Source organism: Malania oleifera, chromosome 7 (genome assembly GCF_029873635.1).
Source record: "Malania oleifera isolate guangnan ecotype guangnan chromosome 7, ASM2987363v1, whole genome shotgun sequence".
Taxonomy (NCBI): Eukaryota; Viridiplantae; Streptophyta; class Magnoliopsida; order Santalales; family Ximeniaceae; genus Malania; species Malania oleifera.
The window spans coordinates 73,270,891-73,342,979 of record NC_080423.1 but is presented as its reverse complement, the minus strand read 5'-3'; the positions used below and the strand labels follow the sequence as shown (position 1 = coordinate 73,342,979).

Here is a 72,089-nt window from a genome sequence, read left to right as displayed (position 1 = left end):
AAATAATTTTTGACCTTATAAAAATATTTTTCAGGTATTTTAAAAGGTATCTACATCTAAGAAATTAACCTACAAGTTTCAAAATATTTCAAACGATATTTTAAACATTAAAACACTTACATAAAGACTTCTAAGATATTAACATTCTAAGTTCTTGAGTCTTCATGCTTTGCCCTTGGATTGAGTTCATCTTTTCTTCAAACTTCCATATTATTTGAGCTTTCTCACTTTGCCTTTCTTTGGCTCTTTGGACTTTAATATGCCTTGGCTTTCAACAACTCATTCATGTCTTCATATTCTTCAAGGTTTCATATATCATCTTTAAATCTATTTTTTGACTCATTTAAGCTTCATTTTATCCTTGTGAGCACTTTCACCTTACTCTCATATGTGAGCCCTGAAATAACATTACTCACACAAATACATTAAATTTCACTTGTTTGTTAGCATCAAAATAAGATAACAAGATTTTAAGCCTTGTAAGGCCAACCTGTTTCAAGTCTTGTGCAGGAACTAAGATTGTTAAGATCAAGTATGCACAAAGCAAGCAAATCCTGAAGACCAATTTCTATTCAGCATTGTAATATATTTCATTTAATTGGTCTGTAATAGTAACTAGGTCTCTGGTTTGTAATAAGCTCACACACATCACATGTATGATAATACGTAAGCTCAAACAAACTATGAGTGAGAAATGACCTTAGAAAGACCTTAGGGTTTTCCCTTTGGTCGACCGACACCGGACCTTTTCGGTGTCTTCAAATTAGACCCTAGGACACACACATTTACATATATATTTGTTAGGCACTTGAATAGGATTTGTATGTTTCAAAACTGGACTGAAATGCACACATGGTGCACTTTCGGTCGACCAGTCAAGTCAGTTCATTTTGGCCTGGTCGACCAAACCAGACCTAGGTCAACTGTTGACCAAGGTTCTGGTCAATCGAACCAGAATAGTTCAAAAGCCTCGGTAGACCGAAACCCTCTCTGGTCAACATTTTGACCAACTGGTCGACCGAACCAGGTAGTTCAAAAAGCTCTGGTCGACCGAAACTCCCTGGGGTCAAAAGTTTGACCATTTGGTCAACCAAGACAGAAATGAACTCCAACTACCTAGTCGATCAAGGGTCCTTGGGAAAATTCCCAACGGTTTGGTCAACCGAACCAGCAAGTTCAAAATGACCTGGTCGATCGAACCTTGGAAAATTAAGAAATCACCCTCTCCTAGTCGACTGAGCCCTCAGTTCAAAAGTCCCCTGGTCGACCGAACCATATGAGACTTGGTCGACCGGACCTCTTGGGTTGCCCTGATTTTTACAGCAGTTAAATATTTTTTAAACAGGGTTAAAATGCTTTAAACATCATTAAACTTCCTTAATAATACCCAATTAATCCCCAACGGTCATATTTTCTCCCATGCCTATATATATGAGATCATTTGTTTAAAAGAAGCATGATTAACTACTTTGATTAGGGGAGAGTTCTCTGAAAACCTAAAATCCTATACTACTCATTTTTGAGCCTCATTCACTCAAGCTTACCCTCTATTAGTGTTTGAATCATTTGTAAGTGGATTGAGTGTCTGTTTGCAAATGTTTGCTCTCCTTATTCTATTTGATAGATACGATTTTATTTGAGAGCAAAACCTAAGGATTCTTAGGGGACTTTATTGATAAGCCTATCCTAAGAAGACTTTGATAGATCTTCTAAACTTGCACCTTCATTGCAAGATCTTGAGAAGATTGTATTTGTTTTTGGGTGCAAAACATTTTCAAAATACCTTCAAATATCTAGTGTGCTTTATCTTGATAAACACTTTAAAGAGATATTTGTTTGTGTGAGAAAAATCTTTGTTGTAATATTCATTGATTCATATCTCTAGTTGAATACAAAGATTATACATCCTTTGCAAACCAAGCATATACTTCATTTGATACTTGCATGCTTGAAACATCCTGCTGATTGAAATACTTGAGACTTGATATCTTTGTGTGAACTTATTAGTTGAACATCTTGTGATTCAAAGATTGCTTGTTTGACACTCTCACGTATGCATTACACTAATAGAAAATATTTTTGAGAGTTGAACCATTTAGACCACATTGAGCTTACATATTGAATCATACTGTGGTGTATGTTATTGTGCGTATTTGGGTACATATCTGCTTTACACGAAAGCACAATCACTGTACCATTTGATTGTAATACACACCTGTTGTATTTCCAGGCACGGGTCTGAAAAGGGAGACTAGCCCTAGAATAGTCCCGGATTGGCTTAGACCCGGTTAGGAAAGCTAGGTGCGTCGTCCTGTTAAGGCGTGTAGGTTGAGGTCAGCCCCACTAATTGACCTAGTTAATGTTGAGGTCAGCCCTGTGTTAATCTGACCTGGTTGTAAATGGTACCGCTCCACCCTTAAGTGAGCTATTAGTGGAATCCTTGGGCTTGCGAGCTAGAGGCAGGGACGTAGGCACAGTTGGCCGAATCTCGATAACATATCGTGTGTTTGTGTATATTGTCGCACTTTATATTTATTGCACGTGTATGTTATTATATGAATGATGCGTTTGATTTAAATTTCCACATATTATATTTATCGGCGTATTTGGAACTAGATAGAAAAACCCTAAGTTGTTATACTCAACTGACATCTAGTTCAACCTAAGAGAAAAGTTTAAAATTCCAATTCACCCCCCCTCTTGCGAATACACCAATTCTTACAAAAAAATTGAAAATCATTTCTCCTTCTGAATGGGGTCAACACCCATGTGTCTCCAAGAAGTTTGAGGGAGTTTTTGTCCCTCAAACATAAGATTACCAAGATTACGTCAAAGCCTGGTTCTTTACTATGTATGTTGGAAACTTTACTCATTTTTGGTTCATTCACTTTGACCAAAAAATTATCAAGCATTTTCTCGGGTGGTTCCTTACTTGGTTTAATTTCTTTGGCCCAGAAAAAGAAATTTTTCCACAAATTATTCAAAATGATTTTGAATTATTTCAAAAGAATTTCTATTTCCCTCCTGATTATTCAAAAGAATCTGCAAGTTTCCTGTTTTTCTATTCAATCTTCATGATTACTTGGATTACTTGCTGGGACTACATTATTGTTCCTCCAGAGGAGAATTCATCAACTCACTTAAAAGTCTTACGAAGAATTTTTAAAGTTCGTTGGTGGGATAAATTCACCATGCCCGAAGGAAAGGTCCGAGCATGGCTGGCTCAGTCCCTTAATCAAAAGATTCCTTCTCCTACCTCAAAAGATAAAAAGAAGGTTTTTGAAGACGATGATACTATGTCAACAGTGTCATCCAGAAAGTCAAAATCTTATATAAAGTCAAAATTACTCAAGATGTTCGCACAGCTTGAATCAGACGATTCAGATTCATCAAAAGATCAAGACTCTCTCAGGGCCATTGATTTCAATCTTCTAGGATCTGATATTGACACCTGGTACAAATTTATTCAAGATGATCAAGAGTAAACCTCCTCGAAGAAGCCTGTTTCAAGAAAGTGACATCCTGACAACTTTATCAATCAGAGACATACAACTGAACCCATTTGTCAAAAGTTGCCACTCTCCTTTATCAAAAGCAAGATTCTAGATGTATGTTATATTATTCAAAATTTGAAGACTTTTTACACCTTTCCACCTTTCGGCCAGGGTTGTAATTTCTTTTATTTGTAAAATTAATATTTTGGTTAAAGGTGGTCGGTCTCCACACAAATGTAACCGTGCATGTGCTGTCACCTTTAATTAAAGTTTTTTGTTTTTTTGTGTCACCTCACCTACTTTGTAAGGATTCCTTGATGACTTTAGTGGACGATGGGGCCCAATGAGCACCCATACTAATTCTTTCCAGATTCTAAATGGTTTGAAGTCCGAGCCACCAAGTCTATAAATAAGAGTCCTCTCATTTGTATCAACTCGCATCAAGTTGAGGGTTTAATTTCCTTAGGAAAGCCTGATCCTCGAGCTCCACTCAACTCTCTCTTCTCCCTCTCCTCTCTCCAAACTTCTATTTTAGGATTTCTATCATGTAAATAAATTATTTAAAACCTAATCAAAAGTAAGCTTTCAATTATTTTCAAGTTTGTTCATTAAAGTAACTTGTTTATTAAGTATACTCTGCAGTTGCATCCTTTGGATGATCCTCTGCATCAGAAATTTGTTTTGAATGTTTTGCTTTGAATGTTCTTTATTTATCCAAATCAAAACCACTTTACAACGGATACTTGTAACCTAGCCTTTGAGGCTTAACATCAGGTTTAACGAAGTTGTAATGGGGTCTTTACTTTTATTCAATCGTTCTAATTTTGCATGATTTAAATTTATTTGTTCCACGTTACTTTCTTGGTAAGGCATACTCCATGAAACTCTATGCTGCCTCCTACCTTACCTTATACGTAAGATATGTGTTTTTTTCCTTTTAAAGAACAAAAATTTTATATCTAAAAGAAATTTTGTATTTAAATTTATATGAATTTTAAATATATATATAATACAAAATTATGATTTTTAAAAAAATTAGTAATTGGATTTGTGATCCTTCCTTTATTCTAATGATACACGCTACTTTAAGGGGTTGTTACAGTTTATAGAAAAATATTTTTCTAGAAAAAACAAATCTCATCTAAAATTAGTTTGTGATTAATAATATGAGTATTTTTTCAAATAAGTCTTTTTTTTTTTCATTAAATAAGAGTTCTTGACTCTCAGCCATAAGTTTATAGATATAGGGTTTCATTTTCAAAAATACCTTGACGGGTTTTCTTCATCAAAATTAATTTTTTTTGTTTTTATTTTTGAAAATAAATCTAGAGGAACTTAAAGTTAGGAGGAATCTAGCGTAATAGCATAAGAAATGCATGAAATAAAATTTTAAAGCCTTGATATGGATGATGGAGAATGAATTCAAGCACAACATGGAACTCATCCGCCAAAAGATTCGTTTAAAATTCCATACAAAGGAACATAAGTTATTGCATATTTTTATAAAGAAGTTATGAATACGAATAATGAATTTGATCAATTAGTTAGTCAAAATAATTAAAAAATCTTGGAACTAGTCATCTAGTTGGAAAAGACAACAATTTGAATTTAAAAATCTTGCCCACAAATAGGTCATGTCCACATTAAAGCATGGGTCCACTTGTTGGTCTTTTAGGAAATTTTTTAATTTTTAAATTTTTAAGGCATTTGGAGACAAAATTGAGCTCAAGACCCAATCATAATATTATCATACTATGAATTTTTTAAACTTTGAGTGGGTGTTCATTATGTAGAACTAGTTTGTTTGGACTCTATATGTAATAACCCGGAAAAAAAAAATTTAAAATTAATTATTAATTAATTAATTAATTAAACATGATTAAATTAATTAATTAAGTAAACAAATAAAAAGAAATAGTGTGAAAGAAAAAAATGAATAATAAATAAATAAATATTAATTATTAATCAAATAATTAATTAAGCATTATTAAATTAAAATAATTAAATAAATGGTATGATAGATTTATATAAGTATATAAATATATAAGATAAGTAATATTTATATATATATATATATATAATATATGGTTATTAAAGGAAGCAGAATCAAATTTGAATTTGGATTCTGCTTTCAGCAATTCATTCTCGCCTCTCCTTCTTTCAGTCTTCTGCTCTCGTCCATCCACTCCTCCGTCTCTGTCTTTCTTTTTTTCTCAATTTCTCGACGAATTTGCAGCGGATCGGGAAACAGAAGGTACCGTTGGATTCCTAGTTCCGCTGCCGATATTTCTACTGTAGCAGATTTGTCGTGGGAACGGCTTAGGCACTACTTTTGGGAAAAAGTAATTTTTTTTCCATTTTCTCAATTTTGCTTTAAATTTGCTGTTAAATCAACGATTAGGCACCACCACCGAGTCCTAGTCGTCGATATTGTCATTTTGACGTAGACAATTTTTCAATTGAGGTTTTCTAAACCCTACTCCAAAGCGAGAGTGGGATTTAGAAAATTTAGCAATTTGGCTAAATTTAAGGGTATAATTATTTTTTGGGTATCTAAGGGCCTAGGAAGTATTAAAATAATATTTTATTTAAGGTTAATTTAATGGAATTAGGATTCTTGATTCAGGGTCCGGGTGAGCACCGCAGGTATTTTTCGGGATCTCTGTTGGCGTAGTTTAAGAAACCAAGTAAGGAAAAAAATATATATTAAATCAAAATTTTTATGAATTTAATGGAAAAATAAATTGTGTTATATGTACGTGTATATGTTTCGATACGGGTAAAATGCCAATTGTTTAAATTGTAATTTTTTTCGAGTTTATTGCTGTTTATTAAATATGTATATGTGAAAATGAACGAATGAAAGTGAAAAGAATTTTCTGATGAATTAAATAAGAAATGAAATGTATTTTGAGCATATAAATGTTAAATGTGGCTTGACTTATTTTATGAGAAATATGTATGAATTTTACTGCTAAATTGTGTGGCATAAGAATTTGTGCAAATTATATGTTAAATGTATGAGATGCAGGCTAAGTAAGTAAAGTAACGAGAATAAAATATGATATGGACAATGTTGTCTGTGTATGTTAAATGCAACCATGTAAAGGTATGACAGCTGAAAGTCATGTTAGCAGATTCTAGCGCATTTTTATGTGAACTAATTGATGACAGCTAAAAAGAGTTGTGTCAGCAGATTCTAACTCATTTCTGTGTGGACTAACAAATGACGGCTAAAGAGCGATTGTAGTACAAAGGAATGAAATGAAAATGTTATGAAATGAAATGACAAGGAATGACAATGCAATAAAATGAAATGTGAAATGTGAATGATACAAATGGGAAAGAGTCACTTAAAGTGAAACACAAGGAAATGTTAAGTTATGAACATGAAAGAATGTGAATGATTGAATAACGATGGAAATAATGATGTATTATGATATTAGAAGTATCTATGTATGTAAAACATGTTACGATTGGGCGAGACATACTCTTTGCCTGAGGGCTTGCTGAGTAAGGCGAGTGCACTAGTAGTTTCAGATTTGGCAGTAACTGCATAACGTGCTAGGGCAGAGGGAACTTATTTGTATGGGCGGGTAGAATTCCATATCCTTAAGGCCTTTGCCGGTAAACTATTGTTGAACTATGTGAGTACGAGATTAATCTTACACTTGAGGGCTTACTGAGTAAGGTGAGTGTTCTGGTATGTTTTAATTGTGACCTTAGGGTTACCTAAGTATCAGAACAGAGGGGTGCTACTTGTATAGGCGGGTAATCACCTCTATCCTTGGGTAATATCGTGGGTTAAATATTTGCATGTGTTTGATTAGAATCAGAAAATGGTTTCAGGAAATTATGTTAATGATTTGCAAATATTATAAAATGATATGTATAATCTCATGATGGCCACACGCTGAGTTTAATATATTGTTTCTTCCCTTACTGAGATGTGTCTCACCCGAATATGAATTCATTTTTTTTTAGGATTTCTCAGGATCGAACTTTGAGAGCTCAAGATTTTATAACATTTTTTGGAAGATATAAGAAAAGGGTATATTTTTATGTTAATTTTGATATGTATATTTTATGTTTTATGATTTATGTTTTAAGTTTTATAAGATATGGATGGTTGTGAAACATACTGGTATTAGTGGATAATGTTTTGGAAACATGTATATATTTAAATACTGGTGGATGATTAATTTATTATGGTTGGTAGTTAGAATTAGTAAACTCTGGTATTATGTTATATGGAGATTATAATGTATGTTTTTCGCTGCGTATGTTATAGATTATGATCTATCAAGATTTTATCAAGTATAACGCGCCGGACGTCGGGTTTAAGGGTTCGGGGCTTTACACTATATAAACACAAAGGCCTACCCTAGTACTATCATGGTTTCCCACCAAATAACAACTGAATGGAAAGAGGATAGTTCACTCTTTGTGCACACACATTGTCGCAACATCCCAGAGAAAGGTTCGGAATGACGAGAAATAATAATATTGTAATTTGAATGGAGTCGCCACTAACTTGTATTCACCTAGGTCCAATTAGATCACCTAATTACTGTTCCTTGATTGGTCTCTAAACGATTCATAAGTCAAGGAACCAGTAGTCTCAATTTGCTTTACTAGAATTGGGATCAGGAGATCAGTTATGTGAGGAGAAGGTATGAGTACCCCCTCCATACTCGTTTACGGATGGTACCTAATTAATTATGAATTATCTCTAAATTGAATTTGACGGTCTTTAATTAACCCTTTTGAAATAAAAAATTAAATAAATAAACAAATAAATAACAATAAATATATTTTCAAAATTTTTTAGAAATTTTCTAAAAATTTGTCAACATTTTTTCTAAAATTTTATAGGATTTTTAAAGGCTTTTCCTCATTTTTGGTTTTTTTTATTTCTTTATTTTTTTAAATTTTGAGCCAAAATAACTCAAAATATTTTTCCAAATTTTTTGATTTTTTAAAATGATTTTTCCTTATTTTTTCCCAATTTTTTGAAAATAAAAAATAAAATGAAAAATAATTATAAAAAAAAAAATTCAGAAAAAATGGACCGATTCAACTCAATTGGGGCCATGTGTTAAACCACAATGGTGACACGTGATACTTTTTATTTTATTATGATTTCTAATTGCAGTATCACGGTGACGTCACCCTGCCACGTGGCATCATCCGATTTCTTCCTTCTTCTTTTTTTTTTTGAATTTCTGCAATAGGGTGGTGTTAGCATGATGTCACTCTGCCACCTAACTTTATCCGAGTGGTCCAGATCATTTAAACAAGAATCATTGACGTGGCTAAGATCCAACCGTCCAAAGAAAATACAGATTGGATGGTTGGGATCAAGCCACGTTGCCCATTTAACACTTTGTCCAGAACGTGGCATGTGTCACCATGTGGTGGTGACACATGGCCCACTTACTCCCGTATAAAATTAATTTTTTTTCTCTCCTTTGTCATTTTCCCCGAAATCTTTCTCTCTTTTCTTTCTCCTTCCATCTCTCTCTCTCTCTCTCTCTCTCTCTCTCTCTTCTGTATTTTCTCCTCTCTTTAATTTTCTGCAACTCTCACCTCCTCTCTTTCTATCTTCTTCCTTCTTTTTTCATTCTTTGCTCTCCACATGCTCTCTCTCTATTCTGTTCTCTCTCTCTCTCTTTCTTCCTTTTCTCCTTCTCCTTATTTTTCTAGCATTCTTTATTTTATTTCATGTTTATATTTCTCTGATTTTTTTTTTCTTTTTGTAGGTTCGAGACACATTGGGGGAGTTGGGGAAGAAAAAGACTCAAAAAGATAAGTTTCCCTCCTTTTGATTTCTTCTATTTTTGTTTATTTTTGTGAGGTTCCATCAGACTTTGACTTAAAGACCAAACCGTCGATGATTTTCTGAGAGCCCAAGAAAACTGTCAACGGTTTTGCTCTGGGACAGAATACTATATAAGGACAACAAGTCATTTTTCTTTGAAATTTCAAAACTCTCTCTCTCTCTCTCCTCATTTTCTCACTCTTAACACCCCAGATTGACGATCGAACATTGTTGTTAAGGCCTAGCAGCGATCCTCGTCAAGTTAACCAAGACAGATTCGTGTTTTGAGGATCCTAGGCACCACTCTAAAACTAAATTAAGGGAGTTGTTTTTAAAGATGAGTTAGTTATTTGGTTTGTGCAAACTTAGAAATGTTAGGATGATATGTATTCTGGGGCTGAGTTATTAAAACTAGGATTTATGAAATACAGGGTTTTGCGTGACCACCGCAGGCGTTGATTTAGGACCCCTGCGAGCGTTTCCTTAGGGAATCAGGTAAGGGGATAAGTTATACTAGTTCATTTTAGAAATTTTACCGGTTAAAGTATAGTATAAGATAATGGGATATTAGTGTATGATTTTTTGGATATTACAGGTTATGAACTTTTGGGTATAAGAATTTATGATTTCTCATATTATATGCATAATTGGGAAAATTCAGAAATTTGAATCATAGGAAAAATCCTATAAAGGATATACTATTTTCACACCACAAAAAATATAATTTTCCTTTACAGTAGTAAAATACAGCTTTTCCCATATAGAATCTAGTATTATGAGCATTACTCAATTGTGTGGCATGAGAAATACTAGTTTCAGTACAAAATTTAATATGGAATTTTTATACTACTTTTACAGAGCCATGATATTACAACTTTTACAGAATCATGATATTACAGCTTTTACAAAACCATGATATTACAACTTTTATAGAACCATGATATTATAGTTATTACAGAACCATGATATTTTAGTTATCACAGAATCATGGTATTATATTTAATACATAATCATGGTATTTCAGTTTATACAGAATCATGGTGAAACAGTAATATACATAAATAGTATTATATAGTATCAGAACCCTAATGGACCATAACAGAACACAGAGCACAGTATCGTAACTAATACAATATAGATAGTGCAACCACACATCTCAAATAGAGTGTGGGGTTGACAGTTGATTGTGCCTCAAAGGAGAGTAGAGGAGCTCCCTTGTAGTCCGAACCAGGTTGAGCAGGCCAATTGTACTACAGACGATTTACAACTTGATTTAACCTGGTAGGTCAGCCATGGTTAAGTCCAGCTTGCAGGCCACACAACACGATCACGTGGGTTAATTCATGATTACAATTATCCATCTAGGGAAGCTTTCACGCGCGTGCGCACACACACACACATAATGTATGTATAATCCGATTTACAGTAAACATAAACTATGTATTTCAGCTAAAAGTAAGTTCAAATAGAAAACTTGTGTTTTAAATGACATAGGTGTAAGTTATGATATGTTTTACATTGAAATGCTATCTGAGTTACAACTTAATTAATAAATATGTTATTCATGTAAAACTCATTTGCCACACACTGGTAATAACTTATCCCGCCTTACTGAGACATGTCTCACCCAGAATTCCAAACATTTCAGGTGATCCAGATAGGCAGGCGGGGTGAGCTAGCTCCGAGGTTGAGGGGAGGTATTGGTACCTCCCTAGACTCAGGGTAAGTATTGAGTAAGAGAGTGGATTTTGAGAAATCCCTAGGATATTTTGTGGATTTTGGGGAATGTATATGTATATTTGTGGAAACAGTAAAACTCTGGTATTGTAAATAAGGTTTAGGTATTTTATGTTTTCTGCTGCTTAGATAGTATGTTTTATGAATAGGAATCCTTGGTACCACTTTGTGCCTGAGACGTTATTATGAATTATTATTATTTGGATTAAAAAAAAAGTAGTAATTTGGGGTTGTTAACACCTGAATCTTGAGGAGTCTGGATCAACGGGTCAGATCAACCCATAGGTCAGGTCAACGAGTTAAGTCACTGAGTCAGGTCACCCAATTGGATATTACTCTTTGGCTCATTTTTAGTGCATTTTCCATACCAAAATAAATATTGAAAACAAAGCTAAAATCGACACCTACCTCTGACTTCAACTCCTCCAATCTTTAAGTTACTTTCCTTTGATTTTTTGCTATAGTTATGAATCCCAAATTCTGACTTTTCCAAACTTATGAATTTAGCAATTTCCCCAATAGTTCCTTTGAGCTCTCAATCATAATTTGTTTTGATTGAAAAACTACTTGAATGACCTCCTCAAACTAGCTCACTATGTGAATGTGTAACTATGCAAATTTTCTCTCTATATATGAATCTTTCTATATAACTCACTGTGTATGAATTTCTCTATGTGACTCACTATCCGAATGCCTTGTCGACACCCTAATTTTAACTAGGCTACCCTGAGAAGACGTGACCCATAAAGTTGACTTCATGCCCTAGAAATTGGAGGACCCTTCCGAGAGACCCAATTGAGTCTCGATTTGTTTTCAATGAGTCCTTGTATTTTTTCCAAATCCTATTTTGTTTTCAATGAGTCTCATAGTTTTTACCAAGTCCCGGTTTGTCTTCCATGAGTCTCGAAGTTTCAATTGAGTCCTAGTGTGTCTACCGAGTCCCGTGTTGTCTTCCAGGAGTCTTAGATTTTCAATTGAGTCCCGGTGTGTCTACTGAGTCCCGTGTTGTCTTCTAGGAGTCTCAGATTTTCAATTGATTCCCGGTGTGTCTACCGAATCCAATGTTGTCTTCTAGGAGTCTCGGAGTTTCAATTGAGTCTTAGCATTTTTACCGAGTCACGGTATTTTTATCGAGTCCCAGCTTGTTTTTACCGAGTCTTGATGTCTGTACCGAAGTCCGGTTCGTTTTCAGGGAGTCCAATGTTTTTATTGAGTTCTAGTGTTTTCAGTGAGTCTCGATGTATTTGACGGTTCCCGATGCGTTTTCACTGAATTCCGGGCATCTTAAGAAAATGAGGTCCAGCTCCTCCTTTTTTTTTTTTTTTTTCAGGAAATTAAGTTTAATTTTTGACCGAGTCTTTGTTTTCGGAAGGATAGGGGTCGATAATAAAAATACAAAAAAAATACACAAAAAGGAAGAAAAATACAAAAAAGCCTATAATTATTAGTTTATTATTATTATTATTAGTGTATTATTATTAATATTTTAACTTTTAGTATTATCATTATTAGTTTACTAGTATAACTATTCTTATTAATATTAACTATTCTTATTAATATTATTGTCATTATTATTATTATTACAAAACAAACAAACAAAAATACAAAACAAAAACAAAAAATGCCTATTTAGGCAGTTCATGCACGCTGGGGAAAGAGGGGGCCCACGGGGTGGGGGGCAGCACTGTTCATTTTCTTTTTCCTGCTCTGCCCTCATTCTCTCAGGTCTCATTCTCTTCATCCCCCTCACAGACTACCTCTCTCTCCCTTATCTCTCTCAACCTTTCCTCCCTCATCTCTCTCCTATCATCATCGTCACCACCCCGCACCAGCCCTCACTCTCCCTTCCACAGTCTCGGTTTCTCATTCCCCTTCTTCCAGCTTGTCTCCCTTGCTAGTCACCCCACCGTCGTCGTTCGCGAGCTCCAAATAACCGGTCACTCTCCTGCAAACTCGGCCATGGGTTCACCTCTCATCTCTCCCACGGCTCCGACAATAACCACCACCCACGCCAGCTCCTCCATTCTCCATAACTCTCCGCATCTGCCACTCTCCACAGCCACCATCGCGGCCACCACTCTTCCCTTCTTGGCCAACCTCCAGATCTCACCATCTCTCGCTGCCATAGCTCCGAACCCAGCCACCAGCCCTCTCCGCCTCCACTGTTCATTCATCATCTCTCCCAACTCCCTCATTCTTTCCCTCATCTCTCTTCTCTCATCCATTTCCTCAGACCACCCTTTGCAACCCACCTCCGCCGTCCTCACTCTCACCCAACTCCCCCTTCTCTCATCTTCCCTGTCACCTGCAACTCCACAGCAACCTCCACGTGACCACCTGCAACCACCACGACTCTCAGAAACCGCTGGAGCACCCTCAGGCTCACTCACGGCCATCATTCTCCGCTCCAGATCTACCCGCAGGTACCCCCCCCTCAGCAACAGTTTCATCTCTGCCTCTCCACACTCTCTCGGCTCAGTTCGTTTGCTGGGGAGCTGGAGGCCGAATACAACACAACAGCTCCCTCCTCTGTTCAAGCACAACACCAATCCTCCTGTTCACAGTAGCCGAACACAGCAGCAGCAGCAACCACCCAAACACAACTCCGACCACCCTGCTCTCTCATCTCTCGGCATCGCAGACAAAGGGCATCAACGATTCCAGGTAATTTTGTTTCTTGTCTGTTATCCATTTTGTTTGCTTGCTCAAATGTCCTGGAAATATATGAGGTGTTGATGTTTGGTTGTTGTACATTCCCAGAGTTTTATTTTTGTTGAGGATGCAGGGTCTCCTTGGATCTGTTTCTGCAGTGTATGAACTCATAATGTGGGAATTGATCTAATGGGCGCAAGCTATTTGATGAAATGCTTGTTGAGAGGCTAAGTTGTGGAGTTTGAGTTTGCCTGACATTCGTGCTTAGAATACTAAACCTGTTCATACACTTAGCACACAAATGAGATACTGTAGTTTGTCATAATCAAAATAGGGATCGGACTCAAAAAGTCAACAATCTCCCTCATTTTGATGATGACAAACACAATAACAAAATTTGGGTTCGCCTGACAAGATTTCCCCTAACAATATGCATTAAAAAAATGATATTCAATAAAGTTCACATACAAGCATGAAAACTTCAAAATTTTTCAAGTTGTGTATTTAAGTACAGCTCTTATTTTCCATTTTGAGTAACAAAAGTTTAGGGAGAAAAAACTAATTTTGCTCTCATAAAACATCTCCCCCTTTTGTCATCAACAAAAGAGCAAAAACAAATATCTCCTCTTCTTCAAGAGGACCATAAATAGCAGAGTCCCAAAAGTTTATAAATTTCATGACAAAAAATATAATTTTTTGAACATAAGTCATGAATGCTTTGAAGCTTATATACTAGTAGCAAAAGATAAAGTTGATCATTTTAAAATTTCATTTCTCGCCTAACAATATAAATATATGAAAATGAATATATATGTATATATAAATATATATCCCCCTTATGATATTATCAAGAAGTACTGGGGGTGATGCATTGCTGAAGAAGAAACTTTAAAATAAGTCACAAGCAAGCATCAATAATCTGGTTTATCATTTAAGCACACATCAAAATATAACAAAAAAGGACAACCATATAGATCCTAAAAATTTATCAATCACATACAAGATCATATGACGAATCAAATGATTATGGCAAACCAACATGTTTCAAATTATGATTTTCAATAAGAACATTTCATTGAAGCACATGCCACACTTGATTCAAAACAGATTTAAGATAAAAGATGAAGAGCCTCAATATTTTAAAAGAAATGAAAATGATGCATATGAGTCCTTTATGTTCTTTCTATAGGGAAAGTACTTAGCTCTTCTAAATATCCGATCATTATACCAAGATGAAGTTTGATTTTCATTTAGTTTTCACTCATTATTTCAAAAAGATTTTAACATTTATTCTATCATAATCATCTTTATACAAGGTTTTATTTTGGAAAAATCCTGTCGAAATTTCGGCAACATGCTATCTATAAATCAGATATTTTTCCATAAAACTTGTACCTAAAAATGAGATTGTTTTCAATAGATAAAACAATTCAAGCATGCAACAACCTATAATCCACTATCAGCATGCAATTCTCATCCACTACATCCGTCATGCAGAAGACATTCTAAATGAAGCATGCAATCAAGTAGCAATTATCTGTAACGACTCAAAGAATAATGATATTTAAATAATAAAGAGGGAGGAAAATAGAAACAGTAACAGAAGAAGGTAGTCGACTTCATCGATGATGTTGCACTTTGGGATGTAATAACATAAGAATTTTCCTAGGGCCTCATCGATGAACACAGGGGATTCGTCGACGAGGGTACATGAGGACCTCATCAACGAGGAAGCATTTCGTCAATGAGAAAATATCGAGTGGCTATTTTTCAAATTCTGAATTTCGTTGACGAGGAGATGATATTCATCGACGAACCTCCTTCTGGACCTCGCCGACGAGATGACGTGGCTCGTCAACGAAGGCCGCAATATAAATAGCCCTAAATTGAGTTTAATCGCAGAACCTTCAGCGAAAATCTTCCTCTCTCTCTCTCTCTCTCTCTCTCTCTCTTATGGTTTTTCTTCCTTCTCTCTTAAATTTCGGCCTTGTCAGTCGCCGGATCGACCATCTGAGGCCACCACGACGCTCTTGGCGAAGTTCTCTCCAAGTTTACTAGGGTGGATTGTCGGTGGGATCGAGTTGAATTTCTCCCCAGGTTCAGGGTAAGGTCTTTTATTCGAAATTTGGCTTTCTAGAAGTTGTAGGAAATAAAGTAGACAGAGAAATAATGATGTTTTGTTCTGGTGAATGTTGTTTCAGGGAGTTGAGTTGGAAACCCTGCGGGTGTAGGACCGATATTCAGTAGGGGCTTTCCAGTAGTCAGGTAAGGGAAACATGCTGTGCTGGGAAACTTCATTATAATTTCAATATAAAATATAGGTTGTTATCAAATTATTATTCAAATTATATATACAGTTTTCAGAGCCTGATTATAATAATATTTATTAGTGTGGCTTGAGTTGATTAGAGTACAATACCATATTTATACAAACCATGAATACCATGTTTACAGTTTATGAACAGAAATACCATGGTATTTACATGCTTATGGAATAAAGGACTTTCAGTATACAGTATACTCAAAAAAATATATTTTCAATAATTTCAGAATAATTAGTTTTTCAATACCATAATGCCCCAATATTTAGTTATACAGATAACAGTTCAGTTATACAGAAATCAAATTTTCAGTCAGTTAATTTAGAATTTCAGATAAATTTTATGAGGTTATGGTTATTTTAGATCATGGTAAAACGGTATGTTAAAGATATTAGCTACCTATATAGTATCAGACTCTGATGAATCAGATTCAGCAGAGGACGGTACCATAGCTATAGACATTTAGTTCAGAGTGCAACCACTTTACTCAGACAGTAAGTGGTATGAGGTCGATCGTGCCCACATCGGGGTAGGCTCTCCATCAGATATGGATTGAGGGGGTCGATCAGACCGTCATAGTTCTGTTGACTTACCTTGGTCGGCTAGCTAGGATAGGTCCCGCCTTTGGGCTACACAACCATGTCATAAGGGGTTAAATCATGACATATAGTCATCTAGGAAAATTTTCTCAAGTATTACAAATATATGTAAATTTCCAGAAATAGTAGTAGTATTATGATAAGTAAATTTATATAGTTTTAATATATGTTATTTATACCAACATTTACAATTTTAGTTATCCATGATATTATCTTTAAATCAGATTATTTATATAGAAATATAACTTAGTAGCCACACACTAGTAATAGCATGTTTCGTCTTACTGAGCGTCGTCTCACCCTAGTGTTGAATTATTTTTCAGGTGAACTAGCTAGGCGAGCAGATCAGGCTCGTAGGTAGAGGGGCTGTTAGTCTGCCCTGTTAAGGGTGAGTAGTATTTTTGGGTAGTATTTTGTATGCTCTGATTTCAGTAGGGAATAGTTTTGAGGAGAATAGTGATATATGTATAATTTATGGGATATTTAGATGCTCTGGTATTGTAATTTATGTGGTTATGTTTATGTATGTGGCTTTTCGTTGTTTAGGTTAATGTTTGATATTAAAATAGGGGGAAAAGATTTTATTTTATTAGCAGGTCGTTACATTATCAATTAAAAAAAATAATCTATCCATCAAGGAAATTTAATCATTTAGTACATTATAGATAGTAAACTACAATGCTGATTTCATAAAGGCATATGAGCATAAAAGGTATGATATCAAGAGAACGTTTCAATTTATATAACCATGAAGAATAAAAGCTCCCCCTGAGTTATGCACTCAACTTATTTAATGCCTTTTTCATTTTCTAGTTCTTTAGCCAGGAGTTATAACATTTTCAATGATTTAAGGTTGGCTTTGAATGCATAGGCTTTAACGAACCAAAAAGTCACAATCAATATTTTCTCAATGTACAAAGCCTATATAGCCTATTTTCTTATGAATCTCAATTCATGAAAGGCGCAAAGTTGGATGGCATTAACTTTAATTGCATGTGCATAGGTCTCTTTGAATTTTCATTCCATCATCTAGATTTGAAACCTAGTGCAACTACTTTAACCATTCAACATTATTTGAAGCTCTAAGAGATTTGACTTAACATTTTGAGAGCTTATGAAGCGAGATAGGATAAATATTCCTAACAATTAAATTATCATTAGGTTCAGAAGAGCATTCAGAATGAGTGGACATTTTCCAAAATATTTTTGTGCTTAGTAATAATGTCCAGGTTTGAGCAAAGAGCATCTAGGAGTGTATGAATTTTTGAATACAGCTCTTTGGAAAGTGGTATGTATCCTTTAGATATAATTACTATTTGGAGCAAGGATACGAACCAAGGAATAGACAAAATCTCTACTTGATGTGATCGTGGCATGGTAAAGATTTCCTACGGATGAGATAAACCAAAATTAGAGAATTTTCATTTTGAACTCAAAGGAAACAATCCCCTAGTGGATGCCTCTAATTTTGATTACAAGGAGGATGACTTTTTATTAGCACTAGATAGATATGGAATTTATTGTCATTGGTGTTTGTACCTAGAATGATGACTAGATTTTGATTAATGAGATTAGGGTTAAAGATATATAGAATATGATGAATCCCTAAAGTTCATCTCTGTACAATGGACTACAATTGCTTAACTTAAGATGCTTTATCTTTAAGCATGAGTAAGCATTTAGAATCATTTACCAGGCAAACATGCCATGTCCAATTGGAAGTGGATGCAAATACTAGGTTTATATATTTTTAACCCCAAACCACTCCGTAAGCCTACAGTCATCACAACCTCTAAACCTAGGAACCAAGGGAAGATTAAAATATTCATATAATTTCTATTGGAATCCAATCTTCCTTAGATCCTATGGAGTTTGCCTTCATAATTACCCACATCATTTCTTTTCCTAAGCCCCTGGCACTTCTGGATGAGCAAGTAAATTGAATGTGCCTTTTTCTCTTACAATGTAAGCAAGTTTTGTAAATACGTGAAAGATTATGCTTGCAATTCTTATGATTGCTCGTTGAGGCATGACTGTGGGACATAAAATATGAACCCTTTTTCAAAGATTTATATCTTTTAATTTCTAAGGGTTTATCATCTTCTATTTCTTCTTCTAAATAGATAATTTTCAATATTTTCTTAATCTTCTTATTCTCTAGAGTGGCATGATATTCTTTTAATTCATTTAATTGTTTTGCTACTTTTTTATTTTCATTTCTCGGGAAGATTTTATGATTAGACATCCTAACTAGAAATTTATGAATTTTAAATAGGGCACAATTAAGTTCTTTGTTAGTAGACATACTTTCATCAATAAAATTATTGCATGATTCATTATAAGAGATATCACAACAATCATCGTATGAATCAATACATGCATTATCATCAAAGCAATCATTAGAGGCAACTTATGATTCAACATATGATATATCATAGGCTTTAGTATAAGACTTATCACATGAATTATTACACGAATCAGTAAATGAGGTAGAGAAAGAATCATATACCTCAGTGTCTATTGATATTACTAGCCCATGATTTACCTCCTCCTGATCATTTGAGCTTGGAGCATTCGGAGGAGTTATCTCCTTCTCTTTGGGCTCTCCATATTTATTTTCTAGCTTGTCCCATATTTCCCTCGCATTTGTAGTTGTCATAATCTCAAGAAAAATATTAGAATCTAAAGTGCAATATAGTAAGTCCATGGCATGTGAATTTGCATGCATTAAATTAATATTATTTTCAACCATAGGCATAAAAATTCCTTTATCAATCACCTGTCAAACCCTCCAATTCATAGATTTTATGAAAACGCTCATTCTTATTTTCCAATGGGTGTAGTTTACACCACAAAATAATGGAGGGCTAATAGGTGATTGTCCCTCATCGAATGGGGATACACCGATTTGAGTCATTGCGATCTTTTGCAAAAAAAGTTTAAGTCTAGTGCAACGAGCCTCTGATACTAATTGTTGGAATTGGTGTCTTCCCAAGGTGGGGGGGGGGGTGAATTAGAAATTTAAACTTCTTCTTAGGTTTAACTAGATATTAGCAGTATTTCACAATCTAAGGTCTGACTATGCAATCCCAAATGCACAGATAAATATAATGTGTGGAAATTAAATCACGCACAGCATTCACAGTTTATTGAAAAATAATATACATGTGCAGTAAATAAATTACATAAATATAAAGTGCACACACAGTATGTTATTGAGGTTCGGCCAATACTACCTACGTCCCCACCTCAGCTCGTAAGTTTGAGAATTCCACTAATGCTCACTTAATGGGTGGAGCGGCACTGGATACAATACCAGGTCAAATTACCAGGGTTGACCTCAACCTTTACAACCTCTCCTTAAAGGAGCAGAGAAGACCCACCTCAGGCCACGCCTAAATTACAACCGATCCTTACGAGTTAGATCAACACTTCCTTAGGCCACACCTGGAATACAACAATGAATATAGAACTTGCATACAATTCAAATGCTTCTCCAATAAGCAAGTATGTACCGATACACACAAACAATAACTAATGTACTCATAGATAATAGTATTTAATGCTCAAGTAAGATCTTGAAAATTTAATTCAAGATAATATATGCAACAAGTGAATATTCAAGGTTACCTCAAAACCCTAATCAAGTATTACACAAATATTTTATCAAATATAATCACAACAGATACGTAGGGTTTAAGCTTGAAATATATTTATCAAAAGAAGTATGCTAGCTTTCGAATATGGCAATAAGGATGCCAAGACTCGGAAGCCAAAACCCCAATTTTCCCAAAAAAATATTTATATGTGAAATATTATGGGAAAATCACACAAACAATTACTCTCAAAAAGATTTTCTAGGACATATGGTATCGTGAAAGTATTTTGCCAAGGAAAATGATTTTGAATGATGCACAATAACACAATCAAATCTTCCTACACCTTGCAATTGATTTGCAAGTAGAACTAGAAAAACAAACTCTCTATTTCAAAATGATATTTGCTAATAAATATGTAAGAGAGTATGTAAAAAATATGCTTAGAATATTGAGTATATAGAAAAAGAAGTACAAAAGATTTGAGAGAATTTTGCTAATTACTTTTGCTAATCTACTTGCTAATCAAGGCAAATGAGAGGATATAAATAGATATCCCTCAAATTTTGACCTTTGGGGACCTATTGGGAATTTTGAAAAAGTTTAATTAATTAACCCAAATTACCCTTAATTAACTACGGTGAAAATAAGGCAACCTGAGTGTTTTGGTCTCCCAGTCCTTAGGGTCAGTCACCCGAACAGACACAGATAGAAAAGTTACTTTTTCAAATTCGGGTGCCCAATGGATAGTTTGGGTGGCTGTGCCAAGGCGATTTTCCAAACACTTGAGGTTCAATCGCTTGGTAAACGGTTTGGTCTGTTGAATTTCATCATTCGGACACACGGGGTTATTTTGAACTTAGAGTTCGATCGCTCGGGGACAGTGGGAAAAGTTACTTTGAGCGTTTGGTCGACCGTGGACAATCAGTTCAAATTAGGTTCAATTACCCGGGTCTTGGTCAACAGTTGACCTCCAGCCAGTTTGGTCGACCAAGGCATTTCATATTGCCTAGGTCTCGGTTGACCAAGACCAATTAATAATGTGTGTTTAAGTCTGTTTTGGCCTCTGTGCTACATCGACCCTGTGTGAATAAACATGTGTCATTTAAGTTTGAGAGGTGATGGTTCCTATAGTCATTCTAAGGTATCTTGAGCATAAATACCTATTATGCATGATATGAAAATTATTACAGACCATATGATTATTACAGACCTAAGGAAAATATAACGCAATACAATACAACTTGAAAGAAAAACAAAAGAACTTCATGCTCTGGTCCTTTGCAATAGCATGGATTGCATCAAATGATGTGCTCATTTAAGTGCTTCTCGGCTTCCATTACTCATTTGTCATCTGTGCTTAGAAATGTAAACCTATTCATACACTTAGCATACAGATGAGATACTATAGTTTGTCATAATCAAAACAAAGATCAGACTCAAAAAGTCAACACTTTGTTTCTAAATTCTCTTCCCCTATCACTCCAAATGTGAACAATGGGTGTACCTTTTTCATTTTGAACTTTTTCACAAAAAATGGATGAAAGCATTGCAAGTGTCACTTTTGTTTGCAAGAAAGATAACCCAAGAAAATCTAGAGAAATCATCAACAATTACAAAAGCATATAATTTTCCACCAATGCTTGCAATATCATTTAGCCAAAATAAATTAAGATGTATTAACTCTAAAGGTCAAGTTGTGGAAATCATCTTCTTGGTTTTGAAAGGTGATTTGATTTGTTTTTCATATTGACATGCATCACAAACTTTATCCTTGACATAGTTATCCTTTGGTAAGTCATTAACTAGTTCCTTAGAAGATAATCTATGCAATAAATCCATACTAGCATAACCAAGCCTCCTATGCCATAACCAACTAGTTTCATTTGTTGTAGCCAAACATCTAATATCACAAGATTTAATATCATCAAATTCAATAGTGTAGATGTTTGATTCACGTTGCCTTACTAGTATAATATTTTCATTCAAATCATTTATCAGGCATTGGGTGGACTAAAATATAACATTGAGTCCCTTACCACACAATTGACTGATACTTAAAAAATTGTGCTTAAACATTATCAATTGAAAGAGATGCATTACCCATTTTACCTTTACCAATTATTTTGCCCTTGGCGTTGTCTCCAAACGTCATGAACCCTTCTTTCTTGCAGTTAAGAGAGACGAATTTACTGGCATCTCCCGTCATGTGCCTTGAACACCCACTGTCAAGGAACCACTTGTTCTTCATCAAAGAGATCTATAAGCAAGCTTGCAAAAAGAGTTAGGTGACTTGTTTTGGTACCCAATTTTCCTTGGGTCCTAGGGGGTTAGTGTTCTTGATCAACCATACGTACTTCTTTTCTTTTCCTCTATTTCCTCTGAAAGGACAAGTGAAGTGTGCATGACCCTTTCTTTCACAGTATAAGCAAGTTTTATTAACATGCAAAGGGTTTGGTTTGGGTGATGGGTTTTTGCTTGGTAAAGAGTTTCTGTTGACACAGATTTGTAAAACCAATAGATTTAGATGATGAAAAACCATAACCTAAACCTTCTTTGAAGATCCCAAATCTTTGAATTCCAAGTAATTTCTCAAAATTCTTTTTCCCATTGGTAAACTTATCAATAGTTTTACTTTGATCCTCAATTTCCTTATTTAAAGACACGTTTTCCTCAAAACTCTCATCAATTTGATTTTTCAAATTTTCAAATTTCTTTTGGAAAAACTCACGATCTATTCAAGAACTTTTAGCAATTTCTTCAATTTTTGTACCCAAAGATGCATTTTCTTCATTTAAAGTAGAACAAAGACATATCTATTTTTTGCTTGTATTTTGAGTGTGTTTCTTCACGATGTTTATTTCTCCTTTTAGTTACAATTAACTCATCATAAAGTTTCCTACAATTTTGTTGACCTTATAGGTCACGCCCGGTTTTGATTATGACAAATACTCATTGTATCTAATGAGTAATTGAGACTTTATGCAGGAACTTAAATTGACAAATCATAATGCACATGGAGAGAGTGAAACTTGAAGACCAATTCACGTTTCTAATTGTAATACATATCTAGTTATGTAATTGGTCTGTAATAGTAATTAGGACTTTACCTGTAATAATCATCACACACATCACATGCATGGTCTAATAGGTAAGCTCAGGCCAAAAATGAATCATAACTAAAACTAGACCTAGAAAAGACCTAAGACACTCACTCTTGCACTCACATATGTTAGGCATATTGAATAGGATGCTTGTGAATCAAAACAGGATCGAAATGCACACTTTGTGTACTTTCTATCGACCAGCCTATGCAGTTCATTCTGCCCTGGTCGACTGAAACCGGTCTGGGTCAACAAATTGACCTTGTCCTGGTCGACCAAAACCTCCTGAAATCAACATTTTGACTTCCTAGTTGACCGAGCCCAAATTGTATTCAAACTGTCTGGTCGACCAAGGGTCTTCGGGAGAAATCCCAATGGTCTGGTCGACCGAATCGCTTAGTTCAAAATCAACCTGGTCGATCGAACCTCGGTAAAATGGAAAAATCTCCTCGGACATGTACGTCCGGTCGACCGAGTCTCCAGCTCAAAATATGCCTGGTCGACCGAACCATATGAACTTCGATCGACCGAAAGGATTCTGGTCGACTGGGTCTCTCGGGTTGCCTTGCATTTTTATCAGGGTTAAAATATTTAAAACATCATTAATCTTTTCTAATAATCTTAGCTATGTCCCCAATGGTTATATTTCATGGGGTGTCTATAAATACCCCTTCATTTGGGAAAATTAGCAATTTGATTAGCAGAAAAAAATCAAAAATTCTCTTTCAAGCAAAATAATATCTACTACTCATACTCTTTCTCAAAATCACTCAAACTTACCTTCTCAAGCTCCTAAATCTTCTATAAGTGTCTTGAGTTTTTTTGTAATTAGGTTTGCTCTCTCATTACTTGTGATTGAATTGATTTTCATTGAGAGCTAAACCTAAGTGTTCTTAGGGGGCTTTGCTCATAAGCCTATCCTGGGAAGACTTATCTAAGCTTCTGAGTGTTGCACTCGTATTGCAATATCTTAGGAAGCTTGTATTCGTTTTTGGATTGCCAAATCATTTCAAACTTACTCAAATATCTTGTGGGATTTACATTGATATATTTGTGAAAAGATATCTGTGTTTGTGATATTAATCTTTGTTGCAATATTTATTCAAGTACGTGTCATTTGCTGAATACAAAGATTACATAGCTTTTGCAAACCAAGCATATACACTATACTGATTGACATACTTGAGACTCACTTGACATCTTGTGTGAACACGTTTAATTGAATATTTTGAGATACACAGATTGTTGTTGACACTCTCACGTACTGACTACACTGATAGAAAATACATTTGAGAGTAGAACTATTGGACCACACTGAGCTTATGTATTAAATCATTTGTGGTGTATATGATTGAACGCATTTTGGTACATATCTGCTTTACTTGAAAGCACTTTTATCTGTACCATTTGATTGTAAAATATGAGTGTTTCCAGGCGTGGCCTGAGGGGGCAGTAATCCAGCTCGGTAAGGAATGTTGTAAAGGTTTAGGTCAGCCCTGTGCTAATTGACCTGGTTTGTATCGGTGCCGCTCCACCCGTTTAAGTGAGCCAATTATAGTGGTATTCCTTGTGTTTGTTAGCCAAGGCGGGGACGTAGGCAATTGGCCGAACTTCGATAACATTCCTGCGTGTCACTCTTACTTTACTGCTTTTTAGTGCATATGTGATTGATTAAATTGATTTATTTACTTTATGGTACACGTTTACATTGCTTGCACTAGATTGTCCATAGGGTTGTGAATATACTGGTGTTAGGAGATTAACCTAAGGCTTAAAATTTTAGAAATACCAATTCACCCCCCCCCCCTCTTGGGATCACGGTAAAGCTAACAAATTTTCTTTCAATTCATCATAAGAAGGAAAATATTCATTGTCGGAACTTACCTCATCTTGCCCATTTGCCATGAAGCAAAATTTTGCAACTTCTTCTTCGTTTTCTCCATCGGTTGAAGTTCCGTCCAGCTTATCCCATCTGGTTGCATTCATAGCTTTGTACTTCTTCTTGTCTCCTTGCTAATTGTTGCCTTTGTTTTTTAATTATGGGCAATCAGCCATTTGATGTCCGGTCTTCTTACAATTATAACACCTTCTGCTTGATTCTCCTTTCTCCTTTTGCTTACCAACCCGTTTGTTCAAATAGAACTTTCTAAATCTTCTTGTGAGAAGAGCTACTGCATCTTCATTGTCACTCTCTTCTTCTTCCTCCACAATTTCTTTTTGACTTGCTGCCTTCAAGGCTATCCCTGGTGCCTTTTTTGGTTTTTCTACTCCAAGTGTAACATTTTTATTTTTTATCTCATAAGTCATGAGAGACTCGATTAGCTCATCAAGTGTGACCTTTGAAAGGTCCTTTGCTTCTTCAATCGCTGTAGACTTTGCATGCCATAATTTTGGCAATGAACGAAGCACTTTCTGCACATTGTCTTCCATAAAGTAGTCCCTACCAAGTGCTTTCAAGTCATTTGTTATATGTGTAAATCGTGTTAAAACATGGAAGTAATTGACTCTCCCTCTTCCATTTTGAACATTTCATATTATTTTACTAACATATAAATTTTAGACTTTTTGACTTGTGACATACCTTCATACGTCATCTGAAGCTTATCCCAAATTTCCTTTGCGGTGTCGCACCCACAAATACAGTTGCATTTTTCATCACTCACAACACAATAAAGAAAGTTCTTGGTTTTGAATTTTAATTGAGTTAACCTTGATTCGTTTTTTGATAATTCCTCAATTTCTTTAGTACACCTTTGACATCCTTGAATTCAAAATCTTCCTTTGTGATAACTCTCCACATCTTAAGATCGTAAGATTGGATGAAAATGGTCATTCGGTTCTTCTATGTTGGGTCGTTGCCTCCGCTGAATTTTGGTGGATGATCAATGGATTGTCCCTAGGTGAGAGGTGCCTCAATCACGTCCGCCATTTGATCTTTGCACTCTAGAAGTTACTCCGAAAGTTAAGCGACTAGCTCTGATACCACTTGTTGGCCCAAGTGTATGTCTAGAGGGGGGTGAATAGACGTTTTTCACGGATAATAAGTTTTTCTACAAAACAAAACTTTGGCAAGATACAAGTGATTGATATCAAAATAAATGACAAAGCAAATAAAACAAATAAGTAAAAAGATAAGGGAGAAAGAAGCTCAATACAACAATTCTAACGTGGTTCGGCACCTAACCTACGTCCACGCCTTGAGACCAACTCAAGGATTGCCAAATCTACTATATGATCTCCTTTCAAGACGGAGAAGCCTATACACAAAGGTAACCAAGCCAGCTACTCACCAAGAGCTAAACCAAGGAGTTCACCAACAACCTCCTTAACAATGGCTCGTCAAGAACCTTCAAGATTCACAAATAATAACAAGTATAGAGATTACAAATGATGCTCCTTATTGAGTTGATAATACAAGCAAAGCCTCACACTACCCTCTTTTAGTAAGTGATGAATAACAAGAACAAAGTGCAAGAGAGCTTTGAACAATATGAAAACCTAGAATGAATGATTCAACTAATATTCTCAACAACCAATATTCAATCAATGTATTTAATGAAATCCAATGGGTCATATTTAAGGCCGCAAGTTGCTAGCGATGTTGGACATTAATGGAGACAAGACAAGGCAAAAACTAGCCATTTGTTGTGCATTTAATACAATATGCCGTCGCCAGTTCGTTGACGAGTGCCCTGCTTTCGTCGACAAGTCACCTAGGCTGAGACAACGTAAATAGTTGCTGGTTTCATTCATTGACGAGCCAAAACACGTTTGTCGACTAGTCAGACACTTCTCATCGACGAGTCCCCTGTATTCATCAACTAGTCTCTTGGGCAGATCCTCATGTAATGCTGCTGGATTCTTTGGTCGACGAGTGTTATGCACTAGTCAATGAGTCCCCTATTTTTCTCACTAAAAAGCCTCTAAGTAAGGTAGCCTATGTAAGGACAAGTGCCAATGAGTTATATTAAATCTAATGATGCTTTAGGCTTGTCCAAATGAGGTTTGAATGAGTGTAAGATGTCATGTTTGATAAAACCAAGTTTGAAAGATCAGATGACATCTTCTGCACTTAGCGTGACTCGGTATGCATGTGAAAACATACTTTGATGTCCTATACTAACATGAACTATATTCATATGCATTGCTCATCTCTTGAAAAGTATTCTTACACACACATCACAAGCACAAAGAGTTATAAAAGCTTTCCTACCTCACACACACAACCCTACATACATGAAAAAAAAAAAGGCCTTCATATAAACTTTCGTTGGTTGTGCTTTGGGTGTTCAATGAGTATGCTTTGGCTAAGTCTTCTACTTATTGCTTCTTCAATTATTCGTTTGCTCATTTTGCTTTCTTTGACCTGTTTAACTTGTACTGAACTTGAATTCATAGATTAGATAGCCTGATGGGTTGTTATCATCAAAACTTACTGGAATGGGAAACCTTAGCTTCTAAGGCTAACAAAACTTGTTCATTGTTATTTCACGAGTCATAAAAGACCCAAGTTGCTCATCCATCCTAAGAGTTGCAAGGTTTTTTGACTCTACAATGGCGGTGACTTTCAATTCCCACCTCTTTGGTAAAGACACTATGACTTTGTTTACCAAATCGGTGTTTGAGTATTCTTGACCATAGGACTTTAAATTATTAATAATGTTAGTAAAATGAGTAAACAATTGAGAAATATTTTCATCACTTTGCATTTTAAACCTTTCATATTCATGTACAAGCATGTGAATTTTAGTTTCCTTAACTTGGTTTGTGCCTTCATATATAACTTCCAATTTATCCCATATTTCTTTAGTCAAGCGACAAGAGGATATTCTATTAAATTCATTTGCATCTAAAGCACAATAAAGAATGTTCTTTGCTTTAGCATTTACTTGGAATAATTTAAGATCATTATCATCCCACACATTTTCCAACTTGGGTACACTAGTATTTTCTACTTTTTTCATGCAAATATGGGTCCCTTTTTTATGACATTCCACATATCATAACCATTTGCTTGAATGAATATTCTCATCCTAGTTTTCTAAAAGTTGTAATTCATGTCAATGAACAATGGTGGTCTAGTGGCGGATTGTCCCTCAGGCAAGGTCATGCGAATTGGGGTTTCCATGGATGTGAGATCTTTCCTTACAGACTTGCTAAGTTCAATATCTAGAGCTAAGCTCTGATATCAATTGTTGGTCCCTAAGGAAACCCAATAAGGGGTGATTTGGGTCTTTTTTCTAATTTTTATGACCCTTACTCCTTTTATCAAACTCTTGATGAGTAATAGTCTAGTATGTATATTCTAATTAATGAGTTGTGGAAGCTTAGATAAGAATAAGTTTATATTTACTCAAAACTCACCCTATATGCTTCAATAACCCAAGAAAATGTATGAGATATGCACAAACACAATTGAGCAATTAATTCAATCAAATAATAAGTGATGTGAGAGAGGAGGGAGAGAAATGCCTAAACTATTTTATAGTGGGTTGGTCTCCTTCATGAGCACTTATGTCCACTCACTCAACTAAATCCAATTCTAGGTTCCACCAACAAACTTCTTGCCTTTCAACCGAGGTTAGAGCACAATTACAAGACCTAACCTTTCACCAGGGCTAGAATACAAAATGAATCTTCCATTAGGGCTCAACCAACACTTATAATGATGAGAAATTACAATGATATAAGGCTTAGTATCTCTAAGTAGATTGATGTCAAAACTCAAGCTTACAACTTAGACTCTCTCAAAGAAATGAGACTTGGAACTTGAAGAGAGCTAAAACTAATGAAAATGACTTTTAAGAGAAAGTGTTCTCTTAAGCAAGAACAAAACACTCCATCACTTAAAAATATAGAGGAGAATGAAAGACCACTTTTGTAGAGACCCGAAAAATATAATAATAAAAAGAAATAAGGAAAATAGATTTTTGGCCGAAGTAGGAGAAAACCGGCGACGATTTTCTGAAGGGGGAAGAAAACCAGCGACAGTTTTGATAATTTATCGTGGTTAGGTAACGGGTAAACAGTAATTTCTGGGCCGGTTAAATAGAAAACTGGCGATGGTTTTCTGGGAGTCCAAGAAAACTGGCGACGGTTTTCTTGAATAAATAGTTCTCAGATAGTCAGGTAAGTGATATATGTTATGCCAGTTAAATTAGAAATTTTACCAGTAAAGCATAGTATTTGATTATGAGTTACAGAGTATGATTTTGAATAAATTAGAGCATGGAAATTATACAGTATTACAAATTATATTTACTGAGTTTTATTTAACTATATAGCATGAGAAATACTGGAATATTACAGAAGTTTATACAGATTTACAGAATTATGATTATATAGTTTACACATAATTATGATATACATATTATGCAGTTTTATTTACAGAGTTATGGCTATACAGTATTTTATAGAATTATAGTTTATACGTTTATACATAATTATGACATACAGTTTACATAGTACCATGAAATTCAGATTATAGGATCATGAATATACAGTATTTTACAGAATTATGAATATACAAAGTTTTACAGAATCACAATTATACGGAGTTTTACAAAACCACGATTATACAAAGTTTTACAAAACCATGATATACAGAGTATAGAACCATGACATACAAAATTACAAATGATACATATATATAGTTATTATAGCGTCATAGTTAATATAGTTGATACAAAATCATGGTAAAACATATAGATATTATATATAAATAGTATTACATAGTATCATATCTTGATGGAAAAGAGCAGTTTACATAGCATGATAATGTGGCTATACAGTATAGACAGTGCAGCCATACGTCTTAGATAGAGTATGGTATTAGAAGCCGATTGTGCTACAGGTAGGGTAGAGGGTAGAGGGCTCCCTGGCATTTGGAATAGGTGGAGTAGGCCTTTTTTTCTACAGACATATATATAAATATAATTAGACTAGCACTGGTAGGCCAACCAGTGTTTAGTCCCACCTACAAGCCGCATAACTCTGTCATAAACGGTTAAATCATGACATATAGCCATCTAGGGAAGTTTTCAGAACTATATACATATACAATATACACAGAAAATAGAGATTATATATTATAGATAGAAGTATGTTTGAATAATTAACTTAGAATTACTGTATTTTAAATGACATAGATGTGGGTTATAGTATAAATACTTTTACATGATATCTCATTTCTAGTTTTAATAAAAGATTATGTTTTGTGTATAAACTTATATGTCACACACTGGTATAACATGTTTCTCCTTACTGAGAGGTGTCTCAGCATTATAAACATTTCAGGTAACCCAAAGAGACATGCAGGGCGGGCTCAGAGATAGAGGAGACGACTGAGTCAACATAGTTCTGGGGTGAGTTTTGGGCTGAGTTGTAGATCTCTCAGCATTTTGGGATTTTTGGGAAAGGTGTACATATATGTATATGGTGGATATGTAGTACTTTGGTATTGTGTATTTTGGGTTATGGTTTTATATTTATGTTTTTTCGCTGCATAGGTATTATACATGGAATGCATAGTTTACCACAACATCCACTCTGAGCCGTGATGATGATATGTACATGTATACAGAGTATTAGAGTTAAGAAATATAGCTTGATAGTGTAAATATATATAAAAAAATGGTATGAATTTTTGGGTCGTTACAATTTGGTATCAGAGCCTAGGTTGCTAGGTTCTTTAGACCTTAGTATGCAGCGGAAACAATACTAGAGTATAGAAATAGATCAGGAATTTAGTGAGTCAATGCTGGGGAAATTAAGATAAGTATTTAGGGTTTTGTTTAGTGATCGGGAAGCAGAATTTCAATAGTGGTTTCTGTGTTTTTATTGAGGTGACAATTTTAGGAAAGTCATAGTAACCTATTGTTGGGTTGTGTTTCCCAATTACTGGACTGAATATTAAATTGAGAATAAGGACATTTGGTTAATTGAGGATATAAGACTTTAGTTAGATAAATATGTTAGTTATGTTATGCAGACAGGGTCCTTAAACTATGTTTATCTTCTTTTTTGGATGGACTTTAGGGGTAGTAGTGCCCACGCCAGTGGTGATGATGGTGCAGGCCCCTCTGGTGCGGGTGGTGGTGAATCAGACACAGTTCTACGCAGTGTAGCTCAGCATGTTTTGGCTGAGATTGCGTGGAGCTCTAGAGAGCAGGGAGGCCTATCGACAGACCAGGGTTGTACCATCAAGAAGTTTACTAAAATGAATCCTTCGACATTCTTAGGAGGAGCCGACCCTGTAGTTGCTGAGAATTGGGTGCAAGAGATGGAGAAAATATTAACGGTGCTCCACTATACAGATGAACAGAGAGTTCTCTATGCTACTTATAAATTGATAGGTGAGGCCGAGAGATGGTGAACGTCTACGAGATTATTGAAAGAGCAGAAATGTGTACCAGTGGCTATGACCTAGTGCTGATTTAAAGAAATTTTATTTGATCATTATTTTCCTGCTACTGTTAGAGATTCCAAAGTAGCGGAATTTCTAAAATTGACTCAGGGAAATCTCACGGTCTAGTAGTATGCAACAAAGTTCATTGAATTGTCATGCTTTGCCCCCTACATCGTCCTAGATGAGGTTAAAAAGGCGAGGATGTTTGAGAGGGGTTTAAGGCAGGATATCTACAAGCATGTGGTTGTCTTAAAAGTGCAGGATTTATCTGAATTGGTGGACAAGGCCACAGTGGCAAAGGTGAGTAGCTCGAGGGATGTGGGGACCCCGAGTTAGAGAAAAAGGCCCACGCCTCCAAGATTCCAGGTAGGGTCCAGTAGAGGCCCTTGGAGGGGAGATAGATATGGTAGAGCTCAGAGAAAGTAGAGGGGAGATCATGGTTACTAGGGCGAGCAGACATACCCTATTTGTTCCATATGTGGTAGGCGACATACATGAGCATTTCGGTTGGGAAACAATGTTTGCTACATATGTGGTAGACCCGAACACATAGCACGAGAGTGTTATTGGCCACCAAACACTACACCAGCCCCTAGACAGTTCCAGAGACATAATTAGGCACCCCAGGGGTGGCAGCCAGCAGAGGAACACAGCCCCGACAAGGGTTTATGCATTGACGTCGGGAGACGCTGAGCCTACCAGAGACATCGTGACATGTATTCTTACTGCTTTACCATTTAAAGTTGTTGTTGTTGTTGTTGTTTTTTTTTTTTTTACACAGGTGCTACCCATTCTTTTGTTTCGTCAGGATATGCTAAATTATTTGGGGTAGAGACACAAATGTTAGATATTGAGTTGTCAGTAGCCACGCCGACTGGATCAATAGTGTGGTGTAGGAGGGTACTTAAAAACTATCTAGTGGGCATTTGGGAGAAAGTATTACCAGCCGATCTCGTGGTGTTATACTTGCAGGGGTTCGATGTGATATTAAGTATGAACTGGCTAGCAGGTAATTACGCTAGCATTGACTGTCATGAAAAATAAGTGATCATTAGGCCCCCAGGTGAGTAAGAATTCAGATTTGTAGGTTCACATCTGCGTGCCTTGTCGCAGTTAGTGTCAGCTATTCAGGTGAGGAGGTTGCTTCAAGGTGGTTGCCAGGGGTATGTTGCTTATATAAAGAAAATGTCAAAGGAAGAATTGAAACAAGTTGATATTCCAGTAGTCAAAGAATTTTCAAATTTTTTCCAAAAGAATTACCTGGGTTACCACCAGATCGAGAGATAGAATTTGTCATGGATTTACTACTAGAGTCAGCACTGATATCTAAGGCACCCTATAGAATGGCTCCAGCTGAATTGAAAGAATTGAAAGACCAGTTGCAGGAGTTATTGGATAAAGGATTTATTAGTCCTAGCATGTTGCCTTGGGGAGCACCAGTTCTATTCGTGAAAAAGAAAGACGGGACTATAAGGATGTGCATTGATTATAGAGAGATAAATAAAGTGACAGTCAAGAATAAATATCCTATTCCCAGAATCGATGATTTATTTTATCAGCTCCAAGGGATATAGGTCTACTCCAAGATTGATCTGTGGTTGGGATATCACCAGGTAAAAGTTAAAACAGAGGACATTTCGAAGACAGCTTTCCGAACCAGGTATGGACATTGCGAGTTCTTGGTGATGTCGTTTGGATTAACTAATGCATTGGCAGTGTTTATGGATCTAATGAATCGGGTGCTCCATCAGTACTTGGACCAGTTTTTGGTGGTGTTTATTGAAGATATACTAGTCTACTCGAAGAGTTTTGAGGATCACGAGGATCATTTGAGGTTGGTATTGTAGGTATTAAGGGAAAAGAAACTATACACTAAATTCAAGAAATGTGAATTCTAGCTGAAGCAAGTCACTTTCCTCGGGCATGTGATCTATGGGGATGGCATATCAGTAGACTCGAGTAAGATAGAACAGTGGTGAATTAGGTGAGACCGAGGACTATTTAGGAGGTCAGAAGTTTCCTAGGTCTGGAAGGATACTACTTGACGTTTTGTGGATGATTTTTCTAGGTTATCGGGTCCACTAACATAAATCACAAGGAAAAATGTAAGATTTGAATGGACCGACGAGTGTGAGTAGAGCTTCCAGGAATTGAAGCAGCGGCTGGTTACTGCACCATTATTATCTATTTCATCAGGAGAGGATGGATTTGTTATATACAGTGACACATCTCAGAAGGGGCTTGGGTATGTGTTAATGCAGCATCAGAGAGTTATTGCTTACGCTTCTCGACTGCTTAAAGAGTATGAAAAGAACTACTCAGTAAATGATTTAGAGTTAGCTGCAGTAGTGTATGCTCTAAAGATCTGGAGGCATTATCTTTATGGTGGGAGATGTGAGATCTTCACTAACCATAAAAGTTTGAAGTATTTCTTTACCCAAAAAGAACTGAATATGAGGCAGAGAAGATGGCTATAGCTCATTAAAGATTATGATTGCACTATCAGCTACCACCCAGGGAAAGTAAACGTGGTGGTTGATGCTTTAAGCCGAAAATCAGTGGGAGTAGCATTGTCAGCAATGGAGATTCAGCATCCGATTCGGATGGACTTGGAGAGGCTCGGTGTAGAGTTAGTAAAAAATGATCACCAGTCATTTATTGCCAACCTAGTGTTACAGCCTACCTTGCAGGAGAGGATTAAAGCTACTCAGAGAAATGACGCATAATTGGTAGAATTTATAGATATAGTGCAGGATGGACAGGGAAAGGAGTTCAGTATTTCAGATGATAGAGCTCTGAGGTTTCGTTCTAGACTATGCGTACCTGCAGATGCTGAGAGTAGGAGGGCTATTCTAGAGAAGGCGCACATATCCATTTACACAGTGCATTCAGGAAGCACTAAAATGTATCGAGACCTCTGAGAATCTTTTTGGTGGAGTGGTATGAAAAGGGAAATAGTAGAGTTTGTGGAGTAGTGTTTGACGTGTCAGCAGGTAAAAGCTGAGCACTAGAGACTACTAGGATAGTTGTAGCCACTCCACATCCCTAAGTGAAAGTGGGATTATATATCTATGGATTTCGTCATAGTTTTACCGTCGACGCTGCATAAACGGAATGCTATTTGGGTGGTCATTGATCGATTGACGAAGACCGCTAATTTTCTCCATACTAAAGTTAGCTATTCTATTAACATACTGGCATAATTATACATTCAGGAGATAGTTCAACCCCATGGTGTTCTAGTATCTATAGTTTCAGACCGGGATCCACGTTTTACATCACGATTTTAGAGGAGTTCGCAGGAAGCTTTAGGGTCTCAATTAGCATTTAGTAGCACTTTCCATCCTCAGACTAATGGGCAGACAGAGAGGAAGATCCAGATACTTAAGGATATGTTACTAGCTTGTGTGCTGGATTTTGGGGGCAGTTGGACCCAGTATATGCTGCTAGTGGAGTTTGCATATAATAACAGTTACCAGGCCAGCATTGGGATGGCACCTTATGAGGCATTATATGGTAGGAGGTGCCATTCTCCACTATATTGGGATGAAATGGGTGAGAAGTGAGTTTTAGGACTAAAGTTAGTGTAGCAAGCGTACGATAAAATTCGACTTATTAAAGACAGAATCAGTGCAACTCAGAGTCAGTAGAAAAGTTATGCAGATACTCGTCGCCGGAAGTTGGAGTTTGATGTGAGAGATCAAGTATTTTTTTAGAGTAGCATCGCTGAGGGGAGCTATGAGGTTTGGGAAGAAGGGTAAGCTGAGCCCTAGGTTTATTGGCTCATTCGAGATACTTGAGAAAGTGCGTCCAGTAGCTCACATGCTAGCTTTACCACCAGGTCTATCCAGGATTTATGACGTATTCCATGTTTCCATGCCGAGAAAATACGTTCTAGATCCCTCCTACATGATTAGCTATGAGGAGATAAAGCTTAGAGATACTTTAGCATATGAGGAAACACCAGTGCAGATAGAAAACAATAGGAGTTGCGCACCAAGAAAATTCCATTAGTAAAAGTACTATGGAGGAATCATGCAGTAGAGGAGGCATCATGGAAGTTCGAGGAGGAAATATGGCAAAAACACCCACAACTATTTTGTGGAGACCAGAATTAAACAAGAAAAAGAACAATAATAATTCAGGAAAAGTAAATAGAGTTTGGTTTTATTATATGCAAAGCAGGATAATGTATGTATAAGTTGTATTATAAGATTATAGAATAGGTAGTATTTTTAGTTTTTGGAGAAATTTCTTTTATGTGTATACTTGTAATCTCTCAAAATCGTAAATTGTAACCACGGTATTCCTCTCACATAAGTGAGGGTAATTAATAAAATAAGTAGCAAATTTTGTTCATAGGATGGTGTATGGCATAGATAGCAAATTTCAAGGACGAAATTTTATAAAGAAGGGAGAATGTAGAGACTTGAAAAATATAATAATAAAAAGAAATAAGGAAAATGGATTCTTGGCCGAAGTAGGAGAAAACCGGTGACGATTTTTTGAAGGGGGAAGAAAATAGATGATGGTTTTGGTAATTTACCGAGACGGGGTAATGGGTAAACGGTAATTGCTTGGCCAGTTAAATAGAAATCGACGATGGTTTTCTAAGAGTCCAAAAAAATCGGCGACGGTTTTCTTGGCAGTACAAGTTATAAAAAAAATCTTGCGAGCCTCATTTGAAGAAAATAAAATTTTCTTCTACCTCTCTCACTAAACCCACGAACCCTTTTCCCCTTCTTTCTAAAATTCTACTTCATTTTAAGCCCAAATCAACGATTAGGAACCACCACGGGGTTCCTAGAAAGATTCTCTACAATGTAGGCGGAACAGAATTTTGGATTTGGAAGTTCATGCACCATTCCAAAATTGAGGTAGGGATGTAATTTGAGTGTTTATGGGTTGTTTATCTGAATTATTGGATGTATAGGCCTAGAAATGTGAATATGAATATAGTTATGGGGTTGAACTAAGGAATTGGAATTTTGTGAAATACAGGGTAATGGTTCAAAAGTTGCAGGCATGAGTTAGAGTTTCAGCGGGTATTTTTTTAGAAAATAAGGTAAAAATGCTAATATTTGTTTGGTTGATATTCAATAGATAAACTAGGAATATGCGGGTTCGGGAAAAATGTGAATGCGATAATTCTGGAAAATTCAGCTGATTGACTGGGGAAATACATATGTATAATTTCAGGGCATTGAAATTACGAACGCCGCAAGTGTGAAACAGGAAAATAATAAACAGTTCTCAGATAGTCAGGTAAGGGAAATATGTTATGCCAGTTAAATTAGAAATTTTACCAGTAAAGCATAGTATTTGATTATGAGTTACAAAGTATGATTTTTGAATAAATTAAAGCATAAAAATTATACAGTATTACAGATTATATTTAATGAGTTTTATTTAATTGTGTGCCATGAGAAATACTGGAATATTACAGAAGTTTATACAGATTTACATAATTATGATTATATAGTTTACAAAGAATTACGATATATAGATTATACATTTTTATTTACAAAGCTATGACTATACAGTATTTTACAGAATTATAGTTTATACGTTTATACAGAATTATGACATACAGTTTGCACAGTACCATGAAATTCAGATTATAGGATCATGAATATGCAGTATTTTATATAATTATTAATATACAGTGTTTTACAGAATCACGATTATATGGAGTTTTACAAAACCACGATTATACAGAGTTTTACAAAACCATGATATACAAAGCATAGAACCATGACATACAAAATTACTAATGATACAGATATACAGTTATTATAGTGTCATGGTTAATATAGTTGATACAGAATCATGGTAAAACATATGAATATTATATATAAATAATATTATATAGTGTCAGACCCTGATAGAATAGAACAGTTTACAGAGCATGGTACCGTAGTTATACAGTAAAGACAGTGTAGCCATATGTCTTAGATAGAGTATGGTATTGGAAGCCGATTGTGCCACAGGTAGGGTAGAGGGCTCCCTGGCATCCGGACCAGTTGGAGCAGGCCTTTTGTGCTACAGACATATACATAAATACAATTAGACTAGCACTGGTAGGTCAACGAGTGTTTAGTCCCACCTTCAGGCCGCACAACCTTATCTTGAGGGGTTAAATCATGACATACAACCATCTAGGGAAGTTTTCATAACTATATACATATACAATATACATAGAAAATAGAGATTATATATCATAGATAAAAGTCTGTTTGAATAATTAACTCAGAATTACTGTATTTTAAATGACATAGATGTGGGTTATAGTACAGATACTTTTACATGATATCTCATTTATAGTTTTAATAAAAGATTATGTTTTGTGTATAAACTCATATGTCACACACTGGTATAACATGTTTCTCCTTACTGAGAGGTGTCTTAGCATTATAAACATTTTAGGTAACCCAGAGAGACATGCAGGGCTGGCTCAGAGATAGAGAAGACGACTGAGTCGACATAGTTCTGGGTTGAGTTTTTGGCTGAGTTGTAGATCTCTCAGCATTTTGGGATTTTTGGGAAAGGTGTACGTATATGTATTTGTTGGATCTGTAGTACTCTGGTATTGTGTATTTTGGGTTATGGTTTGATATTTATGTTTTTTCGTTGAATAGGTATTATACATGGAATGCACAGTTTACCACGGCACCCACTCTGGGCTGTGATGATGATATGTATATGTATACAGAGTATTAGAGTTAAGAAATATAGCTTGACAGTGTAAATATATATAAAAAAAAATGTTATGAATTTTTGGGTCGTTACAACTTTGATATTGATTTCTCTTGCGCTTCTTCCTTGAAATTTGGCTCCTTTTATAGCCAAAATTGTCCACTAGATGCTGGATAGGTTTTGACTCCACATGATTAACGTTGGAGCAAAACAATCAATGATATGACAAGAAATCTAATTTTTAAGTGAGATGATACATTTTATAAGATCACAAACAACTAATAAATACCAAAAAAATGTTATAAAAATTCATATTGAATTATCAATGAGTCTAGTTTCCAAATAGAAAAGAATCATGCCAATTAGAGTAGTCGTTGAAGAGATAAAATTCAAATTCTACAGATATGTTGAGCTGCTTTTTTGACAAAGGTCATAATCTATTAGTTGGTTTGTACAATTCATAACAAATCAAATATTTATTCAAATTAAGTGTGGCATGTTGTTTTGGAATCCCCATAATGTCTATTTTCATAAAAAATAATAAAGAAACATTTTCAAAAATTCTATAGTAAGATATGTCTAATTTACTACAACATACTTATTTCTAATTCTGACATTATGACAGTGCAGAATGACTATATTGTTTTAATTATTAATCCTACATTATATATAGCTCCAAAATGCATGTCTATATAAAAATTTTCTAGAGAGAAAGATGAATCAAGTTTTATATGAATTAATATTATAATATTTGGATTCAAGTGGAATAAAATATAAAATTAGATTGACAAATAGTACATAAATAAAAATAAGAGTCAAATTGAATGTTCAATTTTTAAATATAAAGAGTCTTGTCACATTTAGAGCTTTCAATAAAAATATAAAGTCATTTTACTAGCTCTAAATACCAAAAGTGATTTTCATATATGAACATAAAATAAAATAACTATCACATGATAGTTCATGGATCACAAATTCATAAAACACATGCACTAATTCTTATTTGTTTTGTCATCATCAAAATCACACATGAAACCTAGTCGGCTAATAAGAATTTCATCATATTGACACCGCATGGTTGATTCTATTACAAGACCATCATTGATATACTGTGATGGTATTGCTGTAATGACCTCAAATTATTAATATAAAATGTAACATAATGAATGGAAAAGTCAACCCGAACCCGTGGGTAACAGGGACACTTGTCAATTACAGCGGAAACTTAAGTAGCAATAAGCATAAAAATCTAAATCATCCATCAATAAGCATAATACCATAGTTTACTACAATATCATCAAAATACTGTTCCTGTATACAATCTCCAAAAAGTCAAAATAACACTAGGATCATACAACAAAATCTTTTGATCCTAGTTCAACGCTTACCCTTCTAGTAGTGAAGCTCCATTCACGCAACGGCGGCCCTGACCCACCGGTCTCTCTGGGTTTCCTGAAAATCATTTGATGTTTGGGGGTGAGACACTTCTTAGTAAGGGAAAATAAACTAAATGCAACCCTGTGGCAACATGAATATTTAATGTAATTACACATATACAGTACATTTCATGTATCTGTAGACATTTATCATAACATACTGAATAATCATATACTTTCATAATTGCTGATAAATCATATCATATGTAAACATCTGTTATACTGATAATACTAAAAACATACCCAGGATGAAAAGTTAGCTAGTGTCATGTATTACCCCCCATGACGGGTTGTGCAACCTAAAGGTAGGACCCGACAATGACTGGCCAACCATTGCCTTGTCAAATATGTCTATAAGTACGATGGGCCCGCCATACTCTGGTCCGGACTGCTAGGTGGACGTCCACATTCTACTGAAAGTCACATCGTCTATCCATCTCCCACCCCCTCGTGGGGTGGTTAGCACTAATCTGATCATAAACATCTGATCTATAAGCTACGGTACCGAGCCCCTAAACTGAACTAAACTAACATCCGGGTTCTGATAACATATAATACGTGATTATATAGAAACTTTCATAATTACGGCCTCGTGCCGAACATATCATAACTACGGCCTCGTTTCTAACATATCATAATTACAGCCTCGTGGCAAACACTTCCATGGACTTTGTTTCAGGGCTACCGTCGACATCACATGGCCAGAATGCGATTTGGGTGATAGTAGATCGGTTGACTAAGTCTGCCCATTTCCTCCTTATCAAGATTAGCTATTCTCTTAGCCGATTGGCGGAGATTTACGTTCATGAGATAGTTCGTTTTCATGGGTGCCTGTATCCATAGTGTCAGATCGAGACTCGCGTTTCACGTCACGATTTTGGAGGAGCTTGCAAGAGGCTATGGGGTCTCAGTTATCGTTTAGACGACATTCCATCCTCAGTAATACGGGCAAACTGAGAGGACGATACAGATACTAGAAGATATGCTCCGTGCATATGTTTTAGATTTTGGGAGTAGCTGGACTCAGTTCTTGCCACTGGTAGAGTTCGCGTACAATAACATTTATTGGTCCAGTATTGGCATGGCACCATTTGAGGCACTATACGGTAGGAGATGTCGATCTCCTCTGTATTGGAATGAGATAGGTGAGCAGCAAGTTGCGGGTCCAGAGCTGGTACAGCAGGCGTACGATAAGGTTTGGCTTATCAGAGAAAGAATCAGTGCAGCTCAGAGCCGACAAAAGAATTATGCTGACCATCGCCACAGGAATTTGGATTTTGATGTGGGTGGTCACGTATTTTTGAAGATAGCTCCATTAAAAGGAGTTATGAGATTTGGTAGAAAGGGTAAACTTAGCCCTAGAATCATCGGTCCATTTGAAATTTTAGAGAAAGTTGGGCCGGTGGCCTATAGGCTAGCTTTGCCACCTACACTATCCAGGATGCACGGCGTATTCCATGTATCTATGTTGAGGAAATACGTCCCATATCTTTCTCATATTATCAGCTATGGTGAGATGGAGCTCAGTAATTCACTAGTTTATGAGGAGGTATTAGGGCAGATTCTAGATAGAAGGGAATAGGAACTGTGCAGTAAGAAGATTCCTCTGGTAAAAGTTCTATGGAGGAATCATGCAATAAAAGAGGCTTCTTGGGAGCTCGAGGAGCAGATCATACAGAAATATCTGCAATTATTCCAAAAAGTTTAAATGTAATTAGAAAATGTGAGTAAATATGTAGTTTTCTTTTGCAGGTACATGTGATGTCTTAGTAGTAAGAGGTATTTTAGTTTGGAAGAATTTTCTTTTAGTATATGTAATCTCCTAGAACTTGAGTTGTAACCACAGTATTCCTCCACCATAAGTGAGGGTAAGTAATAAAATAAGTAGACCATTTTGCTTAAGGGATGATAAACTACGTGAATAGTAAATTTCGAGGATGAAATTTTATAAGGAGGGGAGGATGTGACAACCCGAATAAAATGGAATTTAAATAATGAAAAGGAAAGGAAATTTCTAGAGGATTCGTCGACGAATACAGGGGATTCGTCAACGAGGGTTTAAAAGAATTCTTTGACGAATACGGGGGATTCGTCGATGAAGAAATACCTAGAGAGTTTTGAGCCGACTAAATTTCGTCGACGAATGACGTGGCTCGTCGACGAATCCAGTTCTATAAATATAGAAAAATCAGGATTTTACTCATTGTTAAGCAAACATTTCTCTTCTCTCTCTCTCTCTCTCTCTCTCTTATCGATTTTGGGACGGATTTACGCTGGTTCAACATTTTGAAGTCACCACGACGCTCCTAGGGAAGTTCTCTCCAAATCTGACGAAGCGGATTGTTGGTGAAAGCAAGTTGGAAATCATCCTTGAGTTGAGGTAAGGTTTTTTAAGCCAAATTTGGTCTTATGGTAGTTATAGGAAATGATGTACACATGGAAATACTGAAGTTTAATACTGAAAGTTTTCAGTTTCAGGGTATTGATTAGGAAATTCTACAGGGGTTAGACCAGGATATTTTAGGGGCTTTCTCAGTAGTCAGGTAAGGAAATAAACTAAAGTAGTTACTTTTTATGCAAATTATTATTATTTACGAGTAACTTGATTTCTTGAAAATATTTACGATATTTGAATATTATGGAATAAATGTATGTTTGAGAAAAATACTTCTAATTTGATGAAACATATATATATATATATATATATATATATATATATATATATATGTATGAGATGCCAGAAATTATGATTTTTAAAATACAATGTATGGTTTTATACAGCAAATGTGTGGCATGAATATTATTTTCCATGTAAGAATATCATGATACGACGATGATACAAATGAAATATGTTTTTTGAAATTATAAAAGAGTAAAGTATATTATGATGATTTTGAAATGCATGGTAATTGATGTAATTTTAGAACGATATTATGATATGTTCGGCATGAGGCCATAATTATGATATGTTCGACACGAAACCGTAATTATGATATATTTGGCACGAGGCCGTAATTATGATATGTTCGGCACAAGGCCGTAATTATGAAAGTTGCTATATAATCATGTACTATATGTTATCAGAACCCAGATATTAGTTTAGTTCGGTTCTGGGGCTCGGTACCGTAGCTTATAGATAAGATGTTTATGATCAGATTAGTGCTAACCACCCCACGAGGGGTGGGAGATGGATAGTCGATGTGGCTTTCAGTAGAGTGTGTACGTCCACCTGGCAGTCCGAACCAGGGTGTGGCGGGCCCATCGTACTTACAGACATATTTGACTCGACAATGGTCGGCCAGCCATTGTCGGGTCCCGCCTTCGAGCTACACAACCCGTCATGAGAGGTAATACATGACACTAGCTAGTTATTCATCCTGGGTATGTTTTCAGTATTATCAGTATAACAGATGTTTACATATGATATGATTTATCGGCAATTATGAAAGTATATGATTATTCAGTATGTTATGATAAATGTCTACAAATATATGAAATGTACTGTATATGTATAATTGCATTAAATATTCATGTTGTCACATAGCTGTATATAGTTTATTTTCCCTTACTGAGAAGTGTCTCACCCCCGAACATTAAATGATTTTCAGGAAACCCAAAGAGACCGGCAGGTTAGGGCCACTGTTGAGTGATTGGAGCTTCCCTAATAGAAGGGTAAGTGTTGAACTAAGATCAAGAGATTTTGTTGTATGATCCTAGTGTTATTTTGACTTTTTAGAGATTGTATACAGGAACATCATTTTGATGATATTGTAGTAAACTCTGGTATTATGCTTATTGATGGATGATTTAGATTTTTATGCTTACTGTTGCTTAGGTTTCCGCTGTGATTGACAGGTGTCTCTGTTACCCACGGGTTCAAGTTGACTTTTCCATTTGTTATGTTACATTTTATATTAATAATTTGAGGTCGTTACAATTGCTACTAAGCTTTTTTAAAAAAAATAAAAAAATAAAATAAAAAAACAAGAGTTTTTTATGCTCAGAGCCTTATTCAAGTGCGTTGTTTATAAAGAGAAATGAATAACCCCTTGAATGAGTCATTACTACATATATGATGGTCCCACTACCAGGATAAGCTCTAAAGGTTTTCTATGAACACGTAACTTATTTGGGTGTAATTTAATCTCTTTGATGTTTTTAGCAAGTCGGAGTGCATAATTATAATATATGCAAACTATGTTTGTTATTAATTATATTGCTCTTGAGAATTATATGAATTGATCAGTTTGACCATTGTTTATTGTATTGCATGCACACTTATGTATATCATGATTATAGCTATACTATGAACAATAAAATGTTGAGGCATATTTGTTTACCTAGTTTTGTAGAGCATTGAGACATTTTGATTTAGTCTCATTGTGTTATGTTTTAGAATCATTTTGATATTATTCTCAATTGACATTTTGATTTATCTACATCTTGTGAATCATTGAGATTTTGTGATTTAGTCTCATCATGATATGTTTCAGAGATATTTTGGTATTTAATCTTGATTAGCTTCTATGTGAAGAATTCCCATCTCGGTGGATACTAAAACTATTGGAGATACTTTGGCTCAATCTTATTAAGACATTTGGCTCATTCTCGATGAGCATCTTTGAAGCTTGAGCATCTTGGGCAAATGCTTAGATCATTTGCAAAATGTGGACAAATGATCCACGTGCGAGATGAAAGAAAAGAAAAACTGGTTAAGAAGAAGAATAATGTGTTTGGAGTCGCCACCAACCAACTACTAAGACAAGATTGGATACCTATACTAACCTATAAAAACATAAACAAGCAATGACTCCTAAAAGTCTACCAATTAGAGATCTTGGTAAAGAGACCCACTTATGGGTGGGGAAGTGTTAGGCACCTGATCACATCCCTAAAAAATGGGTTATGGCATTCTAAAACTTTATTCTCTTTTGTTTTGAAAAATAATCCTCAAAGTTTTATGAAAACGAAAACCATATATCAAAACAACACTTGCACAAGTCAATAAAAATGAAATGGGTGGTATAAAAGCTTTGATTTAGAAGGAAAAGCTCTCTTTTGTTTTTGGTTGAAAACATAAAAGATTAGTATATGGCATTGAAATTATCTTTTGGCAAAAATGAATTGGAGATTGAGTTTGCTTTGTGTCCCTTCCTTCATCTCATGGTTTATGCTTATGGATCAAGCAGAACCTTATGTTTAAGAATTTGATGAAGAGAAACAGGAGCCAAAAAAGAGGAGCAGAGATAAATATGTTGTGTAGGTGGAGTTAGAAACTCAGGGCAATGATAATGATCTTGGTCCTCCAGTTGTAGGGTGTTCTAGCTCGAGAAACCAGCAAGTCGAAAATATTCCTATGCGGAGGTCCAGACGCACTATCAAACCACCTCCAAGGTATGAGTTTAAAGAGTTAGTATCTTATGCTTTCATTTCCAGCTGCAATGATCCAACTACATTTTAAGAGGCAGTGCACGGTCAAGAGAAAAGTAGGTGGATGGGTGCTATGATTGAGGAAATGGAATCGCTGCATAAGAATCAAACTTGGGAGTTGGTGGAGCTTCCAGATGAGAAGAGGGTGATAGGTTACAAATGGATATATAGGAAGAAGGAAGCAATTTCAGAAAAAGAAGGAAAGAAATTCAAGACACGGTTAGTGGCAAAATGGTACTCACAGAAAGAGGGAATAAATTGTGATGAAATCTTTTCACATGTAGTCTGACACACTTCCATTTGGGAAGTGTTGGGGTTAGTAGTTCATTATAGATGTATTTGAAACAAATGATGTGAAGACGACATTTCTCCATGGTGACTTGGAGGAACATATTTATATGGTACATCTGGAGGGATTTAGTGAACCAGGGCAAGAATACTTAGTTTGCAAGTTGAAAAAATCTCTTTATGGGCTGAAACAGTCTCCTAGGCAATGGTCCAACAGATTTGATTCCTATATGATCAAGATTGACTACAGAAGATGTGAGTATGACTGTTGTGTGTACGTGAAGAAGCTTGATGATGGTTCTCTTATTTTCTTATTGTTGTATGTCGATGACATGTTAATAGCTACAAAGGATTTAACTGAGGTAAATTAGTTGAAGGATCTGTTGCATAAAGAGTTTGACATGAAATATCTTAGTCTAGCCAAGAAGATACTTGGGATGGAGATTCGTTGGGAAAAAACTATAGGGAGGTTGTGGTTATCTCAAGGCGATTATGTGAAGAAGGTGTTGGAAAGGTTCAATATGGTTGATGTTAAACCGGTATGTACACCTCTAGTGAGTCACTTTAAATTGTCTACTGTTGAATGCCCAAATACGGATGATGATATCTAGGACATGTCAAAGGTCCCTTATGCTAGTGTCGTGGGGAGTTTAATATATGTCATGGTGTGTACAAGACCAGACTTAGCAAATACAGTGAGTGTGGTGAGTAAGTTTCTTCTAATCTAGGTAGATAGCACTAGGAAGCCGTCAAATGGATTTTCAGATACTTACGGGATACTTCTAGTTATGACATCATGTTTGGCAAGCAACATAATAGTCCATTAGTTGTGGGGTTTGTTGATGTTGATTATGTAGGGGATATGGATAACAGAAGGTCTACAATGGGTTATGTCTTTACCCTTGTGGGAGGACTTATATGTTGGAGGTCCATGGCACAATCCTTGGTGGTATTGTCTACAATTGAATCTGAATATATGACAGTTGTCGAAGTTGCAAAGGAAGCCTTATGGCTTACCAGTTTGGTCAAAGAGCTGGGAATACAACAAAGTGGGGTTGTGCTACATTGTGATAGTCAGAGCGCTATCTACTTAGTGAAGAATCAAGTGTACCATGTTAGAACCAAGCATATTGATGTAAGGGTCCACAGGGTCTAAGAATTGATTGCTTCGGGTGAACTTGTATTGGAGAAGGTTCACACATCTGAAAATGCAACGAACATTTTGACAAAACCAGTTACTACTAAAAAGTTCAAGCGTTGCTTGGACTTACTTTATGTCTCCAAGTGGTAGAAGGGAGACGAACCCAACCTAATGTTCCAAGGTCAAGGTGGAGCAACAAGTTTTTTTTTTAGGTTCTCCTAAGGGGTATATACTCGCCAAGGTGGAGATTTTTGTGTTTTTGTGGCTCTTATACTTAATGGAGTGCATAAACAAGGAAGAAAATATAGTTGAAAGTCACTTGTGTTGATGAGCAGCAATAAACCGTCGACTGATTGGCCAAATCAGTCGACTGATTGGCCAAAATTTAGATAATTACATTCTGTTTGAAATAGTCGATTGATTGGCCTAAGTCAGTCGACTGATTGGCCCAAATCTGATTGGACCAATTAGTCAACTGATTTGCTCGGGGTAGCGAGACTGATTCCAAAATTTGAATGTGAACGTTAATATGGTTGGGTGTTGGAAGGAAACCTCCAAAGTGTTTATAGATATACCATTCTAGGCATATCTTGTGTTTGGAAGATCATTGTATTGTATTGCATTATGTTCTTTAACATTCTCATAATGAAAACCTTTTCGGATTGCTGTCGTGGATGTAGGCATAGCTGAACCACGTAAATTTTCGTGTTGTTATTCTTACTTTCAGATATACTGTGTGTGTGTGTTCTTTACTTGTTCTTCATTATTGTTGCGTTTAAATTCCGCTATGCAATTCTGAGTTCACAACACTATTGGATACAACATTTTGCATAATTGGATATGTATAATCTTATTCTGAACCTTTTTGTGATTGAATGATTCTTGCTCACGTTTGACAGTCTTTGTTATAGTCATAGTCATGTGTTATATGATTTATTTTAGAGAAAATTTTTATTTTTTATTTTTATGAATCTTTAGCTTTATAATCCAAATGGGAGATTTTTAGAATTTTGTGGACGTGTATAATTAATTTTCTAGAACTCGGATTGATGAATGTTGGGCATTTTGAGAGCATAGAATTGAAGAGTCTTATGGTAAGTGATCACCATATTTTGGTTTTAGGCCCACAATACCAAGTTATGAGATTTAAGTGACGTGTGGTCTTGTTTGCATAAGGAGCTTATAATGGGTAGGGTTTCCTTATACTAGTATTTAAGCAACGAGGGAAGGTCCTACCCTCATCTAATTCAGTGTGGGCCCCCATCAAATCACACATTTTGGACAAAATGAAGATGACAGTAAGTTTTCCACATATATATTCTAGACTGATTTCGGTGTTAATAGTAGAGTTTATGGCATAAGGCACGTACCTTCCATACTCCAATCAATTGTTTGTTGTTTATGTGCCCATGATTGACTAATTATTTAGAAATTTTTTCATCACATAGGACTTTTGTCTTTAGTCTCTTGTATGCTAGATGGGGCATGTGGGAGGTGGATTTTTCAATAGGAAAAGGAATTATTTGAAGGATCATGGAAATATGCATGGGTAAAATGGGGAAGGGCGCTCCTCTAATAATTGCCACGTCCCACGTGGTCATGCCAAAACTCATCTCATTTTCTATTTAAAAGGAAAAGTAATTAATTGTAGAAACTAGTCATTGCCACATGGCCCAATAATATTATGCCAAAAAAAAAAAAAAAAAAATTCATCCAATTTTTTGTATAGAATAAAAAGTAGTTATAGAAATTAGGCTCTTGTGTCAAAGAGTATACCATAATTTTATTTTATTTTTTTATAGGAAACACTGAACTTCACGGGCGCGACCAACACGGTCCATGTAATAATTATTGATTCGACAAAAACAATTATACATAACAACATTCCTCCTATTGGTGCTTGTCATGTAGATCTATGTTGAATAGTATAGCTATTTTTTTTTGTTAGATAATTTTCTTTAACGAGATTCAAAAGGGGTTAAAGGTTATTTTTAATATTATTTCAAAAATTATTAATTTTAGGCTCTTGTGTCAGAGTATACCATATTTGAAAAGATATTTTGGCCATTCAATAAGAAAAATCATGGACAATGGATGGGTATAGTTATCAATTTATGACGCACTAAGAAGCAACTTTTGAATTAATCTTAATTATGATGGCTTTGAAATAAAACAATTCTACTCATCACAAAAAAAATAACAAGAGAATTTTGTAATTAGTGCGGGATATCATGATTTGTTAGAATTTTTGAGTTTCAAAATTCAACTAACTCCAACAAAATCAAGATTCCTCCTCACTTGTGAAATTTTGTTGTGATGAATAGCAAAACTTTAGGAGAAACTTTTGATTTTAGGCATCCAAAAGATCCTCAACTATCTCCCAAACTCCAACATAACCCTGCATTCAAATGGAATTGGGAATTTAGATTTGAATAAGACGTAATAAAAAAATTGCATTAAATATGAAATATGAATTTTTGAATTTTAGTTCACATTTTTTTAGCATGGACTACTTAAATTTAAAAATATCGAATCTTATTTTATTTGTTTTATAATTTCTTTTATTTTGTAATTTAATTTGTATAAAAATTATATATAAAAAACATTTATAGCATTATAATTATTAGGTATTGTTCAAAACTTATTACTAATTTTAAATTTTCATATATTGTAAAAAAATAAAAAAAAATATTGAAGTTATATTGCTATCTGTTGATAATCAGTTGACCCAAATCAATCAAATGAATTGGATTCTTTGATTAGCTAACAAGTTTAATTTTCAAGATATTATACTTAACTCATTAATTTTCTCAACCTTATTCATTTTTCTATCACAATTCAACGAAAAAGTCAAAGAAAAAAAGTCATTTTGAGGATAAAATTTAATTTTTCACATAAATTAACAATTGAATAATATTTGACTAATGAAAGATAAATTCTTTCGATCAAATCAAAATTTAAGAAGTTTTTGATGCTTGTAGGCATGAATTTTAGACATTGAAATGAATTTGAATAAATTTCATTATAATTTAATATTATATCTTATTCAAATTCAACTCAAATTTAAAATCTATCTAAATATAATGTGATAATTTTTAAAAATGTAAGAGATAGAATTTTATATTTAAAAAATTTGCGGGATGTTGTTGGATTTTTTATTTTAATTTTTATTTTAACCAGCCGAGAGGTGGAAACGAACTGGGCCGGCCCAGCCCACTTGTCAATTTAATGGACCTGTTGGACCATTTTTTCGGCGAAACATCATTTCCATCAAATTCGTTGCCCCCGTCCCTCTTGCGCTCCTTCGCCGGTTTCCCAGGCCCCAACCCACATTTTACTTCTCTCTCACCCCACGCCCATCAAATTGACCAATCAACCAATCACTCCCACCGCAACCGCTGCCCGCAGCAGCCACCGCCGCCGCTGCCGCTACCTCCTCCTCCATGAGCATACCCCTGATTCCCTCTCGGAACAGCTCCATGAACGACTACACTAGCCACAAGATGCGCGTCGCCGTCGTCCTCGGCCTGTCTTTCCTCTCCCTCTTCCTTCATCCCGCCGCCGCGGAGATCAAAACCCTAAAAATCGACTCTGACACCAGGCCCATGATCCTCTTTGAGAAATTCGGGTTCACGCGCACAGGCCACGTCTCTGTCGCCGTCTCCGCCGTCTCCGTCAGATCCTCCCTCGCCCAACCCGACCCCTCCCGCCTCGGCTTCTTCCTCCTCTCCGAAGAGTCCCTCCTGCAAATCCTCTACGAGATCCAACAAAAACCTGGCTTCTGCGTGCTCGACTCGCTCTACATCACCACCCTCTTCAACTTCCGCGACCTCTCCCCACATCCCGCTTCCTCCTTCAGTGGATCCTATCCCGTCACCGCCCCCAACGAGTACAGCCTTTTCTTCGCCAACTGCGCCCCCGAAAGCGCCGTGACAATGGATGTGCGCACCGAGGTCTACAACCTCGACGACGGCGGCGTCAAAGATTATCTCTCCGCTGGTCAGACTCAGCTCCCCACCCTCTTCTTCCTTTTCTTCCTCGCTTACATCGTCTTCTTGGGGGTTTGGATCTACGTTTGTTTTAAGAATAAGCAGTCCGTTCATCGAATTCATCTCTTGATGGGGGGGTTGCTTTTGATGAAAGCTTTGAATCTGATCTTCGCCGCGGAGGATAAGCATTTCGTGAAGATGACGGGGACGCCTCATGGATGGGATGTTTTGTTTTATTTATTTCAATTCCTTAGGGTCGTCTTGCTTTTTACTGTGATTGTGTTGATTGGGACTGGGTGGTCGTTCTTGAAACCCTTCTTGCAAGAGAGGGAGAAGAAGGTGTTGATGATTGTGGTCCCGCTTCAGGTGTTGGCGAACATTGCTTCAATTGTGATCGGCGAGACTGGGCCTTTCATCAAGGATTGGGTAACTTGGAACCAAGTGTTTTTGTTGGTTGACATTGTGTGTTGTTGTGCCATTATTTTCCCGATTGTGTGGTCGATTAAGTCATTGAGGGAGACCTCAAAGACAGACGGCAAGGCCGCTAGGAATTTGGCGAAGCTGTCTCTTTTTAGGCAGTTCTATATGTGTGTGATTGGGTACTTGTATTTTACGCGCATTGTTGTGTTTGCCCTCAGAACAATTGCTGCCTATAAGTATACATGGGTCAGTAATGCTGCTGAGGAGACCGTTAGTCTTGCTTTCTACATCACAATGTTCTATATGTTCATGCCGGTTGAGAGGAACGAGTACTTTGTTATTGATGAGGAGGAAGAGGAGGCTGCAGAGCTGGCTCTCCGGGATGAAGAATTTGAGCTTTGAACACCAAGATTTTGTACCTTGAAATTGGTGGGAGACATTTTGTTGGTCCTTTCTACACAAACTTCGCTGCAGTCATTGTAACATTTGCAACTTGTCTTGCTGATTTGGTAGGAGATTTACTGCCACACAGGTTTGCTGTGACATTTGTTTCAATCCCTCTCTCTCTCTCTCTCTCTCCATATATGTAATAAGAACTTTGTTAATCCAGGTATACTTTTTTTTTTTTGTATTATTGTCTAAATTGAGTTGTCATGTCATTCTGCCTTTAATGAACTCTAAATCAAAGGGTTTGTGCAGATCTGATTTTTATGCTTCCTCTTCACTTGACATTTCATTACATGAGTTATATACGCTTGATCATTATTGGATTATCCTTGCTTTGTTAGCATGAGGATAGTTATTTCTAGTTGCATTTCTCACATTCCTCCATTGTTCTCCATTTTTTTGTCTACCGTTTTGTAGGTTTCTATGAAAACCTTCCTTTGAACCCCTGCTCATGTTTCTGCTCTACAAAAACACTCTATAAGCTAGGTGTGACGCTTGTAGAAGATGGAAGGCCTCGGACGATGGTTTAGGCATTTGTGATGCAAAACAAATATTGCTTGAATGAGAGAGTGATTTAGATAATATTAGAGGCTGGAGGGGAAAGTGTGGGTCTACAATAACTTGGGTCAAGGTAGTAACAAAGGATTTGATGACACAAATTTTCAAGAATTTTACTCTAGATCACATACAATGGTTGAAAATAATTCATGTAGGTGGTGGGACTGAGGCTTGCTTATGGTTGTTGCTGCTGCTATTGTGTTATGTTTTTGATTTATATTGTATTATGTGGTGGCTACCTCCCTCCTATTGAGGTGATTGAGGCAAAAGCCATCTGTTTAATATCTTTTGTTGTTTGCTTGATACTTGTCACACAGAAGGACTACTTTGAACCATTTATTTGTTGAAACTTTGTTAATTACATTTTTAAAGTCTTTGTATAGGATCCATTTGTTGTGTAACATATAATTTATGTCATATTGTTTCCTTGATATGTTGACAACCTAAACAATTCAATTTTTTGTATTTTTTATTTTTATATAGTTTTTGCTTCCATGAAAAAGATTGGTACCTAGACTCATTATTGCATGTGTAGATCTTTGAGAGCATCCTTACCATTTAACTTTGTTTAATGGTTGCAGTGGGGGAACTTGCTTCAAGTGTTGATGCTAGGGTTTTGTAGACACATTATTTTGCTTGATGACTTCAATGTTGCATTTTTTAAATTGCCAAGTAGTTTCCTCGTGGTTAATTGATGTAATAACTTTTGATGCTGTTCAATTTTCAATTGGGATGTTTCCATGTTAAAATGTATTGTTCAAAATTGATATTGCTATAAAAGTAGCTGACAATTGAGGCACTATCTAGAGTGTGATTTGTCTATGCTATTGGGCGAAGTTATGTGACACAAGTGAAAAATATTCTTGTAAATTGTGTTTAAGGACCTTTTTGGCTATTGTATTTCTTGGGGACGTGGCTCATATTTTGAGCGGAAGCGCATGCACCAGATAAAGTTACGTGAAGCGAGGGGCAAGAGCATAAGAAGAGTCTGCAGGAGGAAGGCAAACCGTCGACGGATTGGGCCCTAACCGTCGACGATTTCAGGCCAAATGTAGAAGTATTTTCTTTCTGCTCCAATTCGTCGACGGCTTGCCTTCCTCCTATTTTCTTTTTGCTCCAAACCGTCGATGGTTTCAATCGGCATAGATCACATAAATTCAAATCAGGGGTTAATAGATTGGGCTACTAAAGTATTTTAGATCAATTATGTCTTCTCTATGCATTAGTTTATTATACAATGATTATTATGTAACCCTAATGTAAGCTTGGAAATCATTCATAGTGGAAAGAGGTTGCTGCTCCTGTGGACGTATGCAAATTGCCAAACCACATAAATCTTGTGTCTTCTAGTTGTGTTCTTATTCTTCTTCTTATTGATTGCTTGCTTCTTGAGTGTATTTCATCATCGAGTGATTGCATTAGTGGTTGTTGATTCGTTAGTGTGTGATTGTGTGCTATCCGAGTTAAACGAACACTAATAAGTGGTATTAGAGCTATTGGTTCAACAATGGCTGGGGTTTGTTTGATGAAGGTCGATGTGAACAAGTTCGATAGAACTGGTAATTTCGAGCTTTGGCAACGAAAGGTGAAAGACTTGCTAGTGCAGCAAGGGATGGTGAAGGCGTTATAAGGAAAAAAGCTGGACGACATGAACGGCGCAAGTTGAAAGGACTTTGAAGCAAAGACGGTTTACATTATCTGGCATTGTCTGGCCGACGACGTTATGTACAACGTCATGGATGAGGAATTGTTGGCTGCGATTTGATTGAAGCTTGAAAGCCAGTACATGTCAAAGTCGCTTACGAACAAGTTGTATCTTAAGCAAAAACTTTATTGGCTTAAGATGGCGGAGGGTTCGGACCTGACTCATCACATCAACACTTTCAATCAGATCATTAGTGATCTGAAGCTTGTTGATGTGAAGTTCGAGGAAGAGGATAAAACATTGAAGCTATTGAATTCCCTACCAATGTCTCCGACATATGAAAACCTAGTTATGATGCTAACTTGGGGAAAAGAAACCCTGGAGTTGGAGGACATTATGAGTGCATTGTTGGAGTTCTACCAAAGGAAGAAGGCTAGCGACGAGGGTTCACATACTATAGGGTTTGTGGCTAAGTTAAATCAGGATCGTGGGAGGAGCGGTTTTTGTGGTGGATCAAGCAACCATAGGGCTCGTCCAAGTTTAGGAAGAAGAATGACATGTAGTGTTTTAAGTGGGAGAAAAGAGGACACATAAAATTCGAGTGTCTAGAAAGGAGGAAGAGAGTTGCTAAAGGCAAAGAAGGTTTTTCAACAACGATGAATGTAGAAGAAGGATGTTTTGAGAGTAGTGACAGTGATATGCTCTCGGTTTCATCGCGGTCGGATGAGTTCGCGGATTCTTAGATCTTGGACTCGGCATGTTCGTATCACATGACACCCAACAAGGACTGGTTCACTACGTACAGATTGGTTAGTTTTGGTTCAGTTCTTATGGGGAATGATGCCACGTGCAAAGTGATCGGGATAGGGAATATCAAAATCAGGATGTATGACGGTGTAGTGCGGACGTTGTGTGATGTGAGGCATATACTAGAGTTGAGGAAGAATCTGGTTTCATTAGACACCTTGGATTGTAACGGGTTCAATTACAAGTTCGAAGGTGGGGTAATGAAGGTGAGCAAGAGAGTTCTGACCGTGATGAAGGGGAAGAGAGTGGCATTACGAGAAAAACATGTGTATTTCATGAGTTTTATAGACGATTACTCGTGAAAAGTTTGGGTTTACTTCATGCGTCACAAGTTAGAGACGTTTGTTAGGTTTAAATTGTGAAAAGTTGAAGTAGAAAATCAGACCGGGAGAAAGATCAAGTTTCTCAAGACAGACATTGGAGCTGAGTACATAAACTAGGGATTCAGAGAGTTTTCGAGAAGTATGGCATAAGGAGGCATTTTACCGTATGCCAGACACCACAACAAAATGGTATGACGAAGAGGATGAACCGAACCCTAACTGAAACAGCTTGGTGCCTAAAGTTGCATGCTGGGCTTGCTATGAATTTTTGGGCTAAGGCAGTTAGTATGACGTGTTTCTTAGTAAACAAATCATCTGGAGCATCATAGAATGAGAAAGTTGCTGAGGAGGTATAGACCGGAGACAAGGTAGACTACTCTGAGTATTTGGATGTCCAGCCTATACGCACATCTCGGGTGAGGAGAGATCGAAACTTGAGGCGAAGTCTAGACAGTGCATCTTTTTGGGATATTGGAAAGACGTGAAAGGGTTCAAGCTGTGGGATCTAGTGACAAATGAGGTGGTGATCAGTAGGGATGCGGTTTTCGATGAGATAGCCATGTTGCGGCGTATTCTAGAAGAAATAGAGAAATAGATGCTAGAAAATCGTAGCAGCAACGAGCATGTGATTCAAGTGGAGTTTGAGACTCAGGGCAGACATGCAGGGAGTCCTAGCATGAGAGATTAGTCAGCGGTGCAGGTGGAGTCAGAAACTAAGGGTGTAGATGACATAGGGAGTTCTAGGTTAGATGACCAGTAGCCGCGTCGGAGCATAGTTGTAGACAGACCCAGACGTGTCGTCAGGCCACCCCTCCCATGTACGGTTCTGACGATCTAGTGTCTTATGCGTTTGTCACCAGCAACGGGATCCTACTAACCTTCAGGAGGCCATGCATAACCAGTAGAAGGGGAACTGGATAGGCGTTATGGTGGAGGAAATGAAGTCATTACATAAGAACCAAACGTTGAACTTGGTGGAGCTTCCAGCTGGGAAGCAGGCGATTGGATGCAAGTGGGTATACAGGAAGAAGGAAGTAGTTTCAGAAAAGGAAAGAGAGAAGTACAAGGCTCGCTTGGTAGCGAAGAGTACTTGCAAAGGAAGGGAGTAGATTATGATTAAATATTTTCCCCTGTAGTCAGGCACACTTCCATCAGGGTAGTGTTGGAATTGGTGGCGCAACATAATCTGCATCTGGAGCAGATGGACATAAAGACGACGTTCCTCCATGGTGACCTGGAGGAGCCGATCTACATGACACAGCTAAAAGAATTTAGTCAACTTGTACAGGAGCATTTAGTTTGCAAATTGAAGAAGTCACTGTACAGGCTAAAGCAGTCTTTGAGGCAGTGGTACAAGAGGTTTGATGCCTATATGACCCATATTGGCTACAAGAGGTGTGAGTACGATTGTTGCGTTTATGTGAGGAAATTTGTGGACGAGTCTCTCCTTTTTTTGCTGCTGTATGTTGATGATATGCTGATTGCTGCTAAAGACATTATTGAGGTAAATTAATTGAAAATTCTGTCAGGAAAAAAGTTCGACATGAAAGACTTGGGCAGCCAAAAGAATACTTGGCATGGAGATTCACAGGGATCGAGCTGTAGGGAGACTATGGTTATTTCAAGGCGGCTATGTAGAGAAGGTGCTGGAGAGGTTTAGCATGACTAATGCTAAGCCGGTGAGCACGCCTTTGGCGAGTCATCTCTGGCTGTCTACTTCTTAATGCCCAAGGATGGATGATGATGTTCGTGATATGTCGAGGGTCACCTATGCTAGCGCAGTGGGGTGTCTGATGTATGTCATGGTATGTACGAGATTGGACCTGGCACATGCTGTCAGCATGGTGAGCAAGTTTTTCTTGAATTTGGGTCGACATAACTGGGATGTTGTGAAGTGGATTCTTAGGTACTTGAGGGGTAAGACCGGATATGACATAGTGTTTAGTGTATAATAGAGTGATCCGTCGGTGGTGGGGTACGTGGATGCTGACTACGCAAGAGACTTGGATGACAAGAGGTCTACCACGAGGTATGTATTTACCCTTGTGGGAGGACCTCTTTGTTGGAGGTCTATGGTGCAGTCGCTTGTGGCGTTGTCTACTGCTGAGTTGGAGAACATGATAGTGGTTGAGGCTGCCAAGGAAGTGTTGTGGCTTACGGGGCTAGTCAGAGAGAGAGCTTGGTGTCCAGCAGGGTGAAGTTCGGTTGCAATGTGATAGTTAGAGTGCCATCTACTTGGTGAAGAATCAGGTATACCATGTGAGGATGTAGCGCATTGATGTGCGGTATCATAGGGTCAGGGAATTGATTGCTTTAGGGGAACTTCTCCTTGAGAAGGTTCATATGTCTGACAATGCGGCTGATATGTTGACGAAGTCGGTCACAACAGACAAGTACAAGCATTGCTTGGACTTGATCAACATCTCCAAGTGCTAGACGGGAGTGGGCCCAATCTACGGACCCAGGTAGAGCAGCGGTTATGCTTTCAGATTTCCTAAGTGGTGAATATTCGCCAAGGTGGAGATTGTTGGGGATGTGGCTCATATTTTGAGCGGAAGCTCATGCATCAAATATAGCTATGTGAAGCGAGAGACAAGAGCATGAGAAGAGTTTGTAGGAGGAAGGCAAACCATCGACGGATTGGGCCTTAATCGTCGACGGTTTCAGGTAGAATGCAAAAGTACTTTCTTTGTACTCCAAACTGTCGATGGTTTCAATCGGCGCACAAATCGGGGGTCAATAGATTGGGCTTATTGGAGGGATTTCCTTCGAGGGATTTCTACAGAAGTGTTTTAGATCAATTATATGTCTTTTGGACGCGTTAGTTTATTATATAATGATTATTATGTAGCCCTAATGTAAACTTGGAAATCATTCATAGTGGAAAAGAAGTTGCTGCTCCTGTGGACGTAGGCAAATTGCCGAACCACGCAAATCTTGTGTCTTCTAGTTGTGTTCTTATTCTTCTTCTTATTGATTGCTTGATTCTTGAGTGTATTTCATCATCGAGTGATTGCATTAGTGGTTGTTGATTCGTTCGTGTGTGATTGTGTGCTTCTGCTGTGCGTGTCCGAGTTGAACGAACCCTAACAGTATTTCCTTTTGGTTTCTATCAAAATATATTTTCTAATCTTCATGTTTGTGCTTTGTAGGATGACTGCCTCACTCTTTTTGAGGTTGATTGAGATTCGAGGCAAAAGCCATCTATGTGATGCTGTTTGTTGTTTGCCTGGTGTGTTTCATGGAGTGCCTTCGTTTAAATTACTCATATATTTCTTGAAACTTCTTCTGTGACATTAGAAGTCTTCTGGTGGGTGCAACACAGGTCATATAAATAGTATGAAAAACATACTATAAAGAACCTGGGCCAACCTATTGACCCACATAAATAGTATGAAAAATATAAAGAACCTGGGCCAACCTGTCTTTTGGACCACTTCTGTTTTGTACCATATAAATTGTTTTCATAGGGATGCCTGAATACACTGACCAGAATTTTGCTTTTTTTTTTTTTTTTTCCACGAAGTGTTTTTAAGGTAGAAATGTTGGTTCTTGGAGAGTACCTTTACTTTTTGAGTCTTTTACTTGTTCCTAGCTAGATGCTAGGGTACCTTTACTTTTTGAGTCTTTTACTTGTTCCTAGCTAGATGCTAGGGTAGTTGGATTCTAAAGTTGTGCTAATTTTTTTTTTTATGGAACTTAGGATATTCTGATGTAATATAGTATGAGGATAGGAATGTCCTTGGAGTAGTTTCGTTGTGGTTGTTTGAGCCATATAAAATATATGTATTTGTTTGAATTGTTGATACAATAGTATTTCACAATTGAACTGCTATGTAGAGTGTGGTATGTCTTTTATTTGGCGAAGTGATATGAGGTAAATGAAAAACATTTTTTTGTAAATCAGGCTTTGGGGATCCCATGAGATGAAAATATCAATGACCTGTGTTGATATGGTTGCTCAATGATTAGGCCATTTGTTTTGATCATCTAGATAAGTGGAGGGGTCTTTCCTTTTTTTTTTTTTTTTTTTGTTTTTCCTTTTGATTGATAGAAGAGGAATTGCATGAACATCTATTTTACAATGACCCAGTACCTAAAACCTTAAAATTTTGTGAGTTTCTTTGTGGCCAGCAAGATACACATCTTCCCCTTTCTTTCCTTCTGTAGGGATCTCCTCTGAGTGACTCTTCTAGCCTCTTTACCCTACCTATAAAGAACACAAGGCTGGTTGGCCCAGGTTCTTTATTTAACACCCACTAAAAAGGAGCTTCATCTTCCATCCAGCATGTTTTTATTTTTCCCTCAAATTTCTGAACAGCAGGGCTATGCCTTTTTATTTAAACTTTGGCCGGGAAGCAGTGGCAAGAGATACCAGATTGCTTGTTTAGCAAGCAAACTCCCATCATTCCATTTTGCAAAGGAGATTAATTCACTAATGCTTAAGTTGATCTTATCTTAGGTCCGGAACATCCTCGAAGCAAAGAAAAATTGCACCGTGAATTTGATAATTTGCTCAACTGACATCCCATAAAATTATGGTACTGTGATTATTGTCAGAAAAAATACTGAGAGATATTCGCCTGATTATCTCTTTTCTCAACACTATAGCCCTTTACAACAAGGATCTGCATGATTAAGATAAATAGTAGTGGTGAGATGAGAGTTATAGTGTATTCCCAAAAGGGAGGGAGCGCCGGGGGGAGGGGGTTGTTGGGTTTGAATTGGGTATTTAAAAATTTTTTCTTGGTCAATTTATTTTTATTTTAATTCCACAATCTGTATAACACAATTTAGGGTTTTTTTAAACAAGCATGAATCCTACAAATAATAATGTATGCAAATATTTAAAATAATTATAACATTTAGCACAAATTGAACATAAGCATACAAGTGCGGAAGGTAAAGTACGGAAATTAAATAGAATAGGGAAGAAGAAGCGCAATCACAAAGTTTTTAACGAGATTTGGTAACTCTCGCCTACATCCTTCTTGGGCAAATCACCTAAGGATTTCACTATCTGCTTCTTAAAACTGGGATGTAGCTTCTCGTTATAATCCGCTTCTTGTCAGGTCGAAACTTCTCTTTATAATCTGCTGCTTACACGAGGCGTAATTATCTCTTTACAATTCACTGCTTACACGAGGCGTAACTATCTCTTTACAATGTGTTGCTTCCACACGAGACGTAACTATCTCACCACGGTTCACAATCTGAACTGTAAATACAAATGATATTTACAAATGATATAAGGAATCATTTTTTTTTACAATAAAATGCTTCTCAATAAGTTGAATTGTATAATGTAAAAACTTTAATGCACTTTCAAATGATTTATAAAATTTGAAAATTGGTAGAATAAGGATATTTCTCTCAAAAATATTTTTCAAGTAAAAATGAGAGTTGAATGATTTGCTCAAAGTTATCTTATAAAACTCAAAATATTTTCTCCATAGGATTTTTCAAAATGAAGAGTAGGAAAATTGACCTTTAAAAACAAATAGCAAGAAGACTCTCAAGCAAAATATATGGAAGAGAATATATGCTCAAAGCTTACTTGTATAACCTAAAAGAATTTCTCCAAAAAGGTTTTCAAAAAGAAAGAGTAGGTGAAAATAGATTTTGATATTCAAAGAGAATATAAAGATGAATAAGAATGAAAAAATTTTCAACAAGGATTTCCAAGTGTCTCTCTTGTCTTCTCCAAGTGTATAGACTTGGTATTTATAGGCAAATTGGAGATATAACCGTTTTATGACCATTGTGGTATTAAAATATAAATAAATTTAAAAACTAACCGTTTTTTGGCTATTTGGGCGCTTTCAGCGCGTACATCCTTTAGTTTTGTAGACATAACTTTTTCCATACAACTCTAAATTGGATGTTCTTGGTATTAACAGAAAGTTAAGAGAAAATATCACAACTTTTATGTTGAACACTTTTTAAGATAAGGGTTTTTGATTGATAAAATCGCTCATCAATAAGACGAAAGAAACATGAAGGGAATTTTTTTGTTGTGGACACCTTTCAGTATTTTGTACATAACTTTTACTATATTACTCCAAATTGAACGTACTTGGTATCAACAGAAAGTTAAGGGAAAATCTTACAACTTTTATGTTGGACATTTTTTTTAAGATAACGAGTTATTGATAGAGAAATGTGCTCATCGATGAGATGGAAGAAACATGAAGGGGTTTTTTGAAAAAAAAAAAAACTTGTTCTGGAAAAAAATGTTTTCATGAAAAGTTTAGGCTCCTAAGGTAAATTTAAGGTCTTGGTCATTTTGTGAGAGCTTCAATTTCAATCATATGATTATGCATGCACAAATTGAAACCTAATTACTATTACAACTTAAAGAATAAATAAAATCTTCATGTTTTAGCTCCTTAATACTCCATGGAATATGCCCTATTTTGTGCTCGATTAGGTACTCCTTGGCTTCCATTTTGCATTTCTCATTTGCGCATTCTGCATCATAAATATGTTCAAAGACTAAACGCACAAATGAGATGTTGTGGTTTGTTATAATCAAAATAGGGATCGAACTAAAAAAGTCAACAATCTTCCTTTTTTTGATGATGACAAACACATAAGCAAAATTGAGATTGCCAGACAAGGCTCCCCCTTACAAAATGCATGATTTAAAATGATATTTAATAAAGTTCATATTCACACATGAAGACTTTAGAAATTTCTAAGTTGAGCATTTGAGATCAGTTTAGTTTAATGTGCAGTTTATGTTGAAGCTAATTTAAAAAAATATTCATTTAAACACATTTCTCATTTTTCATTTTGTAATGAACAAAAGGGCAAGAGGATGCAATTTATATGATAGTTTTGCTCCAAATACTTCTCCCCCTTTTGTCATTAGCAAAACAGTTAATAAATTTCATCTATGATAAGAAGAACATTTAAAAATAAAGCCCTGGAATTTTAAAATTTCATCACACAATTGATTTTAAGAACATTACAAAAGCACGTGTGTTGATTCTACAAGTCCAATCCGGTTTTGATAATGACAAATCACTTGGTATTTAATATGTGCATTGAGTTTGTGAACAGAAACTATATTAAGCATACACAGAAGGATAATGAGTTATGGAAGCCTTAAAGTAAAACATACATATCTTGGCAAGATCCATGGAACTCAAAGAGTACGAGAATCAAGATGCAAGCGGTAAAGTTCAAGAACATCTTGGGAATGAGTATTTAGATTTCATGTATTTACATTTTCGTATGATTTAATTTGAGGCTCAACATATACCTTAGAATGACTTTAGGACTCATGCATTTCATGAACATCATTAGGGGATATTCATGAACTTAAAAATAATGTCAAAACCCTAAAAAATGTTTTATAAAATAGCCAAGAAAGAAAGCAAAACAAATTTTTGAATTGGAAAGTAAATATGCAAACATTGGGAACTTCAGATGATTGAACTTTAAGTTCGGTTGACTGAAGAATTTCCTCAGACGTTTGAAGAATAAGCTCAGTCGTCTGAAGTTTTATGGGTGAAAAACAGAAATTGGCAGAAGCACCTCAGATGATTGAACCTTGACATTGGTCATCTGAACTTGACACTTTGGTCATTTGACCCTTGACCTCGGTCATCTGACCCTGTGTCCAGGTTATTTTTTCAAAGGATAAAATGACTTTAGTCGTCTGGGCTCTTCACCTTAGTCTTTTGAACTTGCGGGAAAGATTAAAAGTGTAATTTTTATTGATCAAACACGCGAGCTATTTTATGATCCAACGATTGAGATCAATTCTAAGGGTAAGACACTATTTATACTTCATATCTAAACCCTAGTACACGAAGCTAAGACACAAAAGAAAAGAAGAACACATCTTATTGAAAGAGAATAGAGAAACTTGAGCTGATTGATATACGATTGCCTGTACTTCATTCTACACACCGTCTTTGAGCAAATCAATTTAGAAAATCAGAAGGGAACTCACGTATACATTTTGTATTTCATCTTGGTATTGAGGTTTGGTGATTCAATTTATATTTTTTCAAGAGCTTCTCATCTCATCTCTTGCTATTAAATATCTTTAGAGAATTTGATCTTGAGCATTCTTAACCATATAGAGATTTTGTTTGACAAGTTCATTACTTGAAAAAGTTTACTTTGTCATTGAGATATATATTTTTCAAAGAACCACTCATTTAGAAATCTATAGCTTAAATGTGTTGAGTGATAGAGAGTGAGTAAACTTTATATATTATTTAGATAATCTCACTGCTTGATAAAGGTCTTTATCATTGGTTAAAAAGATTTGATTCTAGTGTGTGTTTGTTAAAGGATCTATATTTTAGATATATTAACGCTTGATTAAATATCTTTGTTTTTTATAAATATACATTTTATTGAAGAATATTTTTCTGAACAACAATATATTCAGTTTGTGAGTGTTGAACATCATTATCTATATATATATATATATATACATACTTGCATATAACGAAGATTGTGTTGAGATTGAATATTTGAAAGGAACCTTTTTGATTGTAGTTGATATAATCTTCAAAGCTATTTGATAAGTTCATAAAAGATATATTTGTGCATTTTAGTAAAGTGAACTCGAACCCTAATATTCTCCAAAGTATTGATTTATAAAAATATTTTTGGGAGATTTGATAAAAAGGAAATTTGTGTGTTGAAGCATATCATACATAAACGATTGTATCGTTTCCTACATTTTGAGCTTCAAATTATATCATATGTTAATGTATTAAGAATTTGAATTGTACTCACGAGCTTTTTTTAGAAGTAACATTGAGTGTTTGCAGATTTGAGCCTAAATTGTAATCACGGTTCGGGTTGTAACTGGGTTTGAGGAGACAGCTGTACCTTTTGTAAGTAGCGGATTGTAAGGGAAGCTCCATCCAAATTTAAGGAGTAGGGATTATAGATGAATCCTTGAGTGGGTTGCTCAAGGCAAGGATGTAGGCTGGGTTGGTCGAACATTGTAAACTGGCGGTTGCATTCTCTCTTTCCTTATCCTTTTATTTTCCGCATCGTATTTCAATTTTCAGCTTGTTTGTGTATATTGAATAACTTTACTTGCACTTAATTGGGTAAAAAAGAATTTATTGATTTAGTAATTCAAATCAGCATCAAATTCCAGTCATTAATTAGTTAAACATAGAAATAAGGATTGATTGGTAAATAAGTTTCAAATAATTTTTTAAAATACCCAATTCACCCCCCCTCTTGAGATTATACCTTAATCAACAATTGGTATCAGAGCGGGTGTACATAGACGTAATTGTTAATTTGTAAAAAGACCACATGGATTATTTTAGTATATCTCCAATTGGTGTGGAATAAATCTCTGCAAGACCTCCAATGTTTTATGGTGAAAATTTCACCGAGTGGAAAATGAGAATGACTATTTTTATCAAATCCATGGATTGGAGAAACTTGGAGAGTAATTGATCAAGGAAACCTAGTTCCTATGAAAATTATTGATAATGTTGAAATCCCTAAATCTGAATACGAGCTGAATGAGAATGACATGAAATTAATGCAAATAAATTTCAGTGCTATGAACATTCTATTGTTTGGTTTAGATACTAATGTTTTTCATGAAATCAAGTCATGTCAAAGTGCTAAGGAGATATGGGAAGAAATCAATAGGAGATTTGGAGAGACCAAAGGAAAGAAGTCCTCTACTTGGGAAGATCTATACTCAAATGATAAGGTAGTAGAAAACTATGGCCTAGTTGCATTGGTTGATGAAGAGGTACACTCTACTCATTCTACTTCTCATTCAAATTCTCAAAATGATTCATGTAATGACTGTGATACATCTTGTGATCCTTCTGGTAGTGAATATTATGATGAATCTGATAATGATGACATGCCATCTTATGAGGAATTACAAAAGGGACTTACTAAGGCCCTTAAAATGTTAACAAAGATGTCCAAAAAGAAAATAATGTTGGAAAGTGAAAATAAAGACTTAGCAAAACAGTTAGAAGATTTTTGAGAGTCTTATACTTCTTGGGAAAAAGAAAAGACTGAAAAGGATTTAGAAATTAAGAGATTAGTAACCAAGAATGAGGCAACATTAAAAGATTTAGAATAAAAAATTATTGTTGAAAAAGAAAAGGATTTGAAAATCTTGAAATTAGAAAACAAGAATGATATGATGGCAAAAGAGCCGAAAGAGTTAAGATATAAGATTTCGAGTGATAATGCAAAAGATCTTAAAATCTCTGAACTTGAATGCAAAGCAAACAAAATGACCGACGAATTGGTAAAATTACAAGCTATTTGCAAAGGCTTAAAGAGTTTAAAAATTCAGGACCTAGAAAGAAAGATAGAGGATCAAGCTAAGATCATCCACACATTCACTAAGGGAAAAGAAAATTTTGACAAGCTTTTAGGTTCTCAAAAGATGACCTCAGACAAAGAAGGTATAGGTTACAATGGAATTGAAAACAGGATAAGAAAGAACCTATACATGGGGTATTTTGTTAAAGCGTCAAACTTCTATTCTTGTACCTCCTCTAGTCCGTATGCTCACATCACCCGCGTATTATGTAAAAATAAAGGACACATTAAATTCGATTGTCCATTTAAAAGGAGATGTGTGAAGCTCAAACAGGTTTGGCGAGTCAAAGAAAAATGAGTACCAAACACACTCCAAAAACTCCTTTTTAGACATTAGGATTGAGAAAGGGGTCGTGAGGACTAATAGGCTTGAGAATAGTATATGATTAGAATGTAAATCGTAGTATGTGTATCATTATACTAAGAATCCTACGAGACAGTTAAGTCAATATGATTCTTTAAGAAAAATAGCCAATCTAAGTATCTAATGCCTCTATATCGTAATAATTGGGTAAAATGTTAAAATATTGAATAGCATGCAAATCTTAATGTATTCAAAGTGAAGGTTGAGAGATTAATTGTTAAAATATCAGGAACCTAATATCCTTTCAATGAGTAACATAAATCATAACATTGAAGAAATTCACTTCCAAATGGATTAAAGCATTGCTGTTTAACAAATAATTCTTAGTGCTTAACACATGCTTAAATATTAAAATCCTAAGTTAAGCAGATCATGTCCAATGCATAAGATTGAGCCTTAGGAATAAATCATATATTAAAAATCATCTAATCCTAAACTCATTCTTGAAGGTTCAAGGGGTTGAATCAGTTATCATCCTAGCAACAAGCACTAATAATAAAAAATTCCATAACTATCAAGTGCTTATCAAAGGATATTCCATTATAATCAAATCAGTGGAATTCTTTAAGGGATAAAATTGTTTACCAAGACATTTTTAATAAATATTCCCTTTGTGCTTAAAATGTGAAAATTCCTAAGTTTGATCGGTGATTAAGCAATATCCACCACAAGAAATCTTTACCACACCATGATCATATCCGATAAAGATTCATCCATAATAGGCTTGTACACTTGCATAAAATTGAAGACATACTTATAAGGTACTATTCGATAATTGGAAAATTTGAAATACCTAAAGAGCAATATTCAATAGTTAATATTCTCCCAAATTTGCTCTTTGGTCTATGTAGTTAGATATATTCACTTCTACAAAAATATTTTGTTATATTCACTTCTACAAAAATATTTTGAATATTGTCCACACACAATGAATATTCTTCCGAAATTAATAATAATTGAACTGTTAAGAGTACTTGCAAAATCTCACTTCACAAGCTCTCAAACTTCAAGTCAAATTTATTTGAAGAGTTTGAATGTGTCAAATGGGTAAGCTATATGCTATAGGTTTCATTCTATATGAAAATGCAAATGACTAGGAAATCTGTGCATTGAGATCCATAAGAAAAGAAGCAGTATAGGCTTGTGACCCTGAAGTAAAATGGTTTATGACTTTGTGGTTTTCTAAGCTAAAGTTGGTAAATTCAAGTATCAATCATTCAAAATCTAAGAACGCTTAGCTATACCGGTGAAGAATGATTACAAGGAAAAGTCATAAGAATATGATAAGGGTATAACTGAAAGGGAGCAAATTAGCTTGAAAATACTATGACTCTGAAACATAAGCATAAGCACATTTAGTATCATATTTTGTGTTTACATCTGATGTCACATCATGAAAGGTATGTGTAAATTCTTGTGCGTATATTTGATACAACATGTTAACTAGATGAGTGTAGCGTTAAAACTATACTAAACTAAACTTGTTGTGTGCTTGCAAATACTTTGGGACTGATCTCTATTCCTAGAGAAAGAGCATAGAGAACTCATGTGCACCATAGTATTGCTATGATTGGTCTAAAATAGTTTACAATGATTGCTTATATGACTTTGAACTAGTAGTGAAATTAATCCTTGATAAGTATAAGTATTTCATCTCATCTATGCAAGTATTAAAATTCATAGGGGGAGCAACTTGAAATGATTTCCTATCTTATTATGCTTACTTATATTTCTTGTGCGTAGATGTGCAGTGAACTTTCTGTAGCATGTTCTCAATTATGATGATTCTGTTGAATACTCTAAATGAAAAATATATTTCTTTGCCAAAAACTCCATGAGTTAACCATATGATCTTGTTTTGAAATGCATTGATATAATGAAGATTTGTATGATTAGTCTTTCTGGTTACAATTCTTTTTGGAATGTACTTAAAACAAATATCTATAGCATAACTTGTTTTGAAGATCCGAAAAGGTGAGAGATATATACCAGAGTAAATTTCTAATGAGAAATAAATCGGGAGAGATTTTTTTAAATTGCATAATCCATAATGTGTTTCAGCTTAAGGAAGTAAAACATGGGAGAGCTTTTCTGAGCTAAAATAAACATGGTTGCCTAGAATTATATTAGATAACATAATTCAGGGGGAGCAACTTCACTTAAGATGTAATCACTTGGTATCAAATCAATCAACTTTTAGTTTCGCATTAATTCACATTTGGTATCAATTCAATTAGCATTTGTTCTCATTTGATATAACATTAGCCACATTTGGTATCACATCAATCAATATCTAGTATCCTCACATAATCGTTGAAACTTATGCATTAGTAAAGGGGATGATTGATGTAAAAAGGGGAGAAGTAAAGTCTGTTAAAAATATAATGGTTGAACAAGATTAAAACTCTAAGATTTCAAAGGGGAGAAGAACATAAAGGTATGTCCATTCATGTCTTATTATTATACACCTTTTTGTTAATGTCAAAAGGGGGAGAAAAATCAGAAGCAAATATAATAACAAACAAAAATCAGAAGCAAATAAAAATCAGGAGCAAAAATTGTTATTGAAGTTATGCAAAGGGTGATGTAGACACCCTATTTTTGCCCTAGCCAAATAGAACAAGGGGTCCCCTCTTATTATTATTATTATTATTATTATTATTATTATTATTATTATTATTATTATTATTATTATTATTATTATTATTTTCCTATATTATTAGTACTTTACTTGTATTTTTATTATCATTATTATTATTAGTATTTTTCATTTTTATTTATTATTACTAGTACGTTTATTTTATTTTTACTTTACTATAATTACTTTTATTTTTCATTTATTTTATTATTTTTGATATATTATTTATTTATTTATTATTATTATTATTATTATTAGTATTATTATTATTATTATTTATTATTATTACTACTATTGTTTTTATTATTTTTGGTAATGTTATCATTATTATTATTATTATTATTATTATTTATTACTTTTAATAATAGTATTTTATTTTTATTAATATTATTGTTATTATTATTATTTTATCATCATTTTTATTTTTATTTTTTTTATTTTTTTTACTATAATTATTTATTATTTACTAGTAGTAGTATTATTATTATTATTATTATTATTATTATTATTATTATTATTTATTACTATTATTACCTTATTGATGTTATTACTATAATAATTATTGTTATTATTATTATTATTTCTATATGTATTATTACCATAAGAATAAGAGCAAAAAAAAAAAAAAAAGAGAAAAAGAAAAATAAAATCCAAAAAGGAAATATTTTTAGGGTTTTTCAAATTTTTTTTATAAGAAGAGGGGGCAGCGCGGAGGCACAAAAAAGGGAACCATCTTCTTCTTCCTCCCTCATCTCTCTCTCTCTCTCGTCACTCACCACCCAACCTCGCCCAGCCTTTGCAGAGTTTATCTACAGCCACAGGCACAGCAGCTCCGGCGACAGAAGCACCCAGCCACCACTCGTCACAATCCGGCAACCCTCTGCACCAGCCACGCTCAACTCTGGCCATCCAATCCTCGTCGCAAACCACCCACGTAGCAACCCAGCTCCGGCCAGCACCCAGACTCCCACGGCCGCACCCGTCGCTGCTCACAGCCATCCTCCGACGGTGCTGCAACCACTGCCAGAACACACGAATCCAGCATCTCCACAGCTCCGGACTGCCACACCAACACTGCTGCCCCTGCAACTCCCCATCCTCGGCCACACCTTCTGCTGCACAGCCGAGCCACCTTGATCTGCTGCTAGTCCACAGAACCAAACTCATCTCCATCTCCAAATATCCCACCCAACCACCATCTCTGGCGTCTCCACGGCAACTCCGGCAGTGCCTCCTCCTCCTCACCCGCAACGCTGGCCACGAGCCTCCCAGTTGCACCGTGCTCCCTGCAGATCAGCACCATCTCGACCACTTAGCTACAGAGCCAGCCACACCGGACCCCTTGCTGCCAGCCCTTCTGTTGGTAAGTTCTCGTCGCCGCCCAACATCTCCGGCGATACCCCCATGGTAAGCCCCGGTTGAGTCCCTCTCTAAACCCGTGCATATTTATGTTTATATTAAGTTGTATATTATTGTTAGTAATATTATTATTTATATATTATTAGTAATAATATTATTATCATGTGAATATTATTATGAATAATATTGTTATATCATTTATACACTACCATCAATAATATTATTATATGTTTGTATATTATTTTTTTAATGCTGTCATTATATGGGTTGTATTGTTGTTATGTTAATTGTATTAGTGTTATTACCATGTTGTTTATGTATTAGTATTAGTAATATTATTATGTAATTGGTTTATTAATATTAGCATTATTATTATATTAATTATATTAGTATTAGTATTATGTAGTTTGTATATTAATTTAGGACAGTTAATTTTGTTGTATTATTATTATTATTATTATTATTATTTTTTTTTTTTTTACCATTATTAAATATTCATTGTTATTGTATGGGGCATTTTTAATATTATGGTATATTTCATCATATATATATATTTTTTTTTATTTGTATATTTATTCAGGATGTCCATATTTATAAATACTAATTTGTTTATCTTCATTATTGTAGGATTTTTCTTTTCATTGCCAAGGTAAGATTTCAATTGTAATATTTACATGTAATAATTTATGTTGTCATTTTTTTTTTAGTGCGTAATATTTAAGTTGTATTCTTAGGTTTCAGTTTTTTTTTTTATCTTATTGTGGTTCTTATGTGTAAGATTTTATATATATATATATATATATATATATATATATATATATATATTATTTTATTCATGCATATATATGCAAGTTAACTTTATAGTATATTATTAGTATTTTAGAATTTTGGTCATGTTATATATCATGTTAGGAGTTTTAGTAGATTAGTGGTAGTGGTATTTTAAAACTATAGTTGTATGTGCATTCTAGAATGTTAATCATATTAGGTATTTAATAACTTAGGATTTATAAGTAACATCATGCATATAATTTAATATTTCAGGTAACTTGTAATATAGCATCTTGAGTAATACTATATATTTATTATTATTATGATACTTTTAGTATGTTAATTATTATGGTAAATTTAATATTTTAGGTAATATAATATTTTTGGTGATTTGGTATCATGCTATTATATGGTATGTTTAGTATATATAGTATTATAGTAATTTATTACGTATTATATTATTTGTGGATATTTATTATTATCATCATCGTGATTATGTTTATTATGGTATGTTTGAGTATTTTTGTTTATAACGCACATGTAGTATTTTAATATTATGATATGCTCATTATCTTAGTCTATATTATATGTTTATATTCTACCATTATTGGTATGTTAGATATTTTAGCTTCTATTATATATGTTGATTAGTACATATTGTGGTATCCTAATACTCTAGTTTATTATTATTTTATTTATTTATTTATTTATTTATTATGTTTAAATTATTATATCTATTATCCAAAACCTCCCAAACTAGTATTTTCATACTTAGGAAAACCCATAAAAATTTCTAAAATTTGGGAACGTATTTTATAAAGTATTTTTGATTTTTAATCCCTATGATTTTATTGCGGGGGTATGAGCCTTTGGGCCTCACGTACCCTAAGCTCTGAGGGAATATATGTATATATTTATTTATTTATTTTTCATAGGTATTTATAAATTCACAAAAAGGAGTAATTGAAAGATTTATTAGATTAACTTAGGGATAATTTCAAATTAATTAGGTACCGTTCATAAGAACGGGCGCGTAGGGGGTGCTCGTACCTTCCCCTCGCGTAACCGAACTCCCGACCTCAACTCTGGTAATGTAGACCGATTCTACCCCTAACGGGGTAGTAATCATGTGTTCTAACCGCACTAAAGGTTAGTGGCGACTCCGACACTCCATGTTTTTCCATGAAAAAATATTAAATTGATTTTAATTTCGCCACCCGGGGCACACGCGCTCCCGGGACGTCGCGACAGGTGAGATATACAAAGAGGAAGAAACTGTTGTTGATGTCATGGTTGAAACATTATGAGCCTATTCATTATGAGCATATTTCATATTTCATTTAAATTCAGATTAAACACTTTGTGTATGAACATAAGTATATTGTCATTCATTGAACATTTGATGCACTAATTGAGGGTGAGCCTTGTTAGGCGTAACCCATTATATATATTTTTTGCTCGTGTATTTGTTATCATAAAAAAAGGGGAGATTGTTGACTCTACGAGTCTAATCCGGTTTTGATAATGACAAATCACTTGGTATTTGATATGTGCATTGAATTTGTGAACAGGAACAAAATTAAGCATGCACGAAAGGATAACGAGTCATGGAAGCCTTAAAGTAAAGCATATATATTTTGGCAAGATCCATGGAACTCAAAGCGTACGAGAATCAAGATGCAAGCGGCAAAGTTAAAGA

General features: G+C 35.5%; 2 protein-coding genes across 13 annotated transcripts; both read left to right on the top strand.

Moving 5' to 3' along the window:
• Positions 1 to 12,781: 12,781 nt before the first annotated feature.
• LOC131159449 (uncharacterized) lies at positions 12,782 to 52,879 on the top strand. Of its 12 annotated transcripts, XR_009137801.1 has the most exons (5): positions 12,794 to 13,716; positions 15,699 to 15,808; positions 15,906 to 15,969; positions 16,948 to 17,012; positions 30,621 to 30,829. XR_009137801.1 is itself a non-coding variant. In XM_058114364.1 (4 exons), exons 1-3 carry the CDS (start codon positions 13,012 to 13,014, stop codon positions 15,949 to 15,951), a joined length of 861 nt encoding a protein of 286 aa, XP_057970347.1. In that variant the 5' UTR covers positions 12,782 to 13,011; the 3' UTR covers positions 15,952 to 15,969; positions 38,158 to 38,506. The 12 variants fall into 12 exon arrangements, 10 of the variants coding, with proteins under 10 accessions (XP_057970347.1, XP_057970350.1, XP_057970349.1 ...); XM_058114364.1 differs by lacking the exons at positions 16,948 to 17,012; positions 30,621 to 30,829 and adding an exon at positions 38,158 to 38,506 and having other exon boundaries at positions 12,782 to 13,716; XM_058114367.1 differs by lacking the exon at positions 30,621 to 30,829 and having other exon boundaries at positions 12,782 to 13,716; positions 16,948 to 17,169.
• LOC131159448 (protein CANDIDATE G-PROTEIN COUPLED RECEPTOR 7-like) lies at positions 49,972 to 51,829 on the top strand. Its single transcript, XM_058114362.1, has one exon. It carries the CDS (start codon positions 50,166 to 50,168, stop codon positions 51,531 to 51,533), a length of 1,368 nt encoding a protein of 455 aa, XP_057970345.1. The 5' UTR covers positions 49,972 to 50,165; the 3' UTR covers positions 51,534 to 51,829.
• Positions 52,880 to 72,089: the final 19,210 nt, after the last annotated feature.

Coding starts and splice junctions, on each gene's coding strand:
- LOC131159449 (XM_058114366.1), top strand. CDS start 13,012: ATGGGTTCACCTCTCATCTCTCCCACGGCTCCGACAATAACCACCACC. Junction 13,717..15,698: donor AAGGGCATCAACGATTCCAG/GTAATTTTGTTT, acceptor CGGCCTTGTCAG/TCGCCGGATCGACCATCTGA. Junction 15,809..15,905: donor AATTTCTCCCCAGGTTCAGG/GTAAGGTCTTTT, acceptor ATGTTGTTTCAG/GGAGTTGAGTTGGAAACCCT.
- LOC131159448 (XM_058114362.1), top strand. CDS start 50,166: ATGAGCATACCCCTGATTCCCTCTCGGAACAGCTCCATGAACGACTAC.